Source organism: Peromyscus eremicus, chromosome X (assembly GCF_949786415.1).
Source record: "Peromyscus eremicus chromosome X, PerEre_H2_v1, whole genome shotgun sequence".
NCBI lineage: Eukaryota > Metazoa > Chordata > Mammalia > Rodentia > Cricetidae > Peromyscus > Peromyscus eremicus.
In genome coordinates, this window is record NC_081439.1 from 108,343,093 (window position 1) to 108,415,181 (window position 72,089).

The following is a 72,089-nucleotide window of genomic DNA, read 5'->3' on the forward strand; positions in this document are numbered from 1 at the left end:
ACAGTCTATCTTGTGCAACTAAAATATATGGTAATGCAGTCAGGTGACAAAGAAATGAAAGGCAGAAAATGGGACATCTTTCTTTATTCTTTGAAGGAAGAGAGACAGACTATCAGTAGTTGGGCTGGAGTGCTCTTGATTATTACTGTCAGGATAAGCCAAGAAATGCACGATCCTAGGAAGGGACTGTGCTGCTTAACAAGACAGGGGAAGGGAGGCGTGATATAAGAAAAGCACAAAGTACAATTTAAGTCCTAAATCACTGAAAGATAGATCTTTCCTCAGCAGAAATGGGGGATATAGATGGCTCAGCCAGTAAAGGCACTTGCCACAAAACCTAACAACCCAATCACATATGGCAGAAGGAGAGAAATTACTCTGTTAAGCTGTCCTCTTTCTTCCACATGGACAAACACACTCATGCACACATGTGCACACACACACACACACACACACACACACACACACAGAGGGTGTGGAAGAAAAATTATAAAAAAGAAATCTGAAACTTCACTTTGCATTTTTAAAACACACATAATTGCCTTTGGAAAGGATATAACTGATAAGGGACCATAATCCAAAATACAGAAATAATTTAAAACAATCAGAAAACAAACAGTCCAATTTAAACTGGCCAAAGTCCTTAACAGATACTTCATCAAAAAGACACACTACTGGCAAACATACGAAAAGATGCTGCCTATCAGGAAAATGCAAACTAAAACAACACTGGACTACCATGCCACACCTCCTAGGATGGCCAGTCTCCAGAACACTGGCAATAGCAAATGCCAGTGGGGATATGAAGCAGTAGGAACTCTTGTTAATTGTTTATTGTGGCAATTCTCAACCTATGAGTTGCAATCCCCTTTGGAGTTCGAGGGACACTTTCACAGAGGTCACATATCAGATATCCCACATATCAGATATTTACAATTCATAACAGTAGCAAAACTACAATTATGAAGCAACAATAAAATAATGTTATGGTTGGTGGTCAGCACAACATGAGGAACTGTACTAAAGGGTCACAGTAAGATTGAGAACCTCTGGCATAGAGGAATGCAAAATGATAGGGACACCCTATAGCAGTTTCTTAGAAAAGCTAATCATGCTGTTACCATAAAACCTAGCCATCACAATCTTTGATATCTATTCAAATGTGCTGAAAATTTATATCCTGAACAACACCTATACATGAGTGTTTAATAGCAGATTTATTTATAATTGTCAAAACTTAGAAGCAACTAAGATGTCCTTTAGAAGTAAATGGATAAATAATGGCACATCAAGATGTGGAAAATTATTCCATGTGAAAAATAAATGAGTATCAAGCCATGAAGAGATATGAAGGAATCTTAAATAACTGAGTGAAGTATGGAAGTCGATGCAGTAGTTTCAATTATCTGACACACAGAAGACAAAACTACAGATACATTTTTTAAAATAAATTAGTGGCTGACAATAGCAAGGGAAATGAATGGGCAAGGCTCAGAGAATATTTTTTTTCATTTTAATGAAATTTGTATAATTTTAAAGTTTTACATAAGTATACTGTATATTCAGCATATCCTGATCCATACTTCCACTTGCCCCATTTCTATCGCTTACCCTCCCACAAGTCTCCATCTTTCTAACAAGTTTGACTTTACTTTCTGTATCTATATAAAATCTAGGAGTTATAAGTGAGAGCAAACATATTTGTCTGTTTTGAGAATGGCTTGATTTATGTAATATGATTATCTCTAGTTTTATGCATTTTCTTGCAAATAGCATAACTTCATTTTCCTCATCCATTTTTCTGTTGTTGGACCTCTAGGTTGGTTCTAGAACTTAACTACTATAAATAACATTGCAGTAATTGTTAATGTTCAAGTATCTGTGATATGTTAACCTGGGGTCCTATGGGCAAATACCCAGAAGTGGTATCTCTGGGTCATACTGACAATCTAGTTAAATTTTGAAGGCCCATACTGACCATCAAAGTGGCTTGACTACTTTATATTTCCACCAGTAGTAAATAAAAGGCTCCCATTTCTCCATATCCTTGACAGCATTTATTTATTTTCTTAATGACTGCAATTCTCAGTGGAATAAGAATAGGACCACAGTGAAGTTTTGATTTGTGTATCTATGATGACTGGTGAAGTTATTCATGTATTTATTAGCTAGTTGTCATTCATCTTTAGATAGCTATCTGTTCATTTTTCTCTGGGCTCAGAAGAATACTATTGCCAATAAAATGAGTATAGTGATATTGGATAATGCCATTATACATTTATCAAAACCCATAGAATGTACAATAGTGAAATCTAGTGTAAATTGTGGGCTTTGGATATGATATAGGATCATCATTTGTAACAAGCGTACTATTCTGGTGGGCAATGTTGATAATAGGGAGGCTTGCACATGTTCAGTGGTAGAAAGTGTAAGATAAATCTCAGGATGCTCCTCTCAATTTTGCTGTGAAGTCAAAACTTCTCTGAAAAGTAAAGTTCATTAAAAAAAAAATTCCCAGTTAGATTTTGGATGACACACATGACTAAATGTAGTGACTGGATGAAAATTACTGCCAGTAAGTTGTATCAATTGGCTATAAAGTTTCAGAATATATTTTTAAATAAGGTGTATTTTGCTACACATAGCTAAGAAGCTCAATTTATATTTACTCAGGTGACAATAAGAAAAACTAGGCAGAATGAATTGGAGGTTTGACTGTTTATACTTGGATCTACGGAAATGAAAAAGAGAGGTGGGAGGGAGGAAAAAAGCAAGAATTATAGACTGGGGCTTTTATACTTTGGAGAGCAGCTTAGTCAGCATCCATTATAACCCCTCAAGGAATGCTAAAAGTACTAAAGTGGTAGCGCCATTGGGACATTGGCATCTGCGGAAAGAAAGAAGCACAAGGTGTGAGTTTCTGAGTGAAAATTTAGCATCTTTCCATCCCTGGTTCTTATTCTCTTTTCTGGGTCCTGATGCGTGTGTACATGCATGCAAGTGTGCCTGTATGTTTGTCTGCATGCACGTGTGAGGAAATAAAAGGTTGTCAAAAATACCCGAACAAATAAAGAACTAAACTGACCCAATAGTGAGAGTTTAGATTTCTCTGCTTTTAATTTCAATTCTCAGAAGAACTACAAGAAAAGGGAACTACAAGAAAAGGGGTCCACGAATCCTCACATAGTCTCTAGGGCAGCAAAAGTGCAGTACAGATCAGCACAATGAGCTCCTGTCACAGACTAACTACATAGTATTTACCCACTGCTCCAAATTGCTAGGCTAGACTAAAATGACAATTTCTGAGAAATGGAGGAATTAAATGACTAAATTGATCCACACCCACTTCTTTAGTCCCTCTCCCATTCCCAGGATCATTCAAATGCCCCCAGAAGAGCACTCCTCAGGAAACCTTCACTCTGGCCCTGCCTCTGTCTTTTGGTTGATAGATTCTAAAACTACTGCAGAAAGAATCTGTTCATGCTACATAACAAACAGCTAACATTCATTGCAAGCACTGCATTTGCTAATCAGGACCAGCCCTGCACATTACTGCTGGTTCTTTATCAGGAAGACTTTTCAACCACAGATATTTAGAATGTCTAATATGTGCACATGACATATAAATATATTTTTCTATAGAGATACATGGATAAATAAGACAAGGAGCTTGTACTCAAAAGGTTTTATAAATAGACAAAGAAGATACACAAATGTATCTTACAGGATGGTTATGACTGGACCACAAAATGTCACCCACAGGCTCGTGCATTGAAGCTTAGTCTCAAGCCTTCACCTATTTATTAACTAGTTGTCATTCATCTTTTGAGAACTATCTGTTCATTTCTCTGGGCTCAGAAGAGTTTTAGGAACAATAAAACTTTTCTGTATGGTAACATTGGATGCCATTATACATTTATCAAAATCCTATTATTTTTGGAGATTTTGGAATGTTCAGGAGGTAGGTAATGGCTGAAAAATTACATCACTATAAGCATGTCTTTAAGAACCCAGTCTCTTTATGTAGCCCACGAAGTAAAGAAGCTCCTTTACCATACATTTCTGCCACCATGATGTTCTATCCAAATGCAAGGAGCCAAGTGAAAATGGACTCATGTAAGTTTGAGTTAAAATAAACTCTTTCTCCCTGGAGTGCTAATGTAATAACTGAGTGAAACCTAGCTCTTAACAGAGCAAAAACACTGAAGTATGTAAGCATGTGGTATCTGGAAAGATTAAGGCCAAGAGGAATCAGGATGAAAAATATCAGCTCATGTTTACTGAGTATTTACCATGTGCTCAGATTGCATAATAAGCCCATTTTTCATATACCACCTCATTTAATTCTCATAATCAAAAAAGTAGCTTCATCTCCACATAAAGATATAAAGAAAATAAATAACACATCCAAAATCATGTAACTAGTTAAAACTCGGAATTAGTCTGCTGCAGCCTACATGTTTGTGTCCCCCAAATTCATAGTTAAGATTAGTTTGTAACTAATATAAAAAGGGATTCAGTCTTGATTGTAGAGCTCTCATAATTAGAATTTATCTGTTTGAAATAGGATTGAAGAGATCTAAGTCCCTTTTTCACAATGCAAAGATGGTTTAGGAGTTGGGCTCTTACTAGATATTAAATCCATAGGCACATTGGTCTCAGGCTTCCTGACCTCCACAATTGTGCAAAATGTCTACTGTATACAATCTACCCAGCCTGTAGTATTTTATTCTCAAATCACTGAGGATCTATGAGGATCTATTCTAGATCTTTCTTCCTCTACAACTCAAGGCAGAGTTCAGAGAAAAAGATAATATAATCTTACAAAGATGGCAAGATTCTTTTTTTTTTATAATTTTAGGATTACTGAGTCTCTCTCTCTTTCTCTCTCTCTCTCTCTCTCTCTCTCTCTCTCTCTCTCTCTCTCTCTCTCTCTCTCTCTGTCTCCCTTGCTCTCCTTCATTTCTTTTTGTATGGCACAAGCACTATTCTATACTAGGGAAGAGAAGATGCAAATTTGCCCCTCCTATTTGAAATTACATTATAATGAAAGGCAAGTTCTCTTAGGGAGAAAATCTCATGTATTGTAAGATATAATCTAACAAATGCTTAGGGCAAAAGTAGCTAAGGACAGCTAGCAAAGACTACCAGGTACATCTTTGTAGTGTAACATAGTTAAATTTATGAAATTGCTAAAATAAGAGGACACACAACAGATAAGGAATGGACAGCTGACCAAAGAGAAGAGGAGGAGGAGGAATAGTTAATTGGAGGGAAGAGTACAGACAAAATTTAAATAAAATATTGTTTTGGTAGTTTCAAGGGAAAGTGAGGGTATATGTAAATGAGTCAACATAATGCCTGGAGTCAGAAACAGATCTGGGGTCCTGTCTCCTAGGAAACTAATGTGTCTCAAATCCTTTATTTGAAAATCAACAACTGGATTGGAAATTAAGACTGCTTTCAGGCAAGAATGAAAAGTTCTATTGTCATTAATATGATTCATATGACAAAGTTTTGAAAACCTAAGATATTAGACAGCAAGAGTTTTCAGTATTATGTTCTTTAGTTCATTTCCAAAAGGATTCTAAGTTAATTTTTACAGGTTCACAAAATTCATCCCGCAACTCTAATGAGCTGAGTTTTAAGTAGCAGAGACATTGACAGGTAAGCAGGCAGCTTTGTCTACACAGAGAGGAAGTAATTTAACATTCTCCTGTGCACTATAAACGGGAAGAAATAAGATGGGCGGGCACAATTGGAGTAAGATGAAGCAATACTCTGTAGAAGGTAGTGTGGCCCTGCTCAGAATACTGAGCAAAGTCTGTTAAATTCAAGAACAGATTATGGGCAGAATGGCAGTAAGAGAACCAGAGAGGGGAACCCTATTTACATCAAGTCAATACAGTGTAACAGGTTCACCAAAGAGTTTAACATGGGTTTGTATTTACACAGGACATGAGGAAATTTCACATCATAGACCACAAGTGTAGAAAAATCTACAAGCTGACTTAGAATATATGAGACATGGAAAACCAAAGAAATGCTATCTCAATCTGCAAGGAACAAAGCAGATTGACATATTCTGTCAAGAAATAGATATCAGAAATCAAGTTCCACCTCTATTAGCCAACAACCAACAAATTCAAAAATACACACAGAGAAGTCACACTGCCCAATTAGTATGAATAAGCAAGTGAGACAAGCAAAATATTAGGAAATTAAGAAAGCCAAAGTTGGTTAAGATACTATTTCCCTGTCTTTATCTTCCTCAGGAAGCAGGCAATTACATGGGACCCTAATTACCTCTTTCTGAAGGTAGGAAAATCAGTTGCAGTAGCTAATGAAAATCAAGTTCCCATAGCTGTGTTATGGTGGGAATATGGAGAGGGTGAGTAGACTTCCAGCAACATGCTACAGTCATTTTACTGAGACGAAGATTACTTTAAACCTATCAGAAATGAAACTCTGTTATCTTAGCAACTGTATGCTACTTTTCTTGTTTTTGACAGAAAATTCTTAATATAAACAGTTCCAAAGAGGAATTATTTTTACTCCTGGCTTCAAATATTTCAGTCTATAATGCTTGGCTCCATTAAATCTGGGACATGGTAAGTCAGAATATCATGGCACTAGGAGAATGTGGCAGAGGTACTCACATCACGGTAGACAGGAAAACAAGAGGAATGCTTTCACTAACTGGCTTTCTCCTTTTCCTTTTGTATTCCACTTAGATTTGTGGCCTGTGAAGGACATCCTCCCCAACCTTAGTTAATTCTCTCTGGAATTCCCTCTAATGCACACAGGGAATTGTGGGTTGCTAATCTTTTAGGAGCTTCCCATTCTATTCGAGATAAACCATCAAGTACCCTTCAGAATATACAATCTTTTAAAAGACAATTGTATTCTTTTTGAGAACTTCATGCATGAGAACATCATCTACTTCCTCCAAATCCTCCCATGTACCCTTCTAAAATTCATGAGCTCTTCAGTCATTATTGGAACATGTATATACATTGATATGTATGTATGTATATATGTATGTGTGCGTGTGTACACTTAAGGCATAATCCACTTAATCCACTTAGCTTTTCTCATATGTACATGTGTCTAGCATTGACCATTTGGGATTAGGAAACTTATGTAGGAGTACTACATCCATGGTGGAAAATCTATTCTTCCTCTGTTTTCCCAATTAGTACTCCATTTACTTTCATGTGTGTATTAGTCGGGGTTCTCTAGAGAAACAGAACAGATAGAATTAATCTACATCTCTATATCTTTATCTTTCTAATATATATAATATATATTATGTGGGGGTTATTAGAGTGGCTTATTAATAGTAGGCTATGGTCTACTAGTCCAACAATGGCTATCTACCAACAGAACATCCAAGAATCCAATAGCTGTTCAGTCTATGAGGCTGGATTTCTCAGATGGTCTTCAGTATATATATTGGAGTCCCAAAGAAGGAGGCTCTAATGCTAGGGAAGGAACAGACTTGCCAGTGTAAGTAAGCAAGCCAAAAGCAAAAGCTTCCATCTTCCACATCCTTATACAGCTGCCAGCAGAAGGTATGGCCCAGAATAAAGGTGGATATTCCCATCTCAAAATATCTGGATTAAAAGTAGATCTTCCCACTTCAAATAATTTAATTAAGGAAAACATCCCTCGCAGGTGTATACCCAGATGCTTGGGTTTTAGTTAATTCCAGATGTAAGTAAGTTGACAACCAAGAAGAACCATCAGAATTCCACCCTTGTCAGCTTGACACACAATTATGTCTTGTTAGGACATGCTTAATTTTCTAATGAAAACAATAATCAGGTTATAATTATGCCTTAACACACTATAACTGTCTCATGTACAAACACAAACACATTAAAAATTTTAGAATAGGTGGCAATGTCCCTTAAGGGAAATTTTATTATCTCAAAAGTAAAATATAACCACTGATATTCTCTTAATTGATGTTACATTACATGATAAAGAAATTCAGGGAAGAAAAAACAATATCTGTAGAAATACATTTTTTAACAAAATGCTGCAGAAACACTCAACACCACTTATAATCCTCATTTCCTCTACTCCTCATTGTGTATTTCCTCTACTGTCTGCAAGCACTTCAGCAGGTCTTGGATATTTCCTGCAGGAGTGACACATACCTTCATTTCTGATGGCTCTGTGCCATTTATCATCCTGCCTGGATTAGGCTGTTGTAGTTTCCCATTGACTTTAATCACAGGACATGGTAATACCAAGAGACACCCTAAATTATCTCCTATATTTCAGACATAATCTTTCTTACCTCCACTGTGGAGAAGCAATCCAATTTCCCCATGGTAATCTGGATCAATTAACCCTCCTAACACTGTTATTCCTTTCTTAGCCTAGTGGACAGAGGGAAGTCTGAGCTTCCAGTTCAATGGAATGTTTGTTGTGGCTCCTGGCAGGAGCACTCCCCATCCTGAAACCTAAACTTCTAGACCAGGAGTACTGAAAGTCATTGGAACAGGAAGCAAAAATTTTCCTAGTAAGTCACTAGGGGTGATAGTGCGTAAAACTATTCACTTTCCCTTCCCTTGATTCCTGGACCTGTGGATCCTGGATACAGGAGAAACTACACCATGTACTGGATGCTGATTCAACACATATACTGCCTTCTGGAGAAGCCTACCCCAGACCTCCAGGCTGCTGCTATTCAACTGGCACTGTAACTGTGTCTTCAACAGTCATTTCATCATTCCATCTTTCTATCAGGCCAGCTGCCTCAGGATGGCGGGGGACATGGTAAGACTAGTGGATTTCATGACCATGGGATCACTGATGCACTTCTCTGGCTATAAATTGAGTTCCTTGGTCAGAAGCAATACTGTGTGGAATACTATGGCAGATAAGTCAACCTGTAAATCCATGAATGGTGGTTTTGGCAGAATCATTATATGTAGAAAAGGCAAATCCATAACCAGAATAAATACCTACTTCAGTAAGGACAAAGCTTTGTTCTCTTCGCAGAGAAAGTGGTCCAACATAGTCAGCCTGCCACCAGTCACAGGTTCATCACCCTGGAAAATGGTGCCATATCCAGGACTCACTGTTGGTCTCTGCTGTTGGCAGATCTGGGACTCAACAGCAGCTGTATCCAGGTCAGCCCTGGTGAGTGTCAGCCTATGTTGTAGAGCCCATATATAGCCTCCATCTCTGCCTCCATGGCCACCTTGTTCCTGGACCCATTGGGCACTGTCAAGGATGTTTAGAGAAAGAGGCTGACTAGTCACAGAACAGGTCATCCTAGCTACTTGATTATATAACTCCTCCTAAGCTAAGTCACCTTGTGATGAGAATTTATATGGGACACAAATATCTTCACATCCTTTGCCAGTATCTAGCCACATACTTCTTCCCCAGATGTCTTTCTTATCAATTTTGCAATCATGTTTTATATAATTCCATGACCATCCAGGCAATCCGTTGGCTACAGCCCATGAATCAGCGAATAATCACATGTATGGCCATTTTTTTTTCCATCCAAACAAAATGTATTTCCACATGTACTATGTTAATTTCTGCCCACTGTGAAGATTTCCCTTTGCTGGTGTCTTTCAGGGTTGTCCCAGAATGGGTTGTAATGCTGTAGTTGTCCATTTGTGCAGAGTCATCAGTAAACTAAGCCCTAGTCTTCTCTTCCTCAGTCAACCCATCATAAGGCACACCCCCATGAGGCCATATATAGATGCATGCTTGAGAGTAGATGGCATTATAATGGGAATAGAAACCATAAGCATTTGAGCAACCTCTTCTTGTAACATGCTTATGTGTTCAGGACCTTCTTCGGCTCAATCACATATATACCACTCTCATTTGGTAATGGATTGCTGCTGTGCACATCCTACTTTATTGTTTGGCTGGTCAGATAATACCAACCTCATGATGGCCAGTTTACGTTGCAAGGTAACTTGATGGTCCATTGTGAAATGTCTAGTTCAGCCCAAGAAGTTGAAGAGCTCTCATCCAAAGGAAGAATAGTTGTCTGCATTTAATGGCAGAGCCAAGAATAACCATCACAATGTTTTGTTTTTATCACCCAATTAGTTTCATTACAGTTGCTTATACAGGCATGAATGGAATTCTTTATATAAATAACAGTGGCTACACCAATGAGGATAGTGTCTCTCTCTCCCACAACAAAATGAACAAAAACGGATATACAATTGATACATGAAGACAAGTCATTAAAAGACATGAAATGAATACAGAAATGTAGTCCTAAGAAAGGGACCACAAATCTAAAGTAGTTAGGCTTTAAGTCTCAGTAAGGCAAGTGTGTTCTTCAGTGATATTTGTTGTTTGTAAGGTATGTACTTTTATTAAACTGGTCTCGTTAGTGTATAGGCAAGCCCTAGATGCCTTGACACCTCAGTGAACTCCCAGGGAGACCAAAAGCAGTGAACAATGGAGGGTCTGGACATGTTGTACTCCTCCTTGCTGATCCACATCTCCTAGAAAGTAGTTAGTGAGACCAGGATGAAGCTACTGATCCACATAGAGTATGTGCACTTAGAGGAGTGGTGGTCTTGATCTTCATGATGCTGGGAACCAGAGCAGCAATATCCTACTGCATCTTGTCACTGATACCTGATCACACTATAGTGACACCAGACACAACTGTGTAGCCATAGAGGTTTTTGCAGATGTTGACATCACACCATGATGGAATTAAAGGTAATTTCTTGGATGCCACAGGATTCCATATCCAGAAGGAAATGAGACTCTCTGGGCAGTGGATCCACTCATTGCCCAAAGTATTGACCTGGCCATCAAGGCTTCTCATAGTATTCTTCTCTCAGGAAGGAGAAGGATGCAGCAGTGGCCATCTCTTGCTCAAAGTTCATAGTGACACATACCAGTTTCTCCTTGATGTCATAACAATTTCCCACTCAACTATGGTAATGAAGCTATAACCACACTCAGTTAGGATTTCCATGAGGTAGTTTGTTAGATCCAGACTAGCCAGGTCTACATGCAGGATGGTGTAGGGGAGAGAGTAGCCTTCATAGCTGAGTACACATGACCAATCTCTGGAGTCTATCACAAGTTGGTGATAAGACCAGAGGTATTCAGGGTAGAACTGTCTGAATGGTAGGTACATGGCTGGGGTGTAGAAGGTCTAAACATGATCTGGGTAATATTTTCATGATTGGCCTTGAGGTTCAGGGGTTTTTCAGTGAGTAACATCAGGATCTCTGTGGGGGCCACATGTAACTTGTAAGAATTGTAGTGTCAGATATTCTTCATGTCATCCCAGTTGGTAACAATGCTATGCTTGACAGGCTATTTCAGGGTCAGGATGACTCTGTTTTTCTAGGCCTCATGGCCCACATAGTCCTTCTGGCCTATGCCCAACATTACATCCTGGTACAGCAGGAATTCCATGTTGAGGAGAAGATGGTCTAGTGAGCATTATAAGCTACAAATCAGTTTTTTAAATGCTGGATTCATTGTTGTCCAAGTCATCTATGGCCAACTGAGTGACAGGTTAGGAACACTAGCAGAAGAGCTGCAAGAGGCATATGATTGAGAGGTAGATATGGATTTTATAGTGTGCTCAGTAATATTATATTCGTCCCACACAATGACTTTAAAAGTTGCCTAAACTAACTTTCCTAACTTAACAAATTGAAACCAGCATGTTTTTTCTTTCTTTCTTTCTTTCTTTCTTTCTTTCTTTCTTTCTTTCTTTCTTTCTTTCTTTCTTTTTTTAAACAAAAATCAAGTTACCTGTTTGCTTCTTTTGAAGAATCAAAAGATTTAACAAGATTTGGACCATGTTCTCAAGTGGCAAGAAGGCTGGGGTGGATGGGAAATGGGTTTCAGTCACCATGTATTTCTGAATGTCTCATACCCATCCAGTTTCACTTACCTTACTTATATTACCACTCAGATTTCTAGAGGAGTTTGTAATTCTTGTCTGAAGTATCAAACTTCATGCTACTTTATCGAAAAAGCAAAATACATCCCATCTGTTCACTCATAAACTCAATAATGTAGCTTTTTTTTTTTTTTTAGAATATACTACTATGTCTTAGTTAGACTGTTGCTTCCAGGCTCTGTAAAAGGACGTGTTTCCCATCACCCCAGACACCCTTCTTCATTCTCTATATGGTCAGTGTAGTGTCTTCTATTTGGTTATCAGCATTTGTTTGTAAAGAAGGACAGTGTGACCTCCCGGGCAGGAGGACCCTTTGAGTGAAGAAAGCCGTTAGCAAATCAATCCTAAAGTGATTTATTTCCAAGCAGTAGATAGCAAGGAGGCAGTGTATATTTATCATTTGGACAAGGCCTTAATAAAGATAAATTCAGAGTTTGAGTTCCTCTAAGAAAGTGGCTTTAACTTCCGACATATGCCAAAATGCACTTCACAGCTAATTAGGTGGTATTCATGCCTTACAACTGAGTTGTAGTTAGGCAGTAGGATAGTAATGTTTTCTACATTTACATATGCCATTGGTGGTCTGAGAAATCAAGGACGCTTGAAACTAAAAAGGAATGTCAAGAGTTAAATTCAAGGAGATCTTCAAAGACAATAATTAATGTGTGTTCATTAAAAAAATCCAGGCAAGACTTTGCTCAGCCACATTATAGAGGATGTATGAACAGAAAGCTATTCTTATCTCCATGTGATTAATAAAATCATCATTGCTGAACTACATTTTTTAATTGTATCTCCTGTCATACAGACATGGTAATACAAATATAGGCTAAAATATTAAGACTGACTCTATTATCAAAAGTATTTCAGAAACTGTCTTGAAAATATGAACCTAAACCAGAGTAAGACAAGCAAGGTACATACAGAATGAAACTTGGGGAGATCCTTCTACTTGGTCAGCAAGAGAGTCAGTACCTCCAAAATTTTGTTCCTTTGAGGTCTCGATAGCCTTATCCTAGTTCCTGCCCTGTTGATAATGTTTCTGTTCTTGAACTATAATCTTCTACATCCAGCTGAAAGAGTGTAAAGAACAAAAATATATTGTACTTAGAAAATCAAGTACAGATGTGGACAATATTTATTAGAACATATGGTGATAATACCATAAATCCTTATATAGCATCACTGTAAGGAAAGACAAGCATCAGTGTAACTTAATAACATGTCTGAATATCCATGTGACACTGCCAAGGAGAAAGTCTACAGATGAAAGCAAAGGTTCCTAGAGTTCTATGGATTGTGACTAGTGTATTAGTTGATTGCACCTAAGGGCTAATAGAAAACAAAACTGATATCTTCAATTATGCTGTTGCTGAAACCTGGATAACATGACTCATTTGCTTGCCTATTAGTTCCTTCTCTATCATTGTAACAAAATGCCCAACAGAAACCTCTTACAGAGTAAAGATTTATATTGGCTCACAGATTCATAGTTTGGAAAGCAGAACAAAGCTATTGATGGTGGGGATTTGTAGAAGAAATTGCTCACCACATGGCAGCTAGAATTAGGACCCAACTATAACCTTCAAAGGTCCATTCCTAACAGCCTACTTCTGTCAGCTAGGGCCTACCTCATGAAGGTTCCATAGCCTCCCAAAATAACAGACTAGCTGAGGAAGAACTCAAAACACAAAACTGTAGGGGGCAGTTCATATTCAAATCATGACAGCTTGTGAAATCTTTCTTTATATAAAATTCAAAAGGGATCCTCAGCCTTCCCTTATTCCAATATAAATTCCAAGTTGAAAATAATTCCAGTTAGGAGTTTCATCTTGCAGGCAGAATGTGGAGGAGACTTTCAGGTCTACTTACTTACTCCATGTGACTAGCATAGATTACAAAGTAACTTCTGTCTTAAACTGTACACATATCATCTCTTCTTCCACTCTAAGCTCTATGACCCAGACCATGACTGCATGTATCAGAACTGAGAAAAGGGGGATAAAATGTTGCCAAGTTGAGAGCAATCATTTTCATTTGCTTTAATTGGTACCCAACTTGAGATTTTACAAATGTAAGGTCACTGAGTGTTTGCAGGTGAAAGAAAATAAAAGCCACCCCTTCAACAAAATTGATCAAATTTTCTCATGAAATGTTGTGGGGACACACACACACACACACACACACACACACACACACACACACACGCAAATCACTATTGTTAAACAGAGAGGCTCTTGGAAGAGTGCATTCCAAACATAGGCATTAGCATTTCCTTTGAAAGAGTCACAGCACACTGAGAGGAAAGTCCTTGATAAAATGTGATTTCCATTTGCTGAGTTTCACTTAGCTCAGCTCTCTGGCATTTTCTCTTAGCCTGGCTAGACTTAGAGGTTTTCAATGGACCATTTTCAAACAAGTAATTAGACTAAGCAGAGTCCTGAAACTAGCATAAGTCATGTTGCCCTTCTCAAGTTTATGCTCAACTCTGAATGAGTTGAAGTCACTCATCAATTATTCAAGTAGTTATTAATTACCAGTAAGTGTTCAAGGCTTTATTCTTGGTGCTAGAGGGAGTCAGGGTGAAAGTGACAGATGCCAAAGAAACTTAGAGTCTGTTATGGGAACTGTCTAGTATGGAGGCTAAGATATGCATATGAATAGCTAATATGGAGTACAAAAGGTTACACCTCACATGAGAGAAACAGAAAATAGTACATTCAAAGTATGTTCTGTTGATGAATACATGGGTATCACCTGGGAGCTTGTTAGAAATATAGATTCTCAACCCCTAGCCCTGACCAATTGATCTAGACTCTGTAGTCTTAAAAAGATCCATAGGTTAGTTTTACATTCATTACAATTTGAAAAGCCCCATAACTATAGTAGTACAGAGAAAGGAGAAATTCTTCCAGCTCAGGGGTCAGGAAAAGCCTGAAGGAACATGACACCTGGGGTATACTTTAAGAATGTAGCACAAATTTCGAGAGAGCTATCAAAATTTGTCCACTGTTTTTTCCATGCATGTGACTTGGTCCAAGTTCCTAGGCCTTCTTGCAGCTGTATGAGAATGTAACTAACTTCCAATGTGATATGATTGGAGTAGCACATTCTACTTCCAAAAGAGTGGAATTGTCTTATTCACTCTTCCATCTTTTTATAGTGGGAGCCATGGGAGAAGTGGCACAACCGTGACTACTCAGATGAAGACCACACCCAAGGGGACAGTGTAGCAATGGCTTATTCATTTGACAACATATAAGGGGCCTAATTTCCTGAATAATCATGCAAAACGGAAATAGTGGTAACCTGAGATTCTCAAAACAAAACTACTACATGAGAGAGAAATGAACTTCTCAAATTTTAAGCCACTTTATGTTCTCTTTCTTTGTTACAAGTGACTATGTTTACTCTAACATGCAATCAGAGAGAAAGTAAGAAGGATAGACTGGTTGAGAGAATAACATAAGCAGACCCAGAGGTACATGTATATGTGTATGGAATATTGAAGGAATCATAATAGTATGTCTGGCTGATGCACATGGTATTTGAATTTGTAATATCAAATCAAATTAGAAAGACAAGTAAAAAAATCAGATTACAGTTGATGGTAACAAGGAGCCACTACCAATATAAAGAGGGAATGAGGTAATGTTTGAGGGAAATATTCTGAGAAGTGTGTTTGGAGAGAATAGAGTAGAAAGTCTACTTATGTTTTTACAAGAGACAATCTGAATGATAATAAGAACCTCAGAGAGAGCCAGGCATGATGGTCCATTGTAGGACAAAGTGCTAACCATTCTTATTAATAAAAAACCTAGAGCCAGATATCGGGGTTAAAACCTGAGATATCAAAGGAATAGGAAAAGCCACAGGTAACTCACCTCACCAACTCAGCAGCTTCCAAAGAGTCCTATTTCCTGTATACCCATGCCTGTATTCCTTTCTGTTCTGTTAACTCATTTCCTGTCTCTGCCCAGCTACATCACTTCCTCTTCCTGCCCAGTTCTGTCACTTCCTGTCTGTCTGTACAGACCTTTATGGTAAACAAGTGTTGAAATTTAAGGTGTGTGCCACCACACCTGGCTCTGTTCCCAGTGTGGCCTTGAACTCACAGAGATCCAGACAGATCACTGCCTCCCGAGTGACAGGATTAAAGGCATATGCTACCACTCCCTGAATTCTATGTCTACTATAGTGGCTGGCTTTTTCCTCTGATCCTCAGATAAACGTTATTGGGGGACACAGATAAAATATCACCGCAGCCCATGCCTGTAATCGCATCTCTGAGAAGAAAGAATACTCCTGTAAGTATGAAGCAATAATGGGCTACAGAGTGAGAACTTGTCTCAAAAAAAACAAACAAACAAAATCTTCATGTGGAATATGACAATGCAAGTGCCCAAATTCTTAAATTTGTCACAAAATTCCCAAACCTATTCTAAAAATCGTATAAAGATTTTGTGCTCTCAGAGTCAGAAATAATGATTGAGGTCTTAGTAAAGAGTAAAATTACTCACTCCATAGACCTATAGTAAATCATCAGCAGAGGTCTTTGAATGCAAATTTTGGAAAAAAAGAAAAAATGTACACATAAAAAAGTATCATCATCAACAGAAGTCACTTTGTGAAATTATGGAAATATATTTATCTTTCTTAGCATTCCTAGAAATTAAACTAAAGTGGATTTTTATAAATCAAATACAGACTTCTCAATGAGAACTTCACACTTCTCAGCTGCATTGTCTTTGACTAATTCCCTGCAATAAACATTTGACCTTAGTTGTTTTGACCCAGACTCTGTTATACCCCAAGGGCAATATACTGTTCACTGAAATTAAATTTGTTTATATTTATTTTTTGCATTGATGTATTGATTTTCTCTGTGTGCGTCAGGGTGCACACACTATATGGCAGGTCAGAGAACAACTCACAGAGTCAATTTCTCCTTCCAACATTTAGGTTCCAGGGATTGAACATGGGTCATTAGGCTTAGCACCCAAGAGCCTTTAACATCCTAAGAGCCATCTCCCCAGGCAAAGGCAGTACATTCTTTACTAAGTCATTTGTCTATATTTAAATTGTAAAGAACTTATATATTTTTCTTCAGACAATTTAGGTATTTTCATATGAGGTATATTTTAAAATAGCTAATATGTACTAGAAAATAAATAAGTTTTGTGAAACAATACTCCAAGCTGATAACTAGATAGAATTCCACGATTATAATGAGATCCAACTGAAGCACTCCTAAGGGTGTGAGCACACAAATATTGAACTTGAAAATTACAAGCTTCAAGAGTGTAGAGAGTGCACTAAAGAAGTTGATTGAAATCAATTACCCTCTTGAAAATTAGGAGGTGTTCAGAGAACAATTAGGAAGAGTCCAATCCATATTCATTAATACAAAGTGGGTCCCCAAATGACAGAGATATCTGCTGTGATTAACAAAGTTTTTTTTAAAGGACAGCCTCATAAAAGAGACAGGCATGGGAAAGGCTTACAGAGCACAATACTCACTGATATTCGTACTTTATAGTAGAAAGAAGTTATAATCTAGTTAATGGTGGGATATATTTATTAATACAATCATGTAACATGCAATGACATTTTCATCATTGACAGACCTCTCATACTAATGTAAAAACCATATAGCCTAGGTGTTTATACAGTGAGGTTTATATGTATACTCTGAAATGTTTGTGCAATGATGATGAAATTTCCTAATGATGTATTTCTCAAAACCTGAGTCCATTGTTTAGCGAAATTGTGGACCACATGTGAAGAAATTCAACTGTAGTATGGACACATACTGGAGAAAACCTCATTTTCTCTGTCCCCATGACCCATTAGATAACTTGATAGCTGTCTTATTCCTTTTAGGCTACTGCAACAAAATCCAACAGACTAAGTATCTTATGAACAATTAGAAACGTATTTCTCATAATTATGGAGGCTAGGAAGTCCCAGATTGATATATTAGCAGATGTACTGTTTAGTAAGGGCCTATTTCTGACATCTACTTTATGAGGACACTAATCTTAATTAGTTATACTGGGCATTCAAACCAGGGTCTTGGACATGCCAGGTAGGCATTCTTCTACCTTACTAATCCCATTCATGCATGTTCCATCCTCATGACATAATCACCTTCCATAAGCATCTTTCTTTAGTAGGGAGGTAGAAATTTGACATATAAATTTATGAAGGAGAGATACAAACATTCAGTCCATAGAAGTAATATTCCACATACTAGGTCACAGCCTAAATATAAGCAGAAGAGGATGTCACTGATACCTTTGAGTAAGCCATTAACCAGAAAGTTCTGCCTCACAAGGCTGGCATTATCCAGATAGTTTCAGAATTCAATTCCAGCTGTGTGACATGAATTCCAGTTCTAATCAAATGCCCATCATCTACTTGTTGTGGATCCCTGAGTGAATCATCAACCTCTTTGTAAAATGCTGATGAAGCACTTGTCAATCTCACAAAATTGTTTAATTATCAAATACATTTGCATGTGTGAAGATTGACTGTTGCTATGCAGTGTAAGTACAAAGGATTTTTACAGTTTTACTTTGTTCCAGGTATTATGCTAAGTTATTCTTTGCAACTATTTTACAGAAATGAGTTTTGTTATTGTTCCATTGGATAGATAAGCAAATGAAACCTTGGAGAGTAGTCCAAGATCACACAGCTAGCAAATGGCAGAGTCAGAAAGTTATATCAAGCACGTTGATTCCAGAACTCTAAACCACTGCAGTGTACTAACTTGCAAAATAAATATTTACAACTGCATAGTATTTTGTCTCCTTTTTGCTGTTATCCCACCTGTTAAATCTTTCTATACATTATAGGTTACCATGTAGGTTTACGTATTTCCTCATTCAACCAACACCACAGTCTTACAAGGTTAGAAAACACCCCTACACATAAAATAAAAATAATGTGGGGCTAGAGAGATGGCTCAGCAGTTAAAAACACTGACCACAATTCCAGAGGACCAGGGTTCAATTCCCAGCACATACATGATGGCTCACAACTGCTTGTAACTCCAGTTCTAGAGGACCCGACACCATCACACAGACGTACACGCAGGCAAAACACCACTGCACATAAAATAAAAATAAATAAATTTTAAAAATGCTTTAAAATAAAGAAAATGGATTCTTCCTCTCCCACCAGCTATCAATTGCCAATAGTTCCTCAGATGGGGTAGGATTTCATGTCCACTTCCCCTCTCCTTCCTGGAATTTAATCTGTCTTGACCTTGCACAGGTCTTGTAAATCTGGTTATTTTTAAATGGATTTAAGATTGGGTTCTAAGATGTTATTATACTAAACAACCATGTTAGGTCTCAGGCTGAGATCTAATCAGGTACTTGATGAAATCTCTGAGCATTCAAATGAATTCATTAATGACCATCTTTAAAGTGGATTGAATATTTAAATCATTTTGATAGACTGAACCTGATATACCCTTCAGTGGTAAACCCATACCCAAGTACTATTCAGTAGTACAATATATACCATTTACAAAAGCATGCATCTGTGGATTGTTGTGAGTTATTTCTACACTGTGTAAAGATGTATTGTTGTGATTAATTTAATAAAGAGCTGAATGGCCAATAGCTAGGCAAGATAGCTAGGCAGAATTTTCAGAGAGAGAGAGAAGAAGGGGAATCTAGGTGTACAGATTATGCCAGGAGACGCCAAGAGACATGGAGAGGAAACAGGAGGTGCAAGATGGCAGAGTGGTAATGCCATGTGATACAATGAATGGGTTAATTTAAATTTTAAGAGCTAGTTAGGAACAAGACTAAGTTATAGGCTGAACTTTCATAATTAATAAGAAGTCTCCATGGCATTATTTGGGAGCTGGCTGGCAGGACAGAAAAAAAGACTCCTTACAGTGGATTTTTTTAAACTGCCATAAGCAATCTTTAATTCACAATTCTTTATCAGTGAATACATGAAGGGCAGGATTATATGACCTGTGTTCAAAAGATTTCAAGTCAACCCTAAATCTCACTCATATCTCCATCCCATCTTCCCTTGAAAGGTAAGTGAAATACACATGCACGGTTGAGAAACAGAATCTTGCTTGGGGCATGCTTTCATTCCCCTTCTGGCTCTCTGCTCTCCAGATGCCCAGTGTCCTCATGCTGTCTGTCATTCCTGCATACCATCTGGTGTTGTTCTCCCTGTGGTATCTCCTCACTCTCACCTATACTTATCTGTTTAAGTGACCCCTTTGCTTAGGACATCACATGGGATTGCAAGTTGCTCTGAGAAATTAATTACTACTGATTTGTAATGGCTGACAATGAGCTTTGTTATTCAACACCACATTCATCCCACCCTAGATAACAGGAGGCAGCACAGAACAGCAAATAAATATTAGTATAAAAATCTGACAGATTGAGATAACACAGGATAGCACAGTCCTACTTCAAAATCTCAAAACAGTTGATTTGTGTGATTATTTTCTCTTTGAGCATCAGATTCTTAATTGTGACAAGAGATTGTTATTTGGTTTTAGAGTACTTGTACTTTCCTGAATGCACCAATGATCTGTTTCTGTCTATCCACAAATAAAAAGGATTTTAGATTTTCATATTTCTCCTACAGAACATGACTGTATTTACTTATTTTTATATACATGGCATATTAATCTCCAAGAGGGACTATCTCCCTTTTTTAAAATTTTAATCAACTCTATGGTTTGAGGAATGAATGGAAGGAGAAAATTTTACACATTCTAAGAGTGTTTCCAGTAAAGGTCCAATGCTATGAATCCTAAATGTACAATAAGGAATTATGAAAGTTTTCTAAGCAAAGAATGGCAATGTTGTAAGTAATAGTAAATGTTTATATAATAACTAGGTGTCAATACCTGTACCAAGATCCTTACCTTCATTCTTCACAGCACCACTATGAGATAGGTATTTCCATCCACACCTTATAAATATTAAGATGCAGGTGCAGAATTTATTTAAATTATACTGCTACATAGCAAGGAGTCAGGAGATTTCATCTCTGCTGAATTTCAAAGCTGAGATTTTACTACAGGGTGCAAACCAGAGAGAGACTGTGTGCCTCAAACTCAAAGTGTACCAGAAAGACAACAAAGAGTTTCTATCCCTTGCAAACCCTGACCCCACATCAAACCCTAACTATCAGATGCCACACTTTTCATGGGGAAATTAACTCCTTTACCTCAGTCTAGTACCTGCCTGTCCAATGGCTCTTCGAGCTGCCCTCAGTGTCTTACCCTTCTGATGAAACATTTCCCCATGCTTTCCAGAAGCAGCATCTGATGTATGTGTAACTGAAGAAATCTTAGTGTTCCCAGGAAACTAAGGTGAAATGAAAAAGGGACAGATCATTTATAGGATTAAAAGGAGTCAGGAAGGCTGAAGAGATGGCTCAGTCTGTAAAGTATCTGCCATGTAAGCATGAAGGCCTGATCTTGGATCTCCAGCACCAACATGAAAATACAGGCACAGTTTCATGTGCCAGTAACCCCAGCACTGGGGAGGGAGAGAAAGGAGGATTCATGGAACTTTCTAGCCAGCTACTCTAGTTGAAGTGCTGATATCCAGGTTCACTGAGAGACTGTCTGAAAAGGTAAAGAAGAGAGTGATGGAAGACACCTGATGTCAGCTTCTAGTCTTTAGACATGAACACATAGATGAGCATAACATCACACACACACACACACACACACACACACACACACACACACACACACAAGCCCACAGAAACGTCCTAGTGAGAACTTACTCAGGGTCAGAGAATTTGTGCTTGCTTTATCCAGCAGGGCTGCATAAGCAGATGATTTGACCATGGGCATGGTTACCAGGTGTTTGGAAGGGTCTATACTTGGCTGTATGGTGTGCTTTGATCTTGCAAGGGGGAGGTCTTTTGCCTCTTCCCTTGACATACTATAAAAAGCCCTTTTGAATAATGGATGAAGCTGCTGGGTATTGACCCAGGCCCTCCCGAAGCTATCCTGTGTTTCTGTCTTTCTTCTCATCATCTAGGCCTATCATTCTATCTGATATTTTCTTATCCCTCTCTCCTCCTCCTAAGAACCCTTCAAAGAATGGCAGCTGGTCTCCCCACACACACATGCACAGAAGACACATGGAGGAGTCAGGACATGATGCTAGTGAAGAAGAAAGACTAACAAAGATTGCTTCTTACTTCATGGTTTTATCAAAGATTTTTTTTTAGAAGTTCCTATAAAAACAAAAATGAAAATAAAATATAGGTGAGTACTGCTTCCACATCTTTAATTGTAGCACTCAGGAAGCTGAGACAAGCAGATTGTAAGTTTGGGGTAGCCTTGCTTACGTAGTAAGTTTCAGACCAACCTGGCATGCATATAAATGTGCATTCTAGGTTGGTCTGAACTATAAATATATAACTGAAGTATATATAAATATAATATAATAAATATAATTTAATATATATATTGATCACTAAAACCCATCTCAAACGATCACAAAAAAAGCTCAGTAACGTTCTTCCCAACACTTGAATTAAAGAGAATGAATGCCATCGTATGTTACATCCTATACAAAAAAAAAAATCCATTCAAATGCCGAGCCGTGGTGGCGCATGCCTTTAATCTCAGCACTCAGCAGAGGCAGGTGGATCTCTGTGAGTTTGAGGCCAGCCTGGGCTACAGAGTGAGTTCCAGGAAAGGCGCAAACCTACACAGAGAAACCCTGTCTTGAAAAACCAAAAAAAAAAAAAAAATCCATTCAAGATTCTATGTTAATACTAACACAAATTGGTCTAGATTACCAAAAAGACATATTTTTCAAAAATTTCTCCTCGATTTATAGTATTGTCAGTTTTTCTGTCATTATTTCTTCCCTAGACCTTATCTTGACTCTTACACAACTGACAAACTTCTGAGTAGGTCAGGGCCAACGGTTGCTTGTCTCCTGATTTTTATGCTTTTCTGAAGGAAGACAATGACCACATCTAATACTAAATTTGACTCCCATATCCAGTGAAGCTAGGTACTTACAGGCTCTGAAATGTCTCTTAAGGACTCAGTGGGGCACAAATCACCAGAGTAGAGGAATGACAACAGAAAGGGGATAGAAGAGGAGAGAGAACAGAAGGAAGGGAGTTGACAGAATATTACTAGTACCCAAAATCTCATCTCATTAATCGAAAAGAGACCACAGACCTGGATTCAGTGATACAAAGACGACTATAAGGATGTTAGGACTAGAATCAGTAGGTACTTCTTATACTCCTGCAGAATATGAGATATATGTATACTCATATTGCTTTAAATAGAAAAAATCATCTTCCAAGCAGAGACTAAAAGAGGCTGGTGACCAGAGATGAAGTGAACACACCCCAAATAACCTCACTTTGGTGCCCATAACTTCATTATTATAGGACTCACCACTTCCTACCAAATCCAAAAGGGAAGTTCTTGAGGACAGAGAGTATCTTTATATGTCCAGTGTCTATTACAATGCCTCGTCCATTGAAGAAATTTTAAACAGGAAGCAAAATAACAGGATTATCCATAAAGCGAGTGCTACTTTTTCACTCACTCCAGAGACTAGTGTGTTTTCCTAATGGATCTTCAGTGATCAATAGCTTCAAATACTCTAGTGTTGCGACCTCTCAATCAATGGCTTATGATATGCTAACAAAGCAAGAAAGCACCTTCAATTTTTAGCCACTCTTTTGTAATCTAAAAAAATAACCACCCCAATAATGTAGCTGATCTTTTAGGTGAGTTTGACATGCCTGGGCTTCTTAAGCAAGACCACCTGCAGCAGCAATCTTTCCCAGCCCTTCTTCCGTAAAGTAGCTTCCCTGAATTAAATATATCCTGGCAGGAGAAAACATTTCCTCCCAGCAATTGTTGCGTGAACCCACAGCTGCTGCCTATTGTCAGGCAGCAACTCCAAGTAATCAAGCTTTCTTTGCATCAACTGAAGAATGAGAAAAGCGCAGAGCCACCATGCCTAACTGCTTTACACCTGGGCTTGTAAAAGTGGTGACAGCACCAAACGTCCTGTGACTAAGTGGAAAATTCTCTCCTCCACACAAAGAGACTGAAACCTTTCCCCTCTGGTAGCTATATGTTATTTAAAATGCATGCATTCATCTCCTCACTAAGCTTTAAGGTTACATATCTTCCTGGTAGAGGCCTTTAGATTATGACTTTATGGAGATGCCCATGAACAGAATACACTGACCACTGTTAAAGTCCCAGAGTACAGAGATGCAACCAGAGAGACTTCAAAGCAAGCCCATTCTAGGTTCTTTGGTCCCAGGAGTTCATGCTTGTTACAAACCAGGTACTGTTTCAAAACTATTACCTTATTTTTAAAGATAAGATAACCAAGGTACAGTTAGGCTAATTAACATGTTGCAAATTGTCACAGCCAATGTCAACTCAGCTTCATGTGTTTTTTTTCATATTCACTTAAATATCAACAAACCACTCTCCATACAACTAAAAATACTGATATAAATTTTCATAAATTGTTGACTTTAAACCAAAAGAACGCTTTGAAATTTTTCCTTTTTATATATTAAAAATAGATTCTTCTTTCACACAATACATCCCAACCACAGAGTCCCCTACCTCCACTTCCCCTAGCTCCCCTCTCCCCAAATTCTACTCCCCTCCATTTTCTACTTCAGAAAAGAATAGGTCTCCAAGAGATGACAGCCAAATGGGAAAAAACAAGATACTAATAAGACAAGACAAAAGCCCTCATATCAAGATTGGGCAAGGCAACCCAAAGGAGGAATTGAGTCCCAGCAGCAGGCAAAAGACTCAGAAATACACCCACTCTCACAGTTAGGAGTCCCACAAAAATACCAAGCTAAAAGCCACAGCATATATACAGAGGATCTATCTGGAGCAGACCCATGTAGGCCCCGTGCTTGCTGCTTAAGTCTCTGAGAGTCCATATGAGCCCTGCTTAGTTGATTCAGTGGGCCATGGTCTACTTGTATCCTTGATCCCCTCTGACTCCTACAATCTTTCCTCTCCCTCTTCCATGGTGTTCCCTGGTCTCTGAGGGGAGGAACCTGTTGGAAATCTCCAGTTTAGATTCTATCTCCACATAATGTCTGGCTGTGGGTCTCTGTACCTGCTCCCATCTGCTGCAGGAAGGAAGCCTCTTCAATGAAAACTGGACAAGTCACCAATCGATAAGTATAGCAGAATATCATAATTGATTTTTTTTTTAATTATACCAGTAGTGTTTGGTTTTACCCTAGGTCTCTGGGTTATCTAGTCTCTGGTTCTTTGTACCCAAGCAGTGTAAGGTATGGGTTCCTTCTCCTGAAGTAGAAGTTGACTTCTCCTTAAGTCAAATCAGACACTGCTTGGCTGCTCCCACAAGTTCTGTGGCCCCATTGCTCTGGCATATTTTGCCGGCAGGACAGATTGTAGATCAAAGGTTTTGTTGCTGGATTAGTGTCCATGTTCCTCTTTCAGTAGCCAGCAGAGTACCTTCATGCATCAGAGATAGAATACAGGGGTGAAGGCTCCATGTGGGCACAGCTGAACTTCTTCAAGTTCAATGAGTTGTGTGGATGGTGTCCTCAGCAATGGGACCACAATGTCAGTTTTAAGAGAGCAACCCTTTGTCTTACCATCACCCAGGGTTGTTTGAAAATTTTCATGAGACCCCCATTGGCTAAGAGCTCAATTGAGTGCAACCCAGTTCCACTCCCTTGCCTGGCTACAAAAAAATGGCCAGTTGAGACTCCATATCCCCATTACTAGGAGTCCTCATAAAAATCACATTCATAGATTCCAGAAAGTTTCCACTGCACTAGATTTCCACATTAGCCCTTCTGTGCTCTTCCCAATTCCTGCTGTCTCTCCTCACACTTTCTCCCTCTATCCTTTGTCACCCACCTAATAATCCCTTCCACCCGCATTTCACCCACAAAATTTATTTCCCCTTCCCAGGGAGGGAATGCATCCCTAGAGCCTTCCTCTTTATCTAAGCTCTCTGGGTCTGGGGACTGTAGCTTGATTATCATTTACTTAACAGCTAATATCTTCTTCGAAGTCAATACATACTATATTTGTCTTTCTGGGTCTGAGTTACCTCACTCATGATGATTTTTTCTAGTTTAATCCATTTGTCTGCAAATTTTATAATGCCATTTTTTAATAGCTGAGTAATACTCCATTGTGTAAATTAACCACATTTTCTTTATCCATTCTTTTGTTGAGGGACATCTAGGGTGTGTCCAACTCCTGGCTATTAAGAATAAAGCTGCAATGAACATGGTTGATTAAATGTTCTTTTGGTAAGATGGAGCATCTTTTGGGTATATGCCCAAGAGTGGTATAGCTGGGTATTCAGGTAGACTGATTCCTAACTTCCTGAGGAACTAACATATTGATTTCCATAGAGGCTGTACAAGTTTGCACTCCCATCAGCAACAAAGAAGTGTTCCCCTTGTTCCGCATCCTCACCAGCATGAACTGTCACTTGTGTTATTGATCTTAGCCATTCTGACAGGTGTAAGATGGAATTTCAAAGTAGTTTGATTTGCATTTCCCTGATGGCTATGGATATAGAACATTGCTTTAAATGTTTCTTAGCCATTTGAGTTTCGTCTATTGAGAATTCTGTTAAGATCTCTACCACACTTTTTAATTGGATTATTTATTTGTTTGTTTTTGACATCTAATTTCTTGAGTTCTTTATATATTTTGGATATTAGACCTCTATAGAATGTGGAATTGGTAAAAATCTTTTCCTATTCTATATGCTGCCTCAAAGAACCTGTTGATTAATATTATTTCCATCCCTTTATATTTATAGCCTTTCATTTGCTGTAGACAAATGGTGATATTTGTTCTCAAAAGTCTGTGACTTGGCCGACTGTCAAGGATCATTCCAGCTGACCTGATGGCACAGGCCTAGAATCCAGTCTGCTTGGGAAGGCAGCATTTGTAGGATCACAAGTTCAAGGCCTGGTTTGGCTACATATCAAAGTCAAGTTTGGGCAAGTTATCAAGACCTGATCTCAAAATTAATTATAAAAAAAAGGAGGGGATGATATGAAAGAATGTTGTAGACAGCTTGCCTGAATGTGGGAGGCCCAAGGGTTAACCACAGCACTACACACACACACACACACACACACACACACACACACACACACACACACACACACACCATTCAAAATCTCTACTCAAGCTCCTATCTCAACTCCACTTCCACCTGTCAAAATTTTGTACACCTTTAAAAGTCATTTCAAACACTTCCCCCATACTTGACTGTCTTTTAACCTGCCCTAGTCACCCAGCTGAATAGAATTATTTTCTTCCTCATAGTTCTTCTATGGGAAACTGTCATAGTTTATCTCTTAGTGGACATTAAGGTAATTACTTTATCATCACTTTCTACCTAAGCTTAAGTGTTTCTTTGATGCAGCATTTAAGTCACATTCACATCTGAGTCCTCTGCACAGTCTAATATATTATTTTATAAAAATACTGTGTGTGAAATACATGTTTATTGAATTTTCAGTTGAGAACTAAATAAACAAGTTTACTATGAGACAAAGAACAGTGAGAGTTGGTAAAAGAAAAAAAATGCAAAATAACCTCTTCTTCCTCCTCACTAGACCACTCACCATTCTGCCAGCCTTTCCTCGATACCATTTCAACCCTGACACTACTTAGGGCCCCTTTTTGTCTCTTCTCCAGGCCACCAAAGACCCTTTCCACCTCCCTTACAGAGGTTAAAGCATGATCAGCGTGGGATCTTAGTGAAGGCAGGTGGGCTTTTTGGCAGCCTTAGGAGGAAAATAATATGAGATCACCCTGACCAGCAGTGAGATTGGTGTGGTGTCCTAGGAAAAGCAGGTACAGTCTTGGGTAGCCCAGGTAAGATAAAAGAAAGGGTTCTACCTTATTACATGCTGAGAATGAGGCCCTAAGGTAGGAAACATGGAAGGGGTTGGAGGGAAAAGGGAAAGGAAGGAAGAAATGATGCAATTGTATTTTAGGTTTTAAAATAGGAAAGAAAGACATTAGAAGCAAAAGAAAAAAATCAGCCATATACTCAGTGGAATATAATATAAGACTCAGATTTAAATTCACAAAATTACAGCCAGCTGATTTTCAATAGAGGCCAAAAATACACACTAGAGTAAAGACAGCGTCTTTAACAAATGGTGTTGGGGAAACTGTCCACTTCTAGAAAACTGAAACTAGATCCTTAGCTCTCTCCACTATAAGTAGGTCAAAGACTTTCACATAAAATCTCAAACTCGGAAAATTCTAGAAGAATAGGAAAGGAGTGTTCTACAAAATACAGACATAAACTTTTAAAAAAATTTTAAATAGGACTCTAGTCACTCAGAAAATTAGGTTAACAAATTACAAACAGAAACAAAAAATAATTCTATACAGTGAATGACACAGTTAATCAAGTGAAGAGGCAGCAGCGAATAAAAGAAAATCTTTGCCAGCTATGCGCATCCAACAAAGGATTATTATCTCAGATACACAAAGCATCAAGAAGACAAGTCAATCAAAAAATGAGCTATAGATCTGAACAGAGAATTCCCAAAAGAAGAAGTAAGCGATAAACGCTTAAAAATTGTTCCCATTAGGGAAATGCAAATTAAAACTACTTTGAAATTCCACCTCACACCAGTCAGAATGGCTATCACCAAGAAATCAAATGCTGAATGTTAGTGGGAACAACTATGGAAATCAGTGTGGAGATTTCTCATGAAGCCAGAAATAAAATTTACATCTGACCCAACTATTCAATCCCTTGATACATACCCAAAGTCCTACTTGTTCATCCACATTCATTGTCACTGTATCCACAAGTATTATGAAATAAAATCAATCTAGATGTCCATCAACTGATGGATGAATGGACACTGAAAATATAGTACATATACATAATAGGTTTACTCATTTTTAAAGAAAGATGAAATTATAAAATTTTCAGGTAAATGTGCGGAACTCAAAAAGCTATATTGAGTGAGCAAACCCAGGCACAGGAAAGCAAGTGCATGCTAATCCTCATATGTGGCCCCTATATTCAAATCTCTGATTTTTGCATGTACAACATGCCATTCCTAGAAGCCAGGAAACTAGAAAGAGACCACAGGGAGCAGAGTGACTCATGGGAGGAGGGAATAGTAGAATATGGACAATATGAGAGTAGAGAGGTGGAGTACTGAAGATGGAAAGGTTAAAACAGGTAGAGGAGGGTAGATAAGAGAGCTGACAGGGTACAGAAAGGCTAACACAAAGGGGTATGGAAAAGCTACATGAAAAATCACTATCTTGTATCAAAAATTTAAAATATCATTTGTTTGTATTTAAAATAATTGAATGAGAAACCCTGCAAGGCTAAGGAAAGCTGCTATTGGAACCCAATGTCAAGTGCAGGATACTTCCTTGTGTGTTATTGACCAGGGAGGCCTCAGATACTCCCAAAACTAGGCCTCTTGGCATTTTTCTTGGTTGCTCACTGAAACTAGATGATAAGAGCCTGTTGCTGAAGACATCACACATCTTGGTTGCATGATACATAGAGCCAGCAAGCTGTGACTAAGCTGGAATCTCACTCCCTGCCAGCTAGCTTTCATCATCCTGGAAGGGGCTGTGCAGACTGCTGAGGAAGAAAAGACATCACCAGTCTTACCCAGCTATAAACTCTGTGAACTATGAGACCAGTTTGCCAAGTAAGACATGTCCACTTTTGCAATAGTAGTACTGCTGTTATGGGGATAACCAACTGCTCTGTGATTGAATTTGAAGCCTAGTCCAGAGGAAGGAATCCATATCTAGTATTGTAAACCTGGTTAAACCCCATAGTGGTGGAGATCATTGGCCCTAGTGAGGCTCTGAAGACTATTGTTTAGCTAAATAGCATCAAAGTGCCTATATAAATCTAAGTATTTATATTTATGCCAATAGACAAATGTTTCTCTCAGCCATAATCAGAGAAGACTATCTTTGCTCCAAATGTTAATAGTATCATTCCAATCATCACACAGATGGCCCTAGTGAAACTACAAAACTAAATCAAAAGTCATTAATGTTGGAAAGGGACTGGTAAGGAAAATGGAAGTGTAGTAGGGATAAGAGGGAGATAAGGACGGAGGCAATAATCACAGTGTATTAGATACATGTATACAACTGTCAAAGAACACAAGTTTTCAAGAAATAAATGGAAAAAATTGATGTAAAGTGGAAGAGCCAAAAGTGTTAATGCCTAAAAGCAGAGGTGGGGGGAGCATGTATAAGTACCAAAATTCTGCATGTTAAAGGAAGGTCACAAGTGTGTGAACTATCTGGCATAAGAATAAAAAGCACATTTTCATAATAAGGGCATTATTAAATTGCTAATATTTATAGGTGGAGTTTTTCTGTGTCCTGGTAGTAGCTCCCAAATAACCACAAGAGACTTAATATAAATTATAAATGCATGGTTGATAGCTCAAGTTTATTTCTAACTAGCTCTTACAACTTAAATTAGCCCATTTCTATTAATCTATGTATTGCCACATGGCTCATGGTTTTACCTGTCCTGCAGCATGTCTTGCTCCCTCTGTGTCTCCTGGTGACTCCACCCTTCTTCCTCCAAGCATTATCAGTTTGGCTGTCCTGCCTATACTTCCTGCCTGGCTGCCAGCCAGTCAGTTTTTTTTATTAATCAATAAAAAGAATATATATTTGTTGTTGTTTGTTATTGCTCTTTTGGGGGGCCTGCTACCCAGATCCCAAATGAATCACACATGAAGGCTTATTTTTAAATATAAAGGTCCAGCCTTAGCCTGGCTTGTTTCTAGCCAGCTTTTTTTAACTTTAAATTATCCCATCTACCTTTTGCCTCTAGACTTTTTCCTTTTCTTATTTCTGTGTATCTTACTTTCACTCTTACTCTATTTTGGTTGATATATTATGCACCCCAATAAACTTATCTGGGGGTCAGAAAACAGAACAGCCACTATATTAAACATAGAGGTTAGGCAGTGGTAGTACACACCTTTAATCCTAGCATTCCAGAGGCAGAGATCCATCTGGATATCTGTGAGTTCAAGGCCACACTGGAAACAGCCAGGCATGGTGATACATAGCTTTAATCCCAGCACTTGAGATCTCTGTCTTGCTTGGGAAAGACACACGCCTTTAATCCCAGTAAGTGATGGCAAGAAGCAGGAAGGTAGGTAGGGCGTGAGGACCAGGAACTAGAGGCTTTTTAAGCTTTTAGGCTTTCTGCAACAGTTCAGCTGAGATCCACTCAGGTGAGGACTCAGAGGCTTCCAGTTTGAGGAAACAGGATCAGCTGAGAATCTATCGAGATGAAGTTAGCTGTGGCTTGTTCTGCTTCTCTGATCTTTCAGAATTTACCCCAATATCTGCCTCTAGGTTTGTTTTTATTAATAAGACCTTTTAAGATTCGTGTTACACTTTATGGCTGGCTGTGTGGCTGTGTGGCTGTGTGGCTGGCCTCTGGCATCCTCTTCTCTTTGTTCTCTTGTTCTTTCTTCTTGCTTGCTTCCAGATTTCTCCTTCTATTTATTCTCTCTGCCTTCCAGCCCCGCCTATTCTTTCTCCTGCCTCACTATTGGCTGTTCAGCTCTTTACTAAACCATCAGGTGTTTTAGAAAGGCAAAGTAACACAGCTTTACAGAGTTAAACAAATGCAACATAAAAGAATGAAACACATCTTTGCATCATTAAACAAATGTTCCACAGCATAAACAAATGTAACGCATCTTAAAATAATATTCTACAACATATATTCACAGTGTACAAAAGGATTTTTCCACAGCAAATATCTCTATCACAAGGTCAAGGGAACAATGAAAATCCAATGTAATATTCAACATGATAAAATAATTCAGTTTGGTAAATGGCAACAAAATCAAGAAGAATCAACTACTTGGAAGAGAACAGTGAACTCTGTATACAATAAGCTGTCATCAGCTAGATTAATGTCAATCTAATTCAGTAGAAATTTCAGGAGAACATAATTCCTTAATAAGTCAGAAGACTTAACCACATTGGCTCTCCTTCCCAAGATAGGATGCAAGTAGCCTCATTTTGTAATACCCTAATTAGTTTTCTGATCGATTAGATTTTCACATCTCATTAATCACTATTATTTTTTATGAACCCTCATTGAAGGATTAGCACAATAAGGAATCCAAGTACTGCTACATCTTCAAAAATCAGCAATACAAAGGTTTTAGTCTAATCATTAGAGAACGTTCATCTTTGGAATGAGGCTTCCTGAAGGGACCTGGTAGAGTCAGTCCCTATGCCTAGTTTGCCTAGCTGGACTCAAACCTAATGCTCCATCGAGGGTGCCCCACTGAGTATGAAATAAAATTATGTTGTTATCTTTATCTATTTTCTTGATATTTTATTCATTTATTTTTACAAAGACACAGGCAATTAATATTGTCTATGAAAAGCATTGTTTTTATTTAAATAACCTAACATTTCTGCTTGTTTGATAGTAATACTGGCTGGTATATATGTATATATTGTATATTCTCACGGCAACATAAAATACTAGAAATCGAATATTAGTTCACTAACTGTATCTATGTTTATCTATCTATATACATATACTCACTCTTTTGCTTCTCATTTTTTAAACAGTCTGTAAAACTTTGCTCAGAAACGTGTTGACAGCCTTAATGAATGTATGCAAGAATGAAAGCAAAGTAATTCCAATTAACAACCAAATTCAGCAGAATTGTCCTGCTGTGGTAAGCAGCCATTTTTTTCAAGTACAAAAGCCAGTAAATTTTATTCACTTGAGTTACACAATGCTATGAATTTCTTACAAAAGTCTGCCTTAGGAAAACCTATGAATTAATATTAATATAGAAATCTATTAATATGTACCATTTGTAATAATTTCATTAAATATACAGAGTGCATAAATCGTATTCCTGAACATTCTAAAGAGAAATGCATTCATACATTTTATCCTTGAGTCAGGCACTCCCCTATTGCAGCATATTTGTATTTATAGATTTTTTTCCCATGGAACTCAGCCTCATAGACACTTCAGTGCAGTCTCTCACTGTCCTTTTGCAGCTTCCTGGTGGAGATGACATTTGCTCAGCTAGAGAATAGACACTTTCTAGCTGAGTTGCTCAACACATTGATACCCTAAGGCCTGGCTGATTGGCTGTCAGAGGGTTCCAGCTGTTTAGCTGCTGTGATGTGTCTTTCATAGGAAAAGACATTTCCTGGAACATCAACAGCTTGTTAAGGACTTTGGAGTGCAGGGGAGAAATTTTGAAATTTTGGAGGAACTGAGTGGTTTGAACTTGGAGGAGGTGTGAAGATGAAACAGAGAAAGGGCTGAAAGGGGGGACCTGCCCCCATCTGTGTTTGAAAAGATTCATTTCCAGAACTAACTTCACACTATTTGATGAGCAACCTTCCCTAGATTAGAAGGTCAAGTGTTTGTAGTGGAAACAGAACCTGGCGATTATCAACCCTAGGGATGCACAGATCATCTGAGAACTTAAAACTCATCAAATAAGTTGGAAAACTCTTCATGAAATTGTCAGCAATTTCAGTTCAGTCTGATTTTCTTTGTGCCTTGATTTCCTCTTGTGAAAACTGAGGGCACAGAATATTCTCAGGCATGCTTGTAAGACCCAGCAAGCAAAAAGCTGACCAAAGATACCTGGATTCAAAAGGTCCCTTTGGGAAGTAAAGGCAGTAAGCAGAGCATGAAGAAGGGAGGAGCAGAGTGCTAACAAGGCCGTGCTTGCCAATTTGAAGCCCATGTGGGCCAATTAGCTCTGCTTTCTTCCATAGTCATTGACTGAACTCTGAACTCTGGCCAGTCATCTCACAGATCTGTGCCATTGGTCACTAGGGTCACCAAGAGAAAAAGAAAGTGTGGTTGGCTTAGTGAAAACTAACTAGCAGAGACATGTCTCTAAGTGTCACCTGTATGTATAAGAAATAGCTTAGCAATGCTTTGGGGCACCAAGTACCATTTAATAACATGCTGAAATCCCTCTGCTTCTTGTGCTTCTCATTCTTGTCTCTCTCATCACTCCATGGTTTCATTGCCCACTTGTGTATTTATTTCACCATATACATATTGAAAAGATATACTATTTACACATAAGAATTATGTCAACCCAGGCAGTGGTGGCACATGCCTTTAATCCCAGCACTCAGGAGGCAGAGCCAGGTGGATCTCTGTGAGTTCTAGGCCAGTCTGGTCCACAGAGCGAGAGCCAGGACAGGCACCAAAACTACACAGAGAAACCCTGTGCTGAAAAACCAAAAAAAACAAAAAACAAAAACAAAAACAAAAACCAAGAATTATGTAGAACCTCTGTAACCATGGTATTTTGCACAATACCTGTACATAGTAAGAGTTCAAAGTCATCAGTTAGTGAATGGAGGTTTGTGAATGTCCTAAATCCAGTGTTCTCAACCATGCTTTAAAAATATTGAGAGAGATAACCAATTCCACCATACAATTCTGAAAACATATCTTGAAATAAAATGCACACAATGCTGATGGGTGATGTTGCCCTGTATGCTGTGAATGTGTTGCTCTGATTGGCTGATAAATAAAATGCTGATTGGCCAGTAGCCAGTCAGGAAGCATAGGCAGGATAAGCAGAAAAGGAGAATTCTGGGAGAGGAAGGCTGAGTCAGGAGATGCCAGCCCACTATCCAGGGAGCAGCATGTAATGGCACACAGGTAAAGCCACAGAACATGTGACAACATACAGATTAACAGAAATGGGCTGAATTTAAATGCAAGAGCTAGTCAGTGGTAGGACTAAGCTAACGGCAAGTAGTTATAAATAATATTAAGCCTCTGTGTGATTATTTTATAAGCAGGCCATGGGACTGCAGGGCCCAGGCAGGACTGGAGAAACTTCTAGATACAATGGCGCCCAACGTGGGGCTCAAACCCACAACCCTGTGATTAAGAGTCTCATGCTCTACCAACTGAGCTAGCTGGGCAGGACCAAAAAAACTTCAGCTACAAATAGAATTATGATATTACTTTATGATGGGAAATCACCGTAGCTTTAGAAGAAAAGTGCTTAGAAGGTGAGGATAAGTAGTTCTTTGTCAGAAGGCATACTCATGAAATGTACTAGGGAAGGAAGATAGATGTTTTAAATATTCACTCCACTAACAATTTAGTCAAACTCTTTTGCCTGGCATGTTTCTACATAAAACATACTATTCTCTGTCCATGACTACCATCCTTGTTAGGATTGCTCTATTCATTATCTGATGTTTAACTCAGACATTACTACCTCCACAAAGCCATCCTGACAATCATCCTTCAGGTAGATTCAGTACCCATGATGGCTTGAATGAAAATGGTCCCATAGGCTCATATATTTAAATACTTAGATCTCAGTTAGTGGAAATGTTTGGGAAGGATTAGTAGGTATGGCCTTGTTTGAGAAGGTGTGTCAATGGGGTGGGCTTTGAGGTTGCAAATGCCCACTACATTCTCAAATACCTCTCTCTCTTTACCTTGTGGTTGTTGTCTCAACATATAAGCTCTCAGATACTGCTCCAGGATCATGCCTACCTGCCTATTGCCATGTTCTCCACCATGATGATAGTAGACTCACCCTCTAGAACCATGGTATAAATTGCCTTGGTCATTGTGTTTTGTCACGGCAATAGAAAAGTAACTAAGACAATAATTCCTGATCTGTACCTTCAGATTCTTTTTTTGTAGAACCATTGTATTATAATTTTCATGTTACCTGTTTATCTCTTCTCATAGATTTAAATTTTATGAGGAAAAAATTCTATTATTGTTATAATCAAGGAAACCTGGGAACTATTGCCAAAATTTACTGTGCTACATGCCCAAGTTGAATTAAGAAATACAAGATACTGCTATAAGCTAACCCAATCAGAAACAGATTTTATTTTAATTGGCCCTTTTGCTGCTGAATATCAGCTGAGGAAAGACTAAGTAGGTGGGAATACTCTGTGAGGTAGCTGTCATTGAATACCCATTCTACAGAGAGAAACTGAAGATCAGAAAATTTATTTTGCTTAGTCATTTGCTGTATCAGTCCCAGCATCCAAATACATGTTATATTGCTTTTTCTCCAAAATTTTACTCTGAAATGTTTAGAAATACATTAAATTTAAAAGAATCATTGACCATCCACCTTCATTTTGATGTATCTCAATATAATTGCATACATCAATGTATTCAAATTGTATACTATATGATATAGGAAACATCACTAATGAGTATTTAATATTTTACAGTCTTTTATTTAGATTTAATTTACAATGAAATGTACAAATCTTACATGAACAGTTGATTAAAAATACATACTCTTCAGTTATCTAAAGCCATGTAAAGATTTAGAACATATATGGTATGGTAGGATAACTATGGTTGACAATTAATTGCATACTTCAAAATGGTAACTACAGAAGAATTTGAATATTCCTATTACAAAGAAATGATTAATGTTTGAAATAATTGGTATGCTCAGAACCCTGATCTGATCATTATATAGATGTTTACACATTATATACATCTATGTAAATATCATGTTGTTCTCTATAAATATATACAGTTGTTATGTGTCAATTAAAAATAAAAGTATGGAAGATGAAGAGATGGCTCAGCAGTTAAAAGTTGTTCTTCCATAGGACCCAGGTTTGCTGATATGCTGTGAATATGGTTGATAAATAAAATGTTGATTGGCCAGTAGCCAGGCAGGAAGTATAGGCAGGGCAAGCAGACGAGGAGAATGCTGGGAAGAGGAAGGCTGAATCAGGAGTCACCAGCCAGATACAGAGAAAGCAAGATGTCAAGGCAGAACTGAGAAAAGATACCAAGCCACATGGCTAAATATAGATAAGAATTATGGGTTAATTTAAGTGTAAGAGCTAGTCAGTAATAAGCCTGAGCTAATGGCTGAGCAGTTATAAATAATATTAAGTCTCTGAGTAATTATTTTATAAGCAGGCCACAAGACTGCTGGGGCTTGGTGGGACTGGAGAAATCTTCTTACTACACAGGTTTGTTTCTCAGTACCCATATAGTGGCTAACAGCTATCTGTAACTGCAGATCAGGAGATTTGATGCCCTCTTCTGCCCTCCTGGGGCACTGCATGCATGAGGTACATATACACACAAGCAGGCAAAGTATACATGCATATAAAATAAAACAATAAAAGTTCTTAAAAAATAATAAAAGTGTTGGTTAAGCAGATGGTTTAGTTGGTAAGGCACTTGCTTCTCAAGTGTGAGGGACTAAGTTCAGATCTCCAGAATCCAGGTAAAAAGGCAGGAGTGATGGCATGCTTTTATAATCTCAGAGATAGTGAGATGGGAAGTATTTCTGGATGTTCCTGACCAGCTATCCTAGGCTACACGGTAAATTTCCAGCCCAATGAGAGGTCCTATCTCAAGCAACAATAACAACAAAGTAGAAAGTGAAAGGTACCCAAAGAAGGAGAGAGATTGTCCTCTGACCTCTAAGCACAAGTGAGCACACATGCCTGTATGCATCTATACACACATGGGTACCCCCCACATACATATGTACACATGCATACACACATATATAAGTAAATTTTTGAAGTATATCTATTTTTAAAGACTAGGTGCACTGGTGCACATCTTTGTCCCAACACTGGGACAATTAATGAAACTATTATACATGGTACATATTAATAGACTTCTGTATTTGTATTTGTGGTGGTTTGAATATGAATGCCCCCATAGGCTTATATATTTGAATGCTTGGTCATCGGGGTTGGTGCTAGTTGAGAGGTATTAAGAGGTGTTGGAGTAGTGTGAACTTCTTGGAGTAGGTGTGTCACTGGCATTTGGTCTTTGAGGTTTCAAACACTTGAGTCAGGCCCAATATCTCTTACTGCTGCCTGTGTATCCAGATCTAGAACTCTTAGCTACTCTCCAGTACCATGTCTGCCTGCACGCCATGTTCCCGCCATGACAATAATGGATTAAACCTCTGAAAGTATAAGCCAGCCCTAATTAAATGTTTTCCTTGATAAGAGTTGCCATAGTCATGGTGTCTCTTCACAGCAATAGAACATTGAGTAAGACAATATTAATTTATAAGCTTATAAAGCCTTGCCTATAAATGCTCATTGTAGCAGTAGTCATCATGGACAGAAATTAGAAGCAAATTCTATCAACAGGAGCATGAACAAATAAATTGGAACATATCTATTAAATTGTATGCTAATTGTGTGTGAAAGTAAATATAGGTGAAGGAGAGGTAGGTGGATGTCTATATGTTTGAGGACAGCCTGTTCTACATAGTAAGTGCCAGGCCAGCTAGCGCCACACAGCAAGATTGTGCCTTAAAAAATATTCAGAGATTTTCTATCACTAGAAGTCCAATGCACTATCCATTGGGTGGGAGGAGGAAAGAGAGGGGGATCTGTGATTGGTATGTAAAATGACTAAAAAATTTCTAATAAAAAATATCCAGAGACTTATAACTCCCCAAGAAAGTTCCCTGATATCCTTCTGCAGTCTATCCCATTTCCACTGGCAGAAGCATTTTTATAGTACATTATATTATGGTACAATTTTGTATCATAATTTAGTTTTTTTCTGTTCCAATTTCTATATGAATAGAATTATAATCTATTTACTCTAATGTAAGAATTCAAGGCCGGGCGGTGGTGGTGCACACCTTTAATCCCAGCACTCGGGAGGCAGAGCCAGGTGGATCTCTGTGAGTTCGAGGCCAGCCTGGACTACCAAGTGAGTTCCAGGAAAGGCGTAAAACTACACACAGAAACCCTGTCTCGAAAAAAAAAAAAAAAAAAAAAGAATTCAAATATGTGGCTCTTTAAATTAGCACTGTGTTTTATTGCATTATTGAGAGATATCCAGCTAAAAGGATATGCCTCAATTTGTTTATTCATACCCCTGTTGATGGATATTATTTCTATTTTCTGGCCATAATAACTACTGCTACAATGAACTTTGGGTGAACAGATACTTTTGTGTTTCTTTGGAACATATCAAATAACAGAATATCTGAGTCATGGAGGTATGTACTTTTGGTATTATAAGAAATCACCAAACATTTTTCTCAAAGTAGGTGTACCACCAATAAAGAGTCCTATCAGTAGTATCTGAAAGTTCCAATTCCTCTAAATTGTCATCCACATGTGGTTTTGTTGTCTTTTAAATTTTGAACATAGTATGGAAGTGAGATAGCATCTCATTATCCAAATCACACACTTTACAATTTCAGCACTAATGCTCTTAGCCTCATTGCAGATGTCTGTAGATATGTAAAAGTAGCCAGATAAAGCACAAGGCACATGAAACATACAACATAAGAATGCAAAACATAATCACAGAAGAGTGAAATAACTTGCAGCTAAAATATTCAGTGTGATTTCATGATAAGTGATATTCATTCGAAGGTATTTACTGGGAACCTATTACATAGTGGGATATAATAGAAAAAATTTAAAGGATCCTGATTTCATGAACATAAAATCTGGTAAGGTGTCATAATAATCAAAAATGCAAAATTCACTTCAGATGGGAATTGTGCTATAGGGTAAAATATAATGGGACAGGAAGAGTTGAAAAGGGATGAATATTTTCATCCTCATTTTTGACAATTTCATACATGTATACAATCTATTATGATCATATTGTGCCCTTCATTTCTTTTTTATTCCTCTCCTACTCTTAATGCTCCCTTTCTTCCAAACTGGTCCTCTTCTACTTTCATATCTTTTGTGTGTGTACATGGGTCCGATGCAGGTCTCCATAGGTACCATGTGCTCAGGACTGCAGTGGCTATGCCACATCTACAAGAAAGCTTTCCAAGAGCTCCTTCCTATCCTCCAGCTCTTATAGTCTTTCCACTATTTCCCCTGAGCCTGGGAAGGGCTGGTATTGATGTCCACATAGGGCAAGGCATTCAATAGTAACTTATTTTCAGCATTTTAACCAGTCATGTGTCTCTGAAATAACCTTCACCTACTATGAAAGAAGCTTCTCTGACTTGGGCTGAGAACAGCACTGGTCCATTGTTGTAAACATAAATATTTAGAAAGCAGTTTGACTACATGTCCATTTAGCAAAACACCAGTAATATATTCTCCCCTAAGGCATGTGACTTCTCCAGGTACAGGCTTTTGAAATCAGATTTACAGTCTTAGACATGGATTTTCTCTTGTGGGGTAGGTTTAAAATATACTAGAAAAGCAGTTGGTTACCCCCAAAACAGTCCTGCAACTGTTGCAATAGTGGTTATATCTTCTCTTGTACATCAGTATTTTAGTATGCATGGTTTACAACTGAGAAAGCCCATTGATGGTTGTTTCCCTCTCAGCAGCCTCAATAGCACATTCCAGCATTCTGAATGTCATCAGGGAAGAAGCTTCCTGCTAAGTTCCAGTTTGAGTTTTTGTGTCCTGTATGCAAAGCATGTGGTGTCTTCAACTATAAGGTCTTACCATCCGGCTCTGGAGGGAAACTAACAGCAATGACAACAACCTGTATTGTTTGGGGAGGAGATGACAATTTCATATAAGATGATGAAAGTTTTTAAGACAGGTCTTAAAGAATGAATAGGATTCATATGAAAGGAAAATAAATGGAAGAGTTCAAATAGAACATGGATAGATATATAGAATTCATTAATCAATAAGAAAGGAGAAATTTTCAGCATGGTAGATGTATCAGGTCTATTTTGGAGCACAATGGGAAAGAAATATAGAAAGATCAAGGATAGTGGCTTCCAGAATTTGAACCTATTTCAGAAGACAACTCAGATGTATAAAATAGGTTTGAACATGAATAGATTCAATCACAATTGCATAGACGAAAGTTAAATTTGTAGCATCCAATTCATTTTTTGTTTTGGTTTGGTTTTTTGAGACAGAGTTTCTCTGTGTAGCTTTGCACCTTTCCTGGATCTCGCTCTGTAGACCAGGCTGGCCTCGAACTCACAAAGATCTGCCTGCCTCTACCTCCCGAGTGCTGGGATTAAAGACATGCCCCACCACCGCCCAGCCAATTCATTTTTAATAAATATTTTGCGCTGTTTTGCATGTTGTATAGAAAAGACTGTAGTGGAAAGAAATCAAAGGTTGCTGTGGGGAAACAGATAATGAGTTACCTTTTGACATTATTCAGGCTTCAGTCAAAGGATAACTAATTCTATGCAAGTGGCAAACTAAAATTTATTGAGGCAGCAGAACTAAGAACCTTCGTAACTTGATGGGGAAATGGAAGAAGAGCTAATATTTCGTCTGTTTGGAATAGCATATATCTATCTGTCAGTGGAAGTAAAACTTCAACAATGGGACAGGTCTAATATAAAATAAGGAAACTGGGTCTTCAGAACTAGATCTTTTTCTTTTGCCTTATTTTGAGATCAGGCTATGTCTTTCACTAAGTTACTTCACATTGTGTAAAACTGTTTTTTTCAGACTGTCCTTGCCCTGAGAGACTTCATTTTACAAGACATATTTGACTCTATTTTGAGGATGACACTTCATCATGGTGGACATGGAAATAATATCATCCAGAAGAATCCATGAGGCACAGACCGATGAATAACTTATTCTTATATATATAAATGGCTTCACGGTAGAAATTTATCACAGTAAAGTGGAACTACAGGAACACATGGGTATATTAAAATGATATCAGAAGAAGGCATGCCCTAGAACTTGTCAGATACAAATGACCAAGAAAAGAGGGTAAATCCCTCCCCTGGACCACATTAAAAAGGACACCTAACACTATGAATACAATGACCTCACAAATCTGTCATCATATCACCCAGTATGCCAGTCAAAAGACTTAGAAAGTATTCTGGACCACCTCAGGGCTTCCATTTGGTTCAGTTCTCATAGATGATATTACCTACTTGAATTGTCATATGTCCATCCTCCCCTTCATCAATCTATATCCACTGGTCATCTGTCCACCCACTTGCTTGCCTGGTCTTGATCTCGCCCTTTGCTTTTACAGCCTTCATGGTCTCATATCTCTCTTTGCACCTCCACTGTGACCCCGTCACTTGACTCCTCTGAGGTGCTTCTGGGGACAACAGTGGAGGCAGTAACAGCAGATCATCCAACAGACCCCCAGCAAGGTTTGTGATCTTTTTCTCTTTTGGAATCCCTATTAATTTCTGTCTTTCGGGCTTCTTTGAACATCCCTGAACTCTGCTTCAGCCCCTTTAGCCCCTTGAAAACTTATACACACAGATATAGATAGACAAATAGATGATAGATAGATAAATAGATAGATAGATAGATAGATAGATACATTGATTGATTGATTGCATGATATATAGTGTGTATACATGATCTGAGAGTAAATAGTAGTAATTAAGATTAGAATAGAATAAAAGACCTTCCTTATAATAGGTTTTTTAAAAAGAAGGACTACAAAGCAAGCTTTTGCCAATGAAAGTACCCTATCTTATAATTGTATTGTTATTCAGTAAGTTCTGGCACTGTGGAAAGACACACTGACATGCTGATTTATGTTTCTGACATCAAGCACTCACTACACTTTGCAAGGCCTTTCACCAGCCATTCTAAGTTTTTGTTTTCTTTTGTTTCTTGAGCTGGGTATCTCTGTGTGTCTGGCTAGCCTATGAAGACCAGGCTGGCCTCAATCTCAGAGATTCACCTGCATATGCCAAGTGCTGGGATTAAAGGTGTACACTTCTATGTCCAAATAAGCAGCTTAGAGGGACGTGTATTTCTCTGGATTTATGCAGTGTCATAAGAGCCTCTCCAAATTAGACCAGGATATCCAAGTGTATTAAAAAAATCACACTAGAATTTTACACACATCTGGCATGGTGGTTGTTTCCAAGATACCAAGACCAAACACCACCACCACAAATTTTTTTACCAAATTCTATAAGCATAGGCTTGTCTGTGGGAGAAGGGAGGACAGCGGAATCTGTGGTTGATATGTAAAATGACTAGATAATCTCTTAATAAAAAAGCATAGGCTTGTCAAATGCCTAAACACTTCACATTCAAGGAGAGCACGGACAGATGATTCAATAATTAGGATAGGCCTTTGGGGGGGAATACTGTGCATGTGGTAGTTTGAAAGAAAATGGCCCCCAAAGGGAGTGGCACTATTAGAAGGTGTGGCTTTGTTGAAGAGACAGAGAGAGAGAGAGAGAGAGAGAGAGACAGAGAGACAGAGATACAGAGAGACAGAGACAGAGAGAGAGAGACAGACAGACAGACAGACAGACAGACAGAGAAGAAAAAGAAAAATCATGAGGCCAGCTAGACATATCCAGTGACCAGAGGTAAACTTTCCTCTTTGAAGATAAAATTCTTCCTCCCTCCATATTTTGTGGGATCTATTCTTTTCCTTCTAAATGCACAAAAGTGTCTCTCTTTGGTGCCTTGAGGAATACCTCTTTCCTTATGTGATCCAAGTGTTAGGGCAAATGACAGTAGCATCAACTGCAATCTAAAGATTGAACCTAGCTTACTGGACAAACTAATTACTCTAGACCACTATCACACAAAATTGGTGATGACTTAGCCAATGTCAGTTGTAAGCAAGAGAACAAGAGGGAGGCTTTATCTATCTGAGTCTATAATCATCTAGCCATTTATAAAACACAAGAATAACTTTTTATATTTTAAACGGCCTTTCTAAAGACTCGAAAATCAAGACAAGCACATTGAAATATTCCATTAATTCATATTGATCTCTGCTCAATCACAATGCAGTTATTTCAAATCATTGATGATGCTATCTAAAGAAATATGAGAATACTTTCTTTGTGAAGGTATAGGTAATGCCAAGTAGTCTCTGAAAAACTTCTGCTTGAAGCTGAGAGACCAGAAGCCCTAAGAGCCTTGCTCAAAATGTGAAGAGTTCTCTAAATTCAACCCAGGATAGTCTCACGGGTTTGAACAAAAGAGAATCTTTTACTTCGGTTAAACTCTAGTGCCCTACAGAAAGTTTCACCTTGTTAAATACCACTAGGATCTGCTCGAAGGAAAAACAAAACAAAAAAATATTCTCTTGGATCTCTACAAATATAAAAGAATGAACATAGCTTCTAAAGTGAAGTGGATACTCTGTATTATTTTTCTTCCCATTTATGGGCAAAGAAACTCTCACTTAGAACTTGCCTGTAAGTTGTTAAAACACATTTCTAAAGAGAGGGAGGGAATGAGAGAAAAGGGAGGGAGGAAAGAGAGTCTGGAATTGAATTAAAGCTTAAGGAACACACAGGAGTCTGGATCTGGACATGAGGAAGAGAAATCATAGGTCCTACTTGCCAACAGATATTTAGGCTAAGATTGACAGACCCAGGGATTCACTATAATAGAGAGGAAATCTAACTCATTAGATCTCAGTGAGAATGTAAATGATGAGATACAGTTGGTACTCCATATCCATTTGCTCCACATTCCATCAATCATAGATCAGAAATATTTGATAAAGAATAAGTTTGTATTGAGCATATACAGCTACCTTATTCTTATCAGTATTCTCTAAACAATACAGTATAGCAACTGTTTACATAGCAATAACATGGTAATAGCATAAGAAATTGAATCTGAAAAGGATTTAAAATATTTGGAAGGGAATGATTCATCTATATACAAGTGCCATGACGATTTATACAAGGAACTTTAGCTTACACCATTAAAGTATCAATACCCAGTCTTAGAATCAATCCCCATGCCAACTCTCTTGGCACTAAGGAACAGCCTTACCTGGTAAAGAAAAAAGAATGGAGCTCATTTCTAAAGAATCAACAAAAACATTATCTCCTCAAATAAAACTATAAAATAGCAGTGTGAACAATTCCAGTACAATAAAGCAAGTAAGACAAAAGAATAAAATTTAGTGGAATATTTTTCTTTACCACAGAGTAAGGAAAGAGAAAGAGATAGTGTGGGCAGTCCCAATTTTTACTTGGATTAGAAGAAAACAAGCCAGGATGATTTTTGCCTCTATATTTACTTTCCAACCTACCATGTTTTTAGTGCCCCAGAAAAGAGAGGAGAAGTGTGCAGCAGAGAAAGATCTTAACTTTTAATAATGATCCAGTAAGCAGAGCTGTGGGCTGACAGACCAGAGACCCATTCTCTACAACTCTTGTGTAGGTGGAGTTTTCTCCAGTCCCGCTTGGGCCCACAGCTGCTCAGACCCAAGTAAATAAACAGAGACTTATATTACTTATAAACTGTATGACTGTGGCAAGCTTCTTGCTATCTAGTTCTTATATCTTAAATTAACCCATTTCTATTAATCTATAAGTTGCCACGTGGCTTGTGGCTTACCATTACTTTACATCTGGCTTCTCATGGTGATGGCTGGCAGCATCTGCTGACTCAGCCTCCCACTTCCCAGAATTCTCCTCTCTGCTTGTCCCGCCTACACTGTACTTCCTGCCTGGCTACTGGCCAATTAACATTTTATTTATCAATCAATCAGAGCAACACATTCACAGCATACAGAAAGACATCCCTAGCATTCTTGTCCCCTCTTGACTGTGTGAACCTAGGCATGTCATTAAAACTTTCAGAACTCCAGTAACTTTGTATGTCAAAGAAGAGCCTGAGTTCAATTGTGTGATTATATACATGATTATACATCTCAAATTATCTCCAATATCCCTACTATTAAAGTATTATACAAATCATAAAAACCTTTTACACTTTATGATTCAGTGAGTCCATATATGCATGCAAGAGGTCCATCTGTGTATCAGTGAGGTACATACCTAATACATCCATGGATGGGGAAGAGGGGAAAGGCAAGAAAAAACATTTTGTTGTTCTTGCTGTTTGTTTTGTTTTGTTTTTATGAGCTTAGAAGACAATCAACAAGAATAAAATAGATGTTTTAAAATAAAATTGTCAACTAGTTATTTTTTATTTACTCTAATCAAGCTTGCAACAGGGATGAGTTTCAGCATAAAAAAATCTGTTGTCAAAAGCTCCATCAGATTTCCATCCACGATTTCTGCCTCAAAGTCATGCAAGGGAAATTCTCTTCTGAGTCTTTACATCTCCATCAGATGACACATGAAGACAAGGGTGAGAGCAACCACATGGTGTGGAATAAGCCAACATGATTCAGTTCTATGCCAGTGCACTGGAATTACATTGACATGTAATAGACAGTTAATTCTGTTATTGGCAAGCTGAATGTTATTTTTTACAAGATAAAGAACAAATTTAAATTCAGGATTGAGTTACAAACATTTTCTGAAAAGCACTAACTAATAAATAATTTAGGTTTTGCACATTTCATACTGCCTCTGGCACATTATTTTGGTTGGTTAGTTATTTAGTTGATTGATTGGGTTAGATTTGCTCTTCATAATCCTCTACTCCTGTACAAGAAGCGTTCAAAGTAGCTAAGCAATAGTAATAGCAAAAGCTCAATTCTACCAGGTCTTCCTTATAGTCAAACATAACTAGACCCCATTAAACTATGTTAGAAAAGAGCTGTAGCAAATTAGATAAAGCAAAGCAGAAAACATTGATTGAGGCCCTGGAAGAATGGCCATAGCATTTCAAGATGCTACTATTGATATTATTTACACATTAGATTTGAACCACAGCAGACTAATATAAGAGACAATGTTCCTTCTTATACACTGTGAGTATTCTAAAATAGCACCTGGTGAGTGGCTTTGTAGAGGTATCTTGCATGTGACATAATTAGGATTTCTTCCACACTATAAATCAACTACCATTTTCTCACTGATTTACGTGTAAGTTTGAGATGGGCTCTAAGTCTGTATTTGTTCTTTGCAAACTAGACTTAAGCTTCTCTTACACCATCCCCCCCAATAGTCTTCTCTGCCAGGTACTTAATGATACTAACAGAATTCTTTTAGGAACTTTTTAAAATAAATTTAAAGTCATTTCAAAAATGGAGCAATTGACTCTTCAATAGAACAAATTAGAAAGTTAAATGAAGTTAGGAATATGGTGTATACTAAAGGTAGTCCAAGTATAAGGAGACAGTTGGTTAAATGATGTTGGAACCACTGAGCAAAATTCTAGTAAGACAGTAAAGCTGAGATTATTGTTTATATTTCACACAAATAAATTCTAGATAAATCAGAATTTTAGTATAAAATTTGTTGAATGAAATAAAACATGAAAAAGATTACAAGAACAAAATCATTTTAAATAACTGTGGAGCAGAGAGAAGTCATTTCAAAGTATAACACAACATCCAGAAGCCAAAAAAGAAAAAAAGTCAGATACAATGACTATATATAAACAGAAATTCCATCCCCATTGGCATCAGAAGGGGAGAGTTTTTCATGAAGGCCCAATAGGTCTCTGCCATGTTGGGCTTCAGCAGCAGCCACAGGGCACACACAGCGCTCAGGAATCCAAAGAGGAACCTCATTGTCCTGAGAAAAGACATAAATGTTGTGGGATGGTCTGTATGTCAAGTGTGTTGCTGATTGGTCAATAAATAAATCACTGATTGGCCAGTGGCCAGGCAGGAAGTATAGGCGGGACAAGGAGGAGAATAAAGCTGGGAAGTGGAAGGCTGAGTCAGAGAGACAATGCCAGCCGCCATGATGACAAACAGCATGTGAAGATGCCAGTAAGCCACGAGCCATGTGGCAAGGTATTGATTAATGGAAATGGATTAATTTAAGCTGTAAGAACAGTTAGCAAGAAGTCTGCCATGGCCATACAGTTTGTAACCAATATAAGTCTCAGTGTTTACTTGGTTGGGTCTGAGCGGCTGTGGGACTGGCAGGTGAGAAAGATTTGTCTTGACTGTGGGCCAGGCAGGAAAACTCTAGCCACACATAAACAGAACCCCGGGCCTACACCAATAACAGATCGGGTCTCCACCAAGTGCCAGTAGAAAGATCCTTCCATGGCTCCAGAGGGTGATTTGCAAAAGGAGCCCTCCAGTGCTTATCTGCAGCAGATACTCCAGCAGAATCCACCAATAAAAAATTTAAAATATATAAAACAAGGGAAAGAATAGAATGTGGAGAGGAATGATGAGTGCCTAGTTCCTCCCTTTTTTTTACTTTAGTAAAATATGTTTGTTTGTTTGTTTTTAATAGTTCAAATTTTTATTTTATTTTTATTTTTTTTAATTAATTAATTTATTTTTCTATTATCAGCTTGATACAGTATAAATTCTTATCTTAATAGTGAAGCGTTTCATTGAGGCTTGCTCAGTAATTGAGTAAAACCAAAACTTAAGGAAGGGAATGGCTCAATTGCCTTTAGCCTACTGGCTATGGGTGGGTTAGGACTTCTGTCGGTCTTTTCTGTGTCGAACACACAGACTGCAAGCCAAGTGCCACTTTGAGATCTTTGGTAGCAGTTAACTCTGCAGCTCACACACGATTGAGCCTGTATGATAATGAGTATTCAGAGACGGGTAACGCCTGGGGGCGCTCACCAACCTAAGACAGAGCGCCTGTGTGGCCTGGGCAGGTGTCTCCATGATGGGTAAGGTGACCTGCTGAGGTCCCCCACAACCTAAGTCAGAAGCTCATTTTTTAGTAAAAGGGGGACCTGTAGGGCCCTGGCCCCCCGTTTTGGGTAACTGTTGCCTTGCTTGCTGACCTTGACCTTTATATCCTCCATATGCTAATTCTCTGCCAGGTTCCACCCTCCTGAATGCTTAAGGGAAGATCCTTGTCTGTATATCCTGCATAATGGGCATTAACAGCTGAGATGCAAGATTGTAAAACATCAGTAGCGAACTTCTGCCCTCCAGAGTTCTCCCATTGTGCTGTAAGCCTGTATTTAAGACCTCCTCCCTCTTTCAATAAACGGCATTTGGCATTAAATTAAATAAATAAATAAATAAATAAATAAATAAATAAATACATACATACATACATAAATACATAAATAAATAAATAGAAATTCCAGGCTGGTGAGATGGCTTAGCAGGTAAAGGCACCTACCATCAAGCCTAATGTCCTGAGTTTAATTCCAGGAACCAACATGGTAGAAGTAGAGAACTCTGTTTTCCATGCATGCTGTAGTGTCTGCTGGCACATGCACAGAAAGAAAGATGAGAGAGGGAGAGAGAGAGGAAGGGGGAGTGAGGGAGGGAAGGAGTGAGTAAGTGAGGGAGGTAGTCAGAAAGGGAGGGAGGGAGGGAAGACAAAGAGAAAGAAACAAAATAAAAATGTCTCATGTGAAGAATGTCCATGAGATTAAAAGACAGTGAACTAAAAATATTTGTAACTAGTATCACAGAAAAGAGGCTACCTTTCCACAAATAAAATATCTATAAATCAGTTTATAAGCACCAACAGACCAGTGGAAAATGGTCAGATGATGATAAGCAGGTTATCCATAGGAAATAAAATACCAAATTAAACATTTTCATCACTCAGTTTCATCCATGATAAGAGGGATGTAAATTTTAAAACCCATTGAGATGATTTTTCACCTCTCAGACTGGTAATGATGAAAAAGGTTTGCTAACACATACTGAGGGTATGGAGAAATTATTCCTTATAGATTGGAAGGAATATAAATGGATACCATGTGTATGTAAAAAACAAGTTGGCCATGTCTATCAAAATTGAAAACATAGTTTGTACCAAGAAATTCCAATGCCAATAATTTATTTCACTTAAATATTCATGGATAACAAATTACAAGTATATGAAGATATTAACTGGAATATTTTTTACAATAGCAACAGATTAAAACTAACTTATTTGTAGAAAACTTTTTAATTTTATAAATGTTGTTACAAAAATATTTGCAAATAAATAGACATCACATACCTAAGTTAACAAGGAAATTTGTTTATAAACTTGGTAGAAACAAACAAAACTGCCCTGCTAGGATCCTTGCTGGGTTGGCTACAGAACTCTCCACGGATACCAAAGTCCAAGATTACACTTTTTATGTAAAATGGTGCAGCATGTGTATATTGCAGTTGGTTGAATCTGTGAGTGTGGAACCCACGGGTATGGAACACCAATCTAATCAGCATGGATGCATTATAAGGAAAACACCGTCTCCCAAGTACATAGTTCATGTGGGAGAATTGTGGTGATATTGTGTTCTCCAAAATATTGTGCACCCTAATAAACTTATCTGGGGTCAGAGAAAAGAACAGCCACTAGACATAGAAGCCAGAAAATGGTGGCACACACAGCTTTAATTCTTGCATTCCAGAGGCAGAGATTCGTCTGGATCTCTCAGTTCAAAGCCACACTGGAAACAGCCAGGCATGGTGACACACAACTTTAAACCCAGGAAGTGATGGCAGGAAGCAGAAAGGTATGTAAGGCATGAGGACCAGGAACTATAGACTGTTAAGCTTTTAGGCTTCTGAGCAGCAGTTCAGCTGAGACCCATTCGGATGAGGACACAGAGGCTTCCAGTATGAGGAAACAGGATCTGCTGAGGAATTGGCGAGGTGAGGTTAGCTGTGGCTGGTTCTGTTTCTCTGATCTTTCAGCGTTCACCCCAATACCTGGCTCTGGGTTTGTTTTTTATTAATAAGACCTTCTAACAATTCATGTTACAGAGAATAAGGAATATAATACCAATTGTCTAAAAACTGGAGGAGAAGAATATATCTGCATGTATATGTGAAAAGCAGTGGAGCACAATGATTCAGAGCATAGACCCTGAAACCAGTCAGCTTGGATTGGAGTCTTGGCTTGGTAATTAAGCAACAGTAATCTCTTTGAGCTTCAATCTCCTCATGAACAAAATATAGGCAATAAGAAATACCCTTCTTATTGGGCTCCTTTGAAGTTTAAATAGTTAATATATTTTTATATCTTGGAAAGGTGGCTGGAAAGATTGGTCAGCAATTAACAGCATCTTACAGATGGCCCAGGTTTGGTTTCCAGCACCCGCAGAGTGGGTCATAGCTATTCACAATATCAGTTTCAGGGGATCTGATGCCCTCTTCTGACCTCTGTGGGCATCAGGCACACACAAGGTGCTCACACAAACATGCAGGCAAAATATTCATATACATAAAATAAATAAATTTACATAAAAATCTTATAACAGTGTCTGACACAAACTATACTATTTAAATATTCATTAAATATATAACAGCAGAGAATATACCTAAGAGGTTATGTAAAAAGCTATATCTGGCTAAAGGACAAAAGTGAAGACCATTTTTCTATTGAACCCAATTCTTACGTAATAGATTTTTTTAAAATAACACTTCTTAAACTATTAATGATTTCTGTTCCCCATCACCCAAGTCTTACTTGACCTCATATCCTCACTACCATTATCTACTTTGTTGCATTATTTCTATTTTTCATGCCTTCTGCTGTTATTTCTCACAGATTTTGATATATCTCACTTTTGAGCACCTCATTCACTTCATTTGTCTGGAACTTTCTACACTCCTTCATGACTTCACTGTCTTCCCTCTGTTAATATGCCTCTGATGCAACAAAAACACTACATTGTCTAGTTTGCAAATCTAGACATCCTGTGGCCTCAAATTCAGAATGTTAAAGTGAGCATGCCACCCTGCTCTCATCTAAACTTCTTTTCTAATTTCATATGATAGAAACTTGATCCTTGACTTTGCTCTGTGTTCACTATCCCTCACATCTACTATACCTAGGAATTTATCCTCACATGTTCCTCTCCCACTATTTGCAATTGGAGATATACTGGCCTTGGGCAGCCCATCTCAAACTTTGATGTACTGTGCCTATGTATCACCTGAAGAGGATGCTAAAATATAGATTTGGAATCAATATTGTTGTGCAGATTTTCCTGGGAAGAGGCGAACAAACATTTACCCAGGTAGGACAAAATTACCTTAAAGAAATTATTCCATCCAAGTCTAGTTTGATAAATCAATGAGTTTCACTGGGCTTACTTATGAGACCATTGGTGAGAGAATCCCCAAAGGAACACGGGCAAATTAAGTAAGAATAAAAACATCACCGTAGAATGGCAGTGTTAACTACTTATAATATAGGCAGTGGTTCTCAAGCTTCCTACTGCTGTGATCCTTTAATACAGTTCTTCGTGTTGTGGTGACTTCCAACCATAATGTTATTTTGTTGCTACTTTATAACTGTAATTTTGCTACTGTTATAAATCTTAATGTAAATATCTGATATGTAAGATATCTGATATGTGACACCTAAAGGCCTCACAACCCACAGGTTGAGAACCACTGGCTTATATATTCTTCAGGAGGGAAGGAGCCTCACATACTTCATAGACTGCTTCTGCATTGCATGGTACTGCCCAGTGAGCTTTGCAAGTGCTCCCCACTGTCATGATAGACTATTAGTGGACTCAATCCTATGAAAGTTGCCTTCAGGAAATCACAGCTGCTCTGATTTTAAGACAGAAGCAGCCATACTATTCCTAGATGACCAAGATTCACAGTGACTATGACAGCCAGCCTGGAATATAACTGCTAATAACTCCATCACTCTATCTTCTCTTCCCATGCAGTTTCCCACACTATAGCAGGATTGTACTATGTCATCAAGAAAATAAGCACAGTAGTAACATCATTTCTGAGACAATGTTGTAGAAGACAATGTGAATTTTGTCTTAGGCTAGCACATGCGCTCTCTCTCTCTCTCTCTCTCTCTCTCTCTCTCTCTCTCTCTCTCTCTCTCTCTCTCTCTCTCTCTCTCTCGTTACTCACAATGGAGAAGTATTGAAAAACCATTTAGAGAGCCTCTGGAAAAGTTAAGATGGTGACAAATTGATGCTTCTAGCCAATATCTAATGAAAACTGAAACTATGTACCAAAAAAGGCAAGAGAGGGCTTGAAAGCTCCTTTAGCTTCTATCTAATCTTTCAGACACTACAGCTCTAGTCAAAATCTAGACCAGAGCCTCAGGAGAGCACTACTCAGGCAAGCCCCTCCTGCATACTTGAGCACATAAACTGTGAAATCATGTCTGTTGTTTCAAACTATCAAAAAAAAATTTTTTTTGTTTTTTTTTTTGTTTTTTGTTTTCTCGAGACAGGGTTTCTCTGTGTAGCTTTGCGCCTTTCCTGGAACTCACTTGGTAGCCCAGGCTGGCCTCGAACTCACAGAGATCCGCCTGGCTCTGTCTCCCGAGTGCTGGGATTAAAGGCGTGCGCCACCACCGCTTGCCTTTTTTTTTTTTTGTTTTTTGATACAGGGTTTCTCTGTGTAGTTTTGGTGCCTGTCCTGGATCTCGCTCTGTAGCCCAGGATGGCCTTGAACTCACAGAGATCCGCCTGGCTCTGCCTCCTGAGTGCTGGGATTAAAGGTGTGCACCACCACTGCTCGGCAAACTATTAAATTTTGCAGTAGTTTATGCAGCAGTAGATAGCTTGCACAGTAGGTCCAAGATGGGACTTGAAAACATCTGCATTTCTAACAAGCTCCCAGGGAAGCCTGATGTCATGTTGGCAAACATTACTTCATTGCCAGGCCCTTTATCATTGTTACAGCCTTGTACCAAACCTCTACTACCACTGCCTTTCTGTTCCAGTTCCACTATACTTCTCTTTGCCAGTATACAGTGGTTCCCCACTACTGTATGTGTAAAATCGAAGTTCACAATCTGTCATTCAAGATCCCTTAGAAACTTTAAATGCTTTAGGGTAGCATTTTCCACTGCTCTTTTGTCAGGTCCTTTCTTCTCTTGTCAACCTGATTCCCTTATTGTCCTCTGCACACATCACATTTATTCCTACTCCTTATTAGTCCTATGTCCTCTTATTCTCTCCCATATACATATGGCTTGAATATGTTAAATACTCTGTAGGTATCCAAACACAAACTTCAAGGCTTCAAGTCTGTACCACTATCCCACATAACTTCTAGCACTTTATTTGTATCTATTAGATTCACAAGTCACATTCTCAACTTCCAAGCTCAGTCTGATGCAAATTGAGTTCAGGGATAATACCTTATAAGTCATAGTCATTTCAGGACACCAGAAGCAGTGCTATATACATAGAAAGGGAAGAGGCTGGATCTATCACATTCAATACTGCATGCCTATCAGCCACTGCCAAAATTTACTCCTGGGTTTTACAGTCACAGACAGAATCCTTAGAAAATCCACTTCCTTCTTCCCTTCCAGCTTCCTATCCACTAGGTAACTACCTCATGTATTCTAGCCACATCATCAACAGGTAAGAAGATATAACACACTGAAAGGACTTCTTTCACTGTAGTGATGAAAGGGGAAATAATGCCACTGTTAATCCAAAAGCCCTTGTTTTTGGATTTGAAATCCCTCCTTCGATCAGAAAGTCAGATATGCTGTGAGCTCATTAGGGTTTCCCTGAGTAGTATGAATCATCCACAAGGACACATTGAAAGAGAGTACACTGTGAACCCAGTGGCCACAGAAGGAAGACCAACTAAAAAAGATAAACATCTAATGAAAGGTAATGAACAAACGCAACAACACAGAGGTAGAGACAGACAGATACAACATCCTGAAGTCTTGTACATTCCACACATCAGACAAAAAGACCATTTTACAAAAAGACAGACATTGTGCTGATCAATTTGAAAAAGCCAAGTCCTACAACAAGCCTGAGAGAGATGTTAGCATTTACCAGTCAAGGCAGCTGAGACTTAGAAAGTATAAGTGACTTACTTCTTCAAGATCACACAACTAGAAGTTGTTTAAGCTAAGTCTTGAATCCAATATAATCTGCATTCCCACATCACATTCTTGACCTCTACTCTCTATATCTAACCCTCATTTTTATTTTGGTATAGCATACATGGAAAGACCTATTTTGATTTGTAGAAAATTACAAAGTAGAAACAACTTACTATTCAGCTCTCATCCATACCCAGATACCTCTTCCTGTCCTATGCTTTCCCTAGGGCTACCCAATATGCATCATTAAGTAAGGAAGTAATCTTAGCCCTCTGCACCCAACAAAGCATACTCATCCTATATTTCAGGCCTTAATTCCACAGCCTGCAGGGTGGCAATGAATGTAATGAAATAATCAAATCCTGTTACTAGGTAACTAATGGGTTACTCCTCCCAGGTAATATAAAGCATTAGCTTTATTAAAATAGAATGCCCCTAAAGAGGAAATATAATGACAAGAATGTGGGCACCTTGGCAGGCTCAAGAGGAAACATGTTTGGAACCAAAAGACCTTTTTATGTCCCTCCTGTCATGCCTATTCTTCCTTATGGGCTTGATATATGCCTTAAACACTTCATTTCTTGCACTTTTTGTACTTAACAGCTAGCAGTAGAACAAAATGCAGCTTCTTTAAAAAAAATTCTAATGGAGTTTCCAATTCTCAATTAAAAGAACTATCTTTCCATCCATCTATTTATTCCTACCAAGCATTTTTGTTTTGAAGCTGGAAGTTTCATTATCTGAAATTTCCAGGCAATTACTGGGTCTAGTAACTCCCAAGATGTGAACATTTTTTTTTCCTAGCAGTCAGTGAAAAGTAGCTTAAGTAAACTGTGTGTGTGTGTGTGTGTGTGTGTGTGTGTGTGTGTGTGTGTGTGTATTAAGGAAAGTGTTCTGTTAGGAATAAGGGGAGTGGTGAAGGCAGGGGGGAACAGAGGCATTGGGAACCATATTTGTCCATATATTTGTCTCATTTGACTTTGTAAGCTCCAGAAATATTAATAAACAGCCCTCCAAGTCCCATGGGAAGCTTTTAGATTTGCAGCTTTAAACAACCACTCATCCTCATTTTGGCACAAAGTCAAACCAAAATTTGTCATAGTTTATAATGCTTGTTAATGAAGAACATCAAAAATTAATGCTCATTAGGATGCTCATTAATATGCACGGTGCTCGCCAGTTTGACTTAATTAAGTGAAGCAACACTTCATGATTGTATTGTGTGGCCCAGCAGAGAAAGGGCGCTATTCAGGTCCGAAGGTGTTCCCTGGGGACAGCATTCGCAGCATTGTTGGGCAGGGTACCTGTCAACTTCTTCTGGAAGCTTCCAGGCAGGTTAGAAAACAGGAAGCTCTTAGATAGCAAGTGGCTGTAGCCTCTGCTGGGATGTGTGATCCCACACTCGTTTCCCTGTTCTACAGTGTTATTCAGTGAATTGAACTGAATTATAGCATGGACAGTGGTACAATCCAATCCTAGTCAAGAAAGACTACTAAAGAAGGGAGGAAGTAGGAGACCAAAATAGGAACAAGAATAATATACCTTGCAAGTTAATGAGAGATCAAAACAGGAAAAATCGACCTTGCAGGTTAAGGGTTCTATTTGCAGCTGAGACAGTAAAGAGTAAGTTCCTGTTTGTCCTATGGTTGTTTGACTCAGCTGCACAGGATGTACTTCATCACATGTCGACTGGAGGTGTAGGGGCAGGAAATATGTCAGGATGGACACTTGCCCCTGATTGGATGTAGGCAGGAAGTATACAGGTAGGAAGTACATCAGGATATATGCTTGCCCCTGATTGGATCTGATGGTAAATACAGTAGACCTGTGGTTTTGCCTTTTAGGCCTCTGCAAAATGTGAATTGTCGCCATTTCCTGGGAACCCAGGATGGTTCTGGCCAGAGCACATCCTCCTGGCTAGTATTTAATTAAACCTTACTTCAAATTTATCTCAAAGATTTTGGTATTGGTCTTAATCTCAACTGGTGGGACTTTGGGGCACAGTGAGGGAGTATGAAGAGTAGTAAATAATTATTTTATAAAATTATAAAGAACAAGGGAGAAACAAGAGTCAGATACCCAGACATTGATATACTTCAAAGAAGAGAACAGGGTTGGGATTGTTTATGTGAGAATTTTGTTGTTGCTTTCATTCTGAATTTTTTGAGACTTTTGACAACATGTTCACAAACATTCCAAACTTATTTATTCCAGTGGGTCACTGTAAATTAAACATAGTGCTTGATCTGTGGAACTCGTGAACCATACTTTAAAATTTTTAAACTAGAAAGAAAATATCAAAGGGGAAAATAACAGTGGGAGTGGGGAATTTGAACATTGGGTCTACTACCTACTGTACAGATGGATGAACATGGGGAAGCCACTTAATCCCGCTAAGCTTCAATTTCCTCATCTGTACACTGTTGGACTCTGCTGTAGGAAATAGTCCTTTCATTTTTGTAGTTCAAGATGCTCAAATATAGGCAATTTCATGTAGTTTAATCTAATATAAGGATTAAGCAGGGCAATATATTTGAAAACAATTTTAAACCAAAGAGCTCTGCTGCCAATATCACATACAGCATTTCTCTTGGGTCAGCTCCACTTTTGTGCACGCAAGCTTTCCTAGGTGGAAAACCCATGATTCTGGCAACTTTAACGCCCTAGGGGTACAATGGCCCCTCAGGAACTTTTTCTTGGGTTTCCAATTCGGCCATTCATTGCTTCAGCTCAGTGGCCTTCTAGAACCTCCACACAGTGTCCATGATTCCCCCACTCTCACATCTGTCATGCCAATAAAATTAGTACCATGTGCACAAGACTCCTGGGTTCTCCTTTAGATATATCTTTGTCAGCTGTAACCACAGTCTTCTGTGGACCTTCCAGACTGATTCTGGGGAAGTCCTCCCCTGTAGTTGGTAGTTAGTTTTGAGCAAAAAAATCACTTCATTCTGTCCTTTCAAATGAATATGCAGTTTCACTAGATGGAGATTTCACTTGATAGGGTTCTGACCACAGGGCTCTTTTCCTATTGTTCTGTAGCAAACCAAGTTTCCCTTAATAGTGCTAATCTCTTTAGCAATTACAAGTGTTTTCCCAGCATCTACCATGTCATGAACCTTAACCTCCCTCATTTCTCCTCCAACAGACACTTTTGTCCTATCTTCTTGCTCCACTTGTTGCTTTTTCCCATTGTAGATTTCAGTAAAATCATGCTATAGTCTTGAATGCTACCACAACTTGAGATTTTTCCTGCCAAACAAATTGTCCATTACTTTTCCAAGCAGTCCCACTCAAGTTATCTTGACACAGAAGAAATACAACCAGATTCTTTGTTAGAATATAACTCAAAATGGCCTCTAGCCCACTCCCTGATAGAGAACTTGTTTTCCTTCGAAACTTTGTAAGCCAGACAAGCATACATTGTCCACATTTATCCTCCAAACTTCTACCAGAATGGCCTACTGAACCCTGCTTACAGCATATTAGGACTGTTTTAATCCAAAGTTCCAAGCTCTTCCACGTTCCCCTTGCAGGACAGTTCCAAAGGCCTAGGAGTCACATGTTCAGGTTTATCACAGCAATGACCACATAATGGTACTAATTTTCTAAATTTGTTACTTTTCTTGTTGTTGTAACATATCTGAAAAAAGAAGTTTAAGGAAGGAAAAGTTTATTGGGCCTTATAGCTTGAAGTCATAGTTTATAATGATCTGAAAGGCGCAGAAATAAGTACATAAGATATGGTCACACTCTGTCTACAGTCAGGACAAAGACAGAAATGAATCCTGGCACATAGACCACTTCACTTATTCATTCAACCCAGGATCCTAGCCCATGGGATGGTGCTACACACATTTAACATGGTCTTCTCAACTCAATTAACCCAAAATTAGAAACTTCCTCATGGACATGGCCAGAGGTTTTTCTTGTTGATTCTACATCCTGTCAAGTTGACAATCAATATTAACCATTAAAATATTTACAATCAGCCAGTATCAATGTATATACATATGGATTTTATTATGCTTCACTTAAAGCAGCATCTAAACCAAATCGAAACTCTTTCCTAAACATTGGCAAAGGTTTTTCTAACTCAAGACTCAAGATTAGGATAACAATAACACAAAGATGAATGATTATCATTGGCACTGTTTACAATTATTTTTAAATGCACCGCCTTTCTTTAGTCAATAGTAAACAGAAATTGTTAAAAATTTATTTCAAATGGCTATACACACACTCATACCCCTCTCTATATTCTTTTTTCTAAGTGGACCAAAAACCTTCCTGGAAAGAAATAGTACAGATTTGTACAAGAAAAAAGTAACCTTAATAATACAACACCAAAATATTAAGTATGGTAGGTCCAAGTATCACTGAGAAGGTAGGAGAGAAAAACAAGTAAATTTGGTAGGGATTATGCAGGGTCTAGTCATCAGAGCAGTCACTAAGTCAAGTCATTGTAGGCAGGCTAGAGTTTGCACAAAGAAACAGCAGAAAAGGAAAGTGAGAGTTTAGGAGCCTGATAAACAACCAATAACCAAAAGCTCATAATGCTGAAGGATTGAAAAGGGCCACCACTGAGATCTCTAAGAAAGGTAGAAATGTAGAGAAGTGTAAGCGACAAAACTTTCAGACACCAAGCAATATAATAGAATAAAGTATAACTAAAACAAAATTAAAATACTAGACTTTGGAAGGATATAATACAATAAGATAAAAGATTCCTTCATCCAATTGTAGCATTGCTAGTCTGGTACTTACAAGGAATGGAGAAAGTGTGTTAAGCAGAACACTATTCCAATAAAGGGGGTCAAGGTGTTGGTGGGGAAAAGATAGGTATATATGTAGCAAAAAGAAAGTAACCAGCTTTGAGAAGTACACAGAAACCCCGAGCACACACAATCCTCTGCCAATCATGCAGTGGAGACTTGGAATCTCTCTGAGGAACGGAAAATATTAAGTTAGAATAATTTGCTTTATCATTCAAGGTAGATAAGAGGCAAATGGCATATTGTACTGGGCATACATCTCTAGTAGAGATAAAGCTGCAACCTTTGATAGGTGCATTGTATTGTGTCTGTTCAGCAGGCAGTCTGGTATTTTTTTTCTTGCCTTCCTAAGTCTGAGCTTCATTTTCAAACAAACCAACTGCAGGATATTTCCATAATGACTTGAGACCATTCTTTAGCCTTTTCCTGCTCTGAAAATATTCCCTCCTTGGGTTCTTTGTTCAGAAACGTATTAGTTTGCATTTCTATTTGTCGGATGTTATTGTTTCTTTACTCATTGTTGCACTTCAAACTGCACTATTCGCCAAACTTGGGATTTTGATCACTGCATCATCTTCCAGCTCATTAATGTAAATAATAAAGAGCCTGGTTTCTGATGCCAGTCCCTTTCAGAACCATATTAATAATTCATTTCCAGCTTGATAAAGTCCTTTCAGCAGCTGCTTTGTTTGAGGTTTTGCTCCTTATAGTGGCGATAGGTCAATTGTCTTATGGTGAGATTGAACCAGGGGGCCTGAGAAGAGCATTGGTATTCCCTGCATGTGGCCACGAGGGATTAATAGTGTGTGTGGGGGGGGGGGGTGGCACCAAGTCTACTTCTAAGGATCCCTCTGGAGACTCAGCCTCTTGTTTCAGTATTCTTTCCAAGTCTTCTCTTTTTAGCATTAATTATGAAGACAACGAGCTCAGCGCCAAAGTGTAGGAGCTGAATACCTAGTTATTTCACAGGGAATGAAAAGTCTGCTTGTCAGCCAAGTAAATTTTTTTCTTTCTCTATAAGAGGATATTCATTCTGCCCTAGTGGGTTTGGCTGAGAGTGTCTGCATTATCTATATCCTGTGCATAGTGGGTGCCTAGTTCCCTATTGCTTGACTTGTTATAGTGTCTACCCAGGAAAGTTGTCCCAGGGACAAGGATAAGTAAGGAAACAGCTACTCAAATCATCACTGCCTCTCCCTGTTTCCATCATATATTTCTACAAAATATCCAGTGAGAGATACAAGTAAGTCTAAGGCATGATTTGAAGATGTGAACAGCCACAGCTAGGGATGTATAAAAGAGTCAGCTGTAGAGTGAAAGCCATGGGCTATGTAACACCAGGTGAAAACATTCTGGAAAGACAGCAATAGAACCAGCTGTCAGTCACCTGCAGAACACAGTGTGAGGGAGACATAGGACATGAAAAAAAACTAACAGGAGCTTTCAGTGATCAGAGAACAATGTCCACTACTAAATTATCCATGGGAAAGTCAGAGGAGTAGAAGCAAGCCTGGCAAGTAACCTCCCTCCAAAGAGTTGCTCTGGAAAAACAGGGTACAGTGATTATAATAGAGAACCAAAGCACAATTTTAAAATGGTTGCTCATAGCTTCCCAGTCAACCAAAACACTGATGCTCTGGTAGTTTCATATCCAGCTTATACAACTTCTGAGTTCACTAAATAAAATTATTTGAAAAAGAGATGAGACTTAAAATGCTAATCATTGATATTGAGCACAGGAGAGAGGCAATGGTGCTATTCCTTGAATGGTGCGTGTTTAGGGAAAAATAGATGTTGAATAGATCTAGTTCTTTAACAAGACAATCATTCTGACACTCTATTTCCCCCAACAGTCTCATTAACCCCTTAATGGCCCTTTTCTTCAAAAGATTCAGTCTTAATCCTCTCTACTGGATAAAAAGGAACATAGTGTGATTGAGTAAATAAATTCCTAATAGACTAGGTATTAGATCCCCCAAACAATGTAACATCTGCTGAGAGGCAGGGTGTGATAATGGTGGGAAACACAGACTGTATCTCAAACCAGACTATCTGTATTTGTAAGCCTGGCTTTGCTATTCACTAGCTATATGTTTGAGAGCCACTTTTTTCATCATCTACAAAATGGGATTTATGTGTAAAAATAGTACCTACATCAGAGGGTTGTTATAAGAAATAAGTAAATTAATACTTGTAAGTCCTTTTGAACTAGTGCACTTTGTATGTGTTGATTAAACAAACTTTATTTATTAAAAAATTCTTTAGAAATTTCTTAAGGGATGATCTATAATGATGGAGTCTTAGGCACTGTGAGAAAAGGACACTTTGAAGTATGTCTCACAAATATATTACATGACTAACTCTAAATTAATAAGACCCTAAGCCCCTTAGAAATCTGTTCGTTCACAGCAGATGACTACCCTTATCAGTGATTATTTTGCCATCTAGTGAGCACATATAGGAATCAAGTTGAAAAAACAAAATATATGGTTTCTATGCTTCTGCATCCCCAGACCTTTGCCACTTCTCTACTTTTGCAAAGTGCTTGCAGGCTAAACACAAATCACATTCAGCCACATTACCAGCTCTGCAGACAACATCTGAGACTCAACAGCTAAGCAACCTTCACCTTCTCACTCACCTCAACTCTCAATTGGTGCTCCAGCCACATGGTTAAGGATCTGTCAGTTAGTCAGCAGCACAAGTCTACTTCTCACATATAATGGGGCTATAGAAGTGGAGGAGGGGATGAACTAGAGGTCAGCCCCTGTTCATGAAAAGCAAACAGATCAAGAGGAGATCAAATTCATTTCTACATGAAAAGATTTTGCCTCGTATATAAGCCTCCCAGTGGGCGGTTTCACACCAAATGTACAGGTTTAAGGAAACTATTGTTTCATGATGGCTTGATCTAAGGCCATAGAATGGTAAAAATTAATGGGATTTTGATTCTCCTGGTTTGCAATGGAGCTAAAAACACTGACAAAAAGCAGGAGCCTGAAGGTGAACACTGAGAAGCTGGGCAAGCTAAAAGTTCAATTGTTCAAATACTAAAGACCTTCACTTGGCAAACATTGGGGAGCAATACCAGGACGTGCCTTTAAAAGCATCATTTTACCTTTATATCTTCATCTCTTTGTCTCTGCTATTCCTAGTAGCCTCATTGTACAGCCCTGGACTTTGCATGAACTGATGCCCACCAAATGTATCACCTCTGAGAACTCTGACCATTCCTTTCAATAATTCATATTGTCAATGTCGTGCCCTTAATTGCTTCCTTTTTATTCCATAACCTGGCCCATGTTTTATTATTTTGTAATATTACTTGCTTTCTGTAGTACTAGCAATTTAATGAACAAAACTGTGTTAATGTATTAAAGGCTAAAATCAAATTAGTGTTTTCCTCATTTGTTACAGCAGAGAATTTAAGGTATCTTCCAAAAGCTATCCTCCCATTTTTAAGGCAAAATAGCCAAAGTATATTCCCTACCCAACTTGAAATTACATGTAACCATGTCACTGAATTCTGACCAATGACACACAAGAGAGAGAATAAGGCATCACCTACAGACCCAAGCTTTTGAGAAGAGTCTATAGGTTTGCTCTTATTTGCCACCAGCTAATAAGTATAGATACCATTGAAGGCTTAGAAGATATAGGAACCATAAGAAGAAAAAAATCTGAATCTCTAAATAACTTTGGGAAGAAGAATCACAATCCTGACATGAAAATCCACACAATATTTCTATGTAAGCAAGAAATGAACCACTGTACTAAGACACTACATGTTTTGATTTGCTTACTACCACAGCTTAGGCTAGACCATGCTAACTAGGACACCTGAAATATATGCAATTTTGCAACATCACACACAGACACAACCTTTTGCCTCAAATGTCTAAATCTTTAACAGCAAGAATTTTCAGGAATCATTGATAGTCATAAAGCTGTAGAGAATAATGTGTTTTGCAGTACCCAACACATCATCTACAAAGACAGTCACTGAGGGATTCCAACAGCACATATGAAAGGAGAGGGATCTGGGCAAAGCAGATATTTAATAAATAGCATAAATATTGAGAGAACCTGACCATAATGCAGAGGCTGGACTCAAGTTGGAATATCCAGAGCAATATCCATTGCCTGGAATTAGAGTTAGAGAAAAGGTCAACATACCAATAAGGAATCTTAGAGGAATTACAACCCAGAAGTGAAAAAATTATCTACCATCATCATGCTGTGTCCATAACTTGCCAGTTGGTTGGATATCAAATGGGCTGGGCAAGACTCTAGGGAGAGCAGATTGGCAGGAGGCAGGCAAAATTTTGAGTGGGGTCTCCACACCTAGTAGGCAAAGCCAAATAACTAGACAAGCTTCAAAGAAATGAAACTAAGCTTCAGAGAAGCCACCTACAGAGACCAGTGGAGACTATTCTAATTTATGGGCAGAAAAAAAATGCATGAAGTTCACTCCTAGCTCAGTGTTTCAAACACCATTAAAGAGATGTGAGTTTGCTGGTATATATTTTGTCATCTAAAACATTGATTTTAAAATGCGGTAAAGGGTGGTGGAAAGATGGCTCAATAATTAAGAGGATTTCCTGTTCTTCCATAGAACTAGAGCATGGTTCCCAGCACCCACATATTGGGTGACTCAGAACCATCAGTAACTCCAGATGCAGAGTATCGTATGGCCTTTTCTGATCTCTGCAATTGCCTGCATATACATATAAAGTTACTCACCCACCACATACACACACACATTCACACACACAAATACAATTATTTTTTAAAGAATGAGGCAAAGGATGATCTGGGCCTGAAAGTGGGGCCCATCAATAGATTACAAAGCATTAGAGAACACAAAAACAAAAGAAATATGGGAGGGACTGACAATTTAATGATTCAGTTTCAGCCAATGTCAGTGGCTGACAAACAAATCTTCGTATTAGTTAGGGAGGCATGGCTAATGTCAAATCAGAGGAGAACAATTAAAAATGCATAACAGCATCTTCATTAAATTGGTACCATTAAAGACCAGAACTATTAGCACATTTAAGCATGCATGACCAGTACCTCTCGTCGGTTAGTGAGCAAATCCTCTTTGTCCTTGTAAGATTCCACCTTAGCTAGATTCAAAGAATGATTCAGCCTGCATTGCCATGGCCAGAGTTAGAACTTCATGTGTAGAAATTGCTAAAAACATAGGTTTTTGGTTTCATTTTGCAATAGTGATCATTTCTGACATTGGATTGTTTGTTGTACATTTATTATCTGTCTCCCTCTGCGCCCTTTCAAAGCAGCTAAAGTACTCCCTCTGACGGTCTCTGGGTTTCACTCACAACAAACAACAAGGCATTGTTCTGTAGGATTTTCCCTCATAATGCTTCTAACAACCCCCAAAGCCAAAACCCTGACAGCACTTAGTTAAAGCTTTGATTTAACACTTCTTTAGGCTCACTTTTTTTTCCAAAGGTAAAAAGGAAATTGTTGTAATCTGTATTGGGAGTGGGAAAACACAAACACATACAAATATACTCAGCTACATATAACATATGCATAATTTAGTGATGTGGCTCTCTCAGAATCTAAGAAAATTTTGCCTATAGGATTCTTTGCAAAAGTCAAATCAATAAAAAATGCTGTTTTTGCCAGCCAGTAATGGGATCATATCAGTAGTGCCTTATAGAGGAAAGGAACGTGCAGGAGCCTGTTATTGCAACAAGGAAGTGGGCTGCACAGTGTGATATAGACAGGAAAAAAATCCAGCCCTGCCACACAAAGCCCTGCAATTCTAACCATTCATGTCAAAGAAGTTGTGAGCACGAGGGAAAGTAACTACAGGCATTTCTCTTCCAGCAGTCATCTCTACCAAGTGAAACCTCCCCACTGATTTAGCCTTGTCATTCCTCAATCCTTTGCATGCATTCTCCCTGCTTTACCCCAGAGCTAGCTGTTACTGGCTGCTCCCTAAACCCCGTCTCGGAGCTTCATTCTGCTTTGTTCTGTAATTGTACTTTACCCTACCACAGAAAAGCAGCAATGAGGAAAACCAAGCTCCCTTCTTAATATCACAGCAATGCTCGTGATTTAGAATAGCAGTTTTCAAATACCAGCTTTACTAGATAGTGCCAAGCGATGATGAAGTTTCACTATTACTTTTGCAAAACTAGAAAAATAAGGTCAGCGTAGTAAGAGTTTGTCATAAAGCTAACTGTATTCAGCAAAAATGTTGCCCATTATTCTGAGATTATATCTTCTGGCTTTTATCAGCGGAGGGGCATTAAAGTACCTTTCTTTTTATGAAACTTTGGTTATAGTAGATAATGGTTGAGATTTCTTTCATTCATTTTGTTTAATTCTTATTTTATTTCACAAAAATAAAAACTGAGAAGGGTATGGGTTAAAAAATTAACTATTTTACAAAAATTAACTCCTTTAAACATCTTGGGGATGATTAAAAAGGATGGGAAGGAAAATGGATCTGATGTACTGGGAAGAGAAAACACAGAAGCCTGGGGTCCATACTCAGCTCAGATACCACAGTGAGGAGGGCAGCCACAGACGACCTAGGAGAGGCTGGGGAAGAACTCGTTTCTGTTTTATACTGAAGCCCACTTACAACTATAGCCCTCCTATCTGCCTAATTGCAGGGAGTCTCAAAACTGCACACTGGGCTACATAGCACCAACATCATTTGGAAATAAGACTCAAATTTTATTCTGATAGCAATTAAATTCCCAATTACCTGGAAGGCAAACACAGTTATGCAAATTACAGATGCAGGCTGACTAATATTAGAACTCAAATGGTTATCACTTCAGAACTAGGCATTTTTGCATCTTCCTTTCTTTTTGTAAAGGCTACAGTGAAATTTAGTTTAACTGGACTTTGTGAGTTAGGGCTAAATTCCATTAATTCCTGAATATAAAATGTTATTTTAGTTTATCTAAAAATTGATCTTCTCCCAAGACTATCCTCCTTAATCTTTTTCTCCCTCTACTTCTTCATAAATGTATTATCTAATTCAGTCACTAAATTATTTATCATCTATTATTATTTATTAATTCACTAACACTATCCTATAATTCAGTGATAGAATTTGTGCTGTAATGCTTTTCAGTACATTTGCATACTGAATAAAACCATATTGATTCTTAAGGATTTTTATGCTCTAGAAATGCTTGCTTCAGACAAATTTGCAAACAAATTTTTATTTGGTTTCCAAAGACATTATTTTGACATGATTTCAACTGACGCCAACAAATCAAGCCAAGCTCGGCAACAAATGCCTTCTTAATGGGTTTTGCACTATTTGTTTTAGTTGACATCATTTATTATAATTTAACAGTGTTTCCTTCCTAGGGAAGTCCAAAATCAATAAAAAATGGTGACATATGTTTGTATTTATTTGGAAATACAAATTCAACCAAAGGGCTCTGTCAGTGCCGGATTAATAGAGTACAGATGTTGTGGTGGGGGGGGCATCTGATTGTCTGTCTTGTAATATGAATTTTAAAGTAGCTTGGGATTCCCACTCTTGGACTTTCAGGTTAGCATAGAATTTCACCTTAATGATAAATTATCCTGGATACATGGTTTTCTTTTTCAATTTGCTGCAACATGGCTTCATAGGTTTATGGGGGTGGGGGGAGTTGAGGGTACAAGTGAGAGGAGAGAAACTTCAAGCTACTAATAATACATGAAGACAAGAAACAAATACATTTGAAATGTTCTTACTGGGAGAGAAGCTCAAATTATGATTTCTGCCATTTCCTCCAACTCTCGCGGTACACAGGCTGGGAATGGAATTCCCAAAGCCCAAAGTTGGGCACAGAGGTTCAACAAAAAGTTCTCCTCACAACAGCCCTCTGGCCTTTTTAGGTAATTTTCCTCCATATTGACAGTTGGGAAATATGATTAAGAATTCCAAGGAGAAATGCTCTGGGCCTGACTGCCGACCCTTTCACAAACACATTTTCAAGATCTGCCTGTCCCTTGACCCAGGTTCACTCCCTTGGTTCTCTTCTCTGGACCAGGCACAAATGAAATTCTTTCATGCAATCATAACACCTCATGGTTAGGAGGATCTTAAGAGTCATCTAGTTCAGTGGCTCCCAAATGCTAGTTCCAGGGGCTGTTACCAAATCCTAATGAAATTTTTTGTGTTCTGAAAAACTAAGGGCAATGTTATAGAAAGTTAAATTTATTAAATGACTTTGCTCCATCCCTAATTTAGGGCCTTTCTATATTGGCAGTATGAATAATAGTGATTGAAATGAAGGGTTTTTTCTTTCTTTGGAAACTTCATTAGAAAGTAAACCATGTATTACCTCATATTTCCATATGGAGTCAGCTCAAGTAAGACACCATTCGTGTCTCTCCCATTTTCATTTACTTTTAACCTTAGGAGGAGAAGTGAATTATTTTCTTCGGTAAGTGTGATAGTTAATATTGTCAACTTGACAGGATCAAGTCAACAAACCTCCCAGGCACACTGGGATGAGGGATTATTTAAATTAGATTAGCCTCTGGCCATGCCTGTGAGGAATTATCTTGATTAGGTTAATTAAGAGTGGGTAGTGCCATTCTCTGGGCTTAGGTCATGGACTGTATAAAAAGGAAAAGGTGGTTGAACTTAGGCATGCATTGCTTTCTGCTTCCTGACTGCAGATACAACCTGAAGAGCTGCCTCAAGCCCCTGGTGCCAGAACTTTCCCAGCATGGAGGACTGTACCCTTAAACTCTGAGCCAAAATAAATCCTTTCAACCTTAAGTTGTTTTTTGTCTAGGTGTTTTATTTCATCAATGCAAACAGTTGTAAACAGACCTCTTTTTGGCCACCAGCTCACAAAAAAATGGCATATTAATTATGAAACCTCGGCCTTAGCTTGGCTTGTTTCTAACTAGCCCTTATAACTTAAATTGACCCGTACCTTTTAATCTACAACCTTTTATGTGGCTCAGTTACCTTTACTCTGTACTACCCTGCCCATCCTGCTTCCTCTTCATCTGGTTTATGACCTGCCTTTCTTCTTCCCAGAGCTCTCTCTGTCCAGAAGTCCCTGTTATACCTCCTGCCTAGCTATTGGCCATTTAGCTTTTTATTAAACCAATCACAGTGACACATCTTCCCACAGTATAATGGAATATTCCACAACAAACAGTGACATTTTATCTTCCAGATAACTCCTATATAACTCAATTAAGAGCTAATAATGAACATTAATAGAAAATTTATTATAAATAAGGCACTGCTTACAAACGTTATGCTTGAGGTAGATGTTACTATTCTTATTTTACAAATGAAGAAGGTGAAGAACTTTAAGGAATTTTGCTTAGATCACTCAGTGTGTATGTGGTAGGGTACATATTCAGTGTCAGCCATCCCAGGTCCAAATCCCAATACATTTAAATTTAGACAGAGAAGAAAAGTACCATATAAATAAAATCTTATCAGACATCACCTAATTAAAAAAGCAAATTTGAAAATCAGTATCAGTACATTTTCTCTTTGCATCTTCACTAGCTAGGCATACAGATATAGTACTTTAACAAAAGCTAATTTGATTTAAGCATCCACAAACTTTAGAACTCACTAATTATTCAGCCTTAGTTTCTTTTCTAAAAGGGAAATGATGATCTATGTAAAACTTGATAGTATTGATTAAAGTGGGCCCAATCCTTATTATTTTGGGATTCTATATTTAAATAAATATTCATCTTCTTCCCCCCCCACCCCCTGCCCCCCCACACTAATGATTTTGCCAGTCACTAAATCATCTGGAAGCACATAGCCCAGGCTACTGAAGCCTCCTAACTTAACTCTTATCTTGAAATGAAATAGTTATTTGGTTTACATGTGATAAGAAGGCCATAGAAGCCATTTGAAGTCAAATGTAAATGTGTGTTTGTGACACCACCTTGTTCTTAGTCTGTCCTTAGCATCTAACACAAGTCTGTCAACAGTTAACTGCACGTTCTCCTCAGTTATTGATACTTGATGTTTGTCTGATCTGATAATTGATCTTGCCATGCCCTTGGTTTCCCTGAAAAGGGATCTTGTTGAAAACCAAGGGAAGCTTGACAGTGCCCTCAGGCTAAACTGTCACAAAGATTTTTCCTATTCAATTCACTTACTTAGTATGTGCCTTTGGCTATAAATATTAAACAGCACAATATTCATCTTGTTCTATCTTCAATTGAGAAATTCAGTATTAGTTAATTCAGTTGTTTATTAACATGTACAAAAATATAATAAAATATAAGATCATAATAATGTTAAAATAAATTTATTCATATGGAGCCTTGAAAGATTAGGTTATAGTTCAGATAGTTTTTAATTTATATTTTGAAATTATAATATAATTACATCATTTTCCACTCACTTTCCTCCCTCCAAACCCTTCCAGGTTCAGATTCTTAAGGGTGATAGTATACAAATTTTCAGACAAGATGAATGAATTCAAGAAATCCATTGTGCAACATGAATACTCTCTTAGTTACTATTTTATTGCACTGCAGAGACACCATGACCAAGACTTACAAAAGGAAGCTTTTAGTTGGGGGGCTTGCTTACAGTTACAGAAAGTTAGACTATGACCGTCATGGTAGTGAGTATGGAGGTCAGCAGGCAGGCATGGAGCTGAGGGCTCACATCTATATGATCCACAAGTTGTAGATATAAAGAGTGTGAGACTGGGCCTGGCATGGGCTTTTGAAACCTCAAAGCCCACCCTCAGTGACCTACCTACTCCAAAAAAAGCCACACTTCCTACTCCTTCTTAAACAGTTTCAACAACTAGGGACTAAGCATTCAAATATATGAAATCAGGAAGAAAAGGTCAAGATAAAATGCCTTTCTTTGACAAGGTAAGAGTGGACCTACGACAGAAGAAGGACTACAAACAAAAAAAAACATTATGGCATTAATTCCATCTATAAAATATCTCTTGATATGTACTATATTCATCAATTTTCTTGTTGCTGATAAAAAATACTTGACACTGCAACTCCAGAAATGAAGAGTTTATTTTGGCTTACCATTTGAAGGAATAGCATCCATCATGGCAGGGAAGTCATGACAGCAGGAATATGAGGCAGATGGTCATATTATATCTATGGTCAATGCTGTGGGATGTTTTTCTGTATGCTATGTGAATATGTGTTGCTCTGATTGGTTGATAAATAAAATGCTGATTGGCCAATAGCCAAGGAGGAAGTATAGGTGGGATAAGCAGACTAGGAGAATGCTGGGAAGAGGAAGGACAGAGTCAGGAGTCACCAGCCAGACACAGAAGAAGCAAGATGTCAAGGTAGAACTGAGAAAAGGTACCAAGCCACGTGGCTAAACACAGATAAGAGTTATGGGTTAATTTAAGTGTAAGAGTTCGTCAGTAATAAGCCAGAGCTAATGGCCAAGTAGTTATACTTAATATAAGCTTCTGAATGATTATTTTATAAGCAGGCCATGAGACTGCAAAGGCCTGGTGGGACCAGAGAAACCTTCCAACTACAAGTCAACAAGCAGAAAATGATGAATGCCGGTTCTCAGCTCACTTTCCCCTTTTCTTTTAGTCAAGAACCCATGGTAGCTTGGATTAATCTCAATTAATCTAAACTAGATGCTCCATCACAGACATGTCCAGATGCTTGTCTCCAAGATGATTCTAGATCCTATGAAGTTAATAATTAATATTAACCATCTCCTTATTTTTAATAAATTCCATTTGGTGAAGTTTCAAGGAAAAAGAAACAAAGAGGAACACATCCCCAGTGTCATATGCAAGGCAAGAGAGAAAAAGAATTTATCTTGAATATATCATTATTGGAATATGTTGATTTATCCAAGCAATAGACATTGAATGCTTTTTATATACTGAATGAGTTCCATTTATAATGAGATTGTTCACTTTACATGGATGAAAAATTTAATGAAGAAATTTGGGAGTTACAGAAGAAACACAACTACAAACAAACAAAAACACAGATAGTTAACAAAACAAGTAGGAAACAATTTTTATGGATGAACTTGGAATGAAAATGTACCTTTGCTTCAGTTCCCAAATAACACCAGTTATCATTGTGTTTAGCAGTCATGTGTGTCAGTCAGGTCCTTTCAAGAGTTACATGGGAATCGAGGCTTGGGATTACCAAAAGATTTTTTCCTGTCTTATATGGGAACTATCACTCTGAGGCCAAACTGAATGTCAGTGAGGTCAAATGTCACTCAAAAAGTCCCTAGGAAAGAGAGAACTTTGGTGTCAAAACTTTTCTGCCCTGTTATGGCACTATTTACATTCCTCTCAACTGCCTTTTGTTCTCTGAACTAACTCTTTGAGTTCATGCTTCTCTCAGTGCCTCAAGAACCCCAACTTCTAACCTAACCATCTCAACAACCCTTTACTCTTTAGTGTTCCTTGCCTTGGGATCTTGCACCCTGATTTTCAAAATGAAGACAAATATCTTACAAGAGATTCTCTTAGGGGGAATAATTTAGCATAGTCCTTCTCAGTTTATGCTCCAAGACTGGGGTTTTAGTTTAGTCATAGAGTGCTTGCTGAACAAACACATGGTCTTAGTTTCCACCCTCATCTCTTAAAAAACTTTCAGCTCCAAAATCACAATAAAATACATTAAAATCTGTCTTAGAGTGCCTGAGTGTCTTGTGGGTGAGCTACAGAAACACCCTGAGCTTCAGTTTTCATATCTCTAACTTGAGATAA

General features: G+C 38.2%; 1 non-coding gene and 1 pseudogene across 1 annotated transcript; both read right to left on the reverse strand.

The window, feature by feature from the left end:
- Window positions 1-7,224: 7,224 nt before the first annotated feature.
- Window positions 7,225-9,968, reverse strand: LOC131900192 (uncharacterized; annotated as a pseudogene).
- Window positions 9,969-34,882: 24,914 nt separating this feature from the next.
- On the reverse strand, window positions 34,883-34,955 carry Trnak-cuu (transfer RNA lysine (anticodon CUU)). Its single transcript has one exon. It is a non-coding gene; the product is annotated as a tRNA-Lys (tRNA).
- Between the last annotated feature and the right edge of the window lie 37,134 nt (window positions 34,956-72,089).